The sequence below is a fragment of the Bufo bufo genome, chromosome 3 (assembly GCF_905171765.1).
Source record: "Bufo bufo chromosome 3, aBufBuf1.1, whole genome shotgun sequence".
Taxonomy (NCBI): Eukaryota; Metazoa; Chordata; class Amphibia; order Anura; family Bufonidae; genus Bufo; species Bufo bufo.
Genome location: NC_053391.1, coordinates 556,165,730 through 556,237,818, shown reverse-complemented (window position 1 = coordinate 556,237,818; position 72,089 = coordinate 556,165,730). Strand labels below are relative to the sequence as shown.

General features: G+C 46.4%; 1 protein-coding gene across 2 annotated transcripts; it reads right to left on the bottom strand.

Annotated features, from left to right (window-relative positions):
* Positions 1-37,368: 37,368 nt before the first annotated feature.
* TEX49 (testis expressed 49) lies at positions 37,369-66,740 on the bottom strand. Of its 2 annotated transcripts, XM_040425504.1 has the most exons (4): positions 66,627-66,740; positions 62,206-62,304; positions 51,134-51,278; positions 37,369-38,279 (listed from the first exon to the last, which is right to left on the bottom strand). In XM_040425504.1, exons 1-4 carry the CDS (start codon positions 66,703-66,705, stop codon positions 38,231-38,233), a joined length of 372 nt encoding a protein of 123 aa, XP_040281438.1. In that variant the 5' UTR covers positions 66,706-66,740; the 3' UTR covers positions 37,369-38,230. The 2 variants fall into 2 exon arrangements, with proteins under 2 accessions (XP_040281438.1, XP_040281439.1); XM_040425505.1 differs by lacking the exon at positions 62,206-62,304 and having other exon boundaries at positions 66,627-66,705.
* Between the last annotated feature and the right edge of the window lie 5,349 nt (positions 66,741-72,089).

The window sequence follows — 72,089 nt, the reverse complement described above, 5'->3', positions numbered from 1 at the left end:
AGGTTATTACGGGCAAGGAGGGATGTTCTAGGGGAACACAGGGAATAGAAGAGGGGGGTACTTAGGGCTGGAGAAGGTAAGGGTAACCAAAGGGATAAGGGGTGTTTCCAGGGGGGGGGGGGTATGTGGTAAGGGTTAACAGGATTGTGTGGAGGGAAATAGGGGGTAGCAGGGGAGTATATAGATATCCCAAGAACAGGGGGGATATATATATTTAGGGTAGCAGGGGGGGAATATGTATACTTATAGCAGGGGAGTATATATATATATAACAGGGGAGTATATCTGGATAACAGGGGAGTATATATCGTTGGTGGTATAGGGTAGGGTTAAATACAGGGAATATAGCCGGGGATCGTTGGTGGTATAGGGTAGGGTTGTGGATACTTAGCGGTATAATGCTCGTTGTCCAGGGGGGCTCGTTTGTCCAGGGATGATCCTCTTCGGCTGGGGCTCCGTACAGAAGTGCCTCAGCGTAGCGCCGCCTGACTATTTAAGTTTGGCGGCGCTCGCTCCCGAGGCAGCACGTCCGGACGTGCACGTGCGCGCCGCCGGCCAGAACACGTGGGCCGGCGCGGTGATATGACGTCACCGCGCCGGCCCGCGCATCCCGGAGCGCGCTTCCAGGCGGAGGGTTCCTTTGATCCTCCGCCTGTAGCGCATCTGCATACCATGCGGTGCAATAATTATCGCGCCGGAGGTGTGCAGATAACAGAGGGAGGGACGTTTGTTCCTCTCTCTGTTATGTTAACTATCCCCAACGGTTGGGGATAGTTAAATACCAAAAGGCATCGGATCTCTATTGATCCCATGCCTTTTGAGGTCACCAGAGGCTGGACATAATTGTCCAGCCATCTGGAGACCTTCTCATCCCCTGCAGGGATGCATGAGGGGGGGGGGCAGCACGTCTGGTTCCTATACTATATGTGTATGGATGCTTGGGGCACATCCATACACATATATATACATATATACAGTTATATTATAAGTATATGCACAATCATGGATGTTTGGGGCACATCCACAAATATGCATACACCCACACGTGACAATAAGCCCATCCATACATATATATATATATATATATATATATACATAGAGATGTATGCCTGTCAAGGAGGCCTACATACATTTCCATGTATATCCCCTGGTCCCACCTGGACGGGCCCACAGTCAAGGGCCAATATACATGTATATATGTCAGGGCATATATACATATATATTTAAATATAACACTTCCTTCAACAATCCCCCTGTTGTCGGGAATACGACAATAAACATTTTGGGGGAAGGGTTGGGAGGTATTTACCCCCTCTCAATCGCACTCTAGGTGACAATTCAGGAAGGACTGAAGTAGTATGACCCTTAGGTACCTAGACATCACCTGTCATGACTAACATCTCCGACCTGCCCTTCACCAACGCCTCCGTCCACCGAATACACCGTCTTTTCCTTGGATAACTTCCTCGGCATCTTACATTATGTTCCTCAGGTGTCAGCCACTCCCTATGTAGTCTATTTCTGACTCCGGAATGGCTTCACCCTTGCCGTCTCTCTCTTGGCCAGTGTTGTTCTTCTGGCGTCCGTTACCCCCAATGTTAGTGCCGGTAATTCATGTAGCACCTCCTTATGGGGTATGGACGGCCGTACCTTTTAACACCAGTATGATTTTCATCTTAATTGAAGACTGAGTTGTTAGAGAGGTTCTCCCATGGACAGATACATAGGTTTTTACAAGGCAGGTCAGATTTTCTGGGGGGGGGGAGGTGATGTCATAGTACTTAAATTCTACCTGCGGGAAAGAACCCCGCACTACCATCATTCAATCCAACCCCTACAAAAAGTCACCATTGTCGATATTGAAGCGGCAAATACTTTAGTAGATGAGGGGCCTGACCCTAGGGAATCTACTCTACCCCACTCACACGAACATGTCATATCCCTCCCAATACAGCCCAATTCAATTCAGTGAGTACCCATAGAGACTCATGCCTTGGCCTACTCTCTATACCTCCCAAGACACTGGTAGTTAACAGACCTTTGTGTCCTTGGGGAAACGACTATAGGATGCAAGTGTGCGTCCAGCCATATTGTAGTATGGCTGTCGCACATCTACACCTAGAGTGTCCATGGGTACATGAGGACACATATATACAAATAATCAATGTAAATCTATACACAATATGATGAGGTCACAGGGTGGCCTATGATTATACCCCTATCCTTCTTACGAAAATCTACTACAATACGTGATATACATGTACATAATGCTATGAGGTCACAGGATGGCTTTGGATGTTCACCCTGAACCCTCATAGGAAAAACCTACTACAACACAATATTTATATACACCCACCCCCACACACAATACTATGAGGTCACAGGATGGCTTTTGGATTTTTCATCCCGACCCTCATAGGAAACAGTATGTCCATGCGATCTCTGGCTCCAGGACTTTGTTGGAGCTAAGTCCTGAGCCTCCTACGATTAACTTCGTGAAGTTCTGTCTGGTTCTGGTTTAGTTGGTCCGCAAGTCTCTTGACCCTCCTGTAGATTAGACACAGTCCCGTGTACATGATGATTACCAGAACCAGAAGAACTATCACCGGATGAATCAATAGGTTGAAGAAGGATGTTGCCTTTGGACTGTAGCCGAACAGACTTTCCCACCAGGAGATCTTGGAGTCTTTGTCCAACGCAGTTGTGATTGCCGTTATTTTATTCTTGTCGTGCATCAGTTGGATGGTGGCCTGTTTCTCTGTTTCTCGAAGATTCTTAATTATTTCGTCTTCTTGGCTGAAGTCTAGCAGGAGATGTTTGAGTTCTATCCCAAAGCCAAGAGGGATCTTCTGGAGTCTCACGGGTACGTCAGGGCGGATGTCGAGTCTCTTCTCCGGGGTGATTGGTGTCCTTCCTTGTAACTCTGCGACATCTAAACCTAGGACGGGACTAAGGGTGCAATACGCTCCAGGGAGGAGCTCTCCTCTCTCAGTGCAGTTAGTTCCATAGATTGTATAAGACATGTTTTGCCTTTGGTACCAGCACCAATACCCCTGTCCCAAGTATTTAAGGGAGGAGGGTATTGGGCTGGCCTTCATCTCACAGGACCCCTCGGTGCTCCAACATTGGTGTCTTAACACCCGATCCTGACTACCTTGACAGAGGATAGCATCCTCTTTCTTCCAACATCCCTCTGTGTCTAACAGATAAGGATGGCCTCTTTCATAGGTTAGAACGCCCGGGGGGAGCTGTGGATGAAGCACCGTCTGGTTATTTATGACAATCCCTAAGTTAATTGCACTGTAACCCTGTCTAAGATGGCCAGATACAGGAGCCAATGATGAAGCAGTGCAAGTGAGATTCCTACAGCCGTGCCACTGGACTACCCACCAGTTGGTGTGATTGGCTGCAAAAGGAGATATAAGAGGACTTACCCGTTGGCGGAGGTTAAATGGGAAGTGGCCGCCGTACAATGATGATACAATATGTTTAAGGTTGCCTGAGAGTTCACTCTGGACCTGCGTACACGCCAGAGCGAGCTGAGCTCTATCCTGTTCTTCCAAGAGACCCACAACTAACCTTCTAAACTTCTCTCGTAAAGCAGAAGATAGGGAGGTAGTGGCATCTATGTGCGAATGCTGCAAACCCTCTAAGACGTGGTTTACATCAAGCTGGGTCTCGAATCCTTCTCCGGCGTGTCGCGCAACATCCCCAAGTTTACCTCTCAGGACTTCCATATCCATAGTGTTCAGGGCGCCCACTCCCAATGCACCTCCGCCTAGTCCCATGGCTATCAGATCTCTTCTTCCCCGGTGATTTCTATGTATGAGATCGTCTTTTCTTACCTCTTGCCCTGCCTCTATCCAACCTCTTATCATGTCAATTTGGTTCCTCACAAACTCCCCACATCTGTGATCCCACTGGTCGACTCGGAAGTCATCTACAGAAATTCTCCAAGTAAATAGGACGAATTTTGTCCCCGTGATGATCTTCCATGGGGAGGACAGTTGAGGAGCTATAGGATCTGCCAATTGATGGATAGGGGCGTTGCAAGAGTCTAAATGCATTTTTACAGGTTGTAGACCTGTCGCTTCATAGGGGATCCTTACCACCGTTACACAAACTTGCCCTCTACCTCTGAACGGATACCATTGGTCATTTTCTCCAACCTGTAGCACTAGTTTTCCTACGGGTTTGGATTTAGACAGATAGGCCCATTGTGTAAATGTCCAGCACCCTTCATCTACTGCCTCGCAAAAAGGCCATCTAAACGAACCATCTATATTGATGTCAAAGTTAATATCCCTGCCACTGGGGTCTTTCCAATCGGAAGACACATACCTACCCCGGTATTCCTCATTCATAGGGGTACCGTCCATCCATACATCCACTGTAGGGGTATCCACCCCATTGCACACTAAATCCCAACTCCAGGGATTAGTGTCCAAGGTTACCATCTGGGTATCTTGTTCCCAGTGGGCATAGGTGACGAAATAATATCCAGTCACCTCCTGAACACAATTGTCTCTCATGATGGTGATCATAAAGGACCGTATGGATGGAGATCCCTTTAACTGAGCATACCTGGGATCCTTGGCATCTGTCCGTACTTTTAAAACGGTGGCTCGGTAAAAGCCTTCCAGTTTTACCGGACCACTCTGGTCATTCCATAAGGCCTGGCCAGAGTTACTGCAGTTTAACTTTAGCATCACTATACTGGTTCGTATGTAATCTGTGGACACATGTCCTTGAACATAACTGGATTCCCTAGTGATAATCATCTGGGAATCTCTTAACATACAATAAGCTTTTAGGGTGCCCTTTACCGGAATGGGTCTGTCAAAATATGTCCTTACCCTCAGCCCATCTTGGCTATCCCTCCTTATGAAGGTAGCTTTAAGGATATACCAGCCACTATACTCTGCACCCGTGACATCCTCGGGACTCAGAACCCCCTCCTTGGTACACAACACTGTGGTAGTGTTGGCTTCCACTTGTTTGTAAGGATGTAAGTGAGGGTCCTTAGACACCCATCTTAAGGATCTCATAGGAGTAGGGTCAGAGTCCTGAAAATGTCTGAATTCTTTGAGGCAGAGTGCATGTAAATCATGTTGTATGGCAGACACATTCTCCACAGGGGTATAATGTTGAATTACACCTTGGGCAAAACTCTCCCTCTGGAAACCATACAGATACCACTGTCCTGGTGTAAATGAAAAGTTCTCGTATGGTGTCAGGATTTTGCCCTCCAAACATTCCACCATTAAAAGGCTGGGTTTATTCATAGATATGTCAGCCATATCTATATTAACTCCCAGGCCCTCCCCCAAAGAGGTTGAACCTGCCATCATCATGCTTACCACCAGTACCACAAGTTCGGGATATGCCATGTTCAGAGGATTTCTATATCTTTTCAGGCTAGTCGTAACCTTGGTGAGTCTCCCTCCCGTGATCTGTTAATTCAATGTGAATGTAATTAGCTTCATGGATCCACCTTCGACCCCACCAAAACACCCCCCCCTCCCCCCGGTCACCCAACTCTGTGAGGGTTCATGTTATTGAGTTGGGGAGGCTCGGGTGGCTTTGGCCTGGTCGATATGGATCCATAAAACTCCCTGTCGCCTACGTGACTTTTTCTTGGTCGTCATCGGCCTTTGCACCTTTAGCATGGTGTCACCCATTACTTCAAGGACCTGATAGGGTCCTTCCCAGTTTGCATCCCAGGGGCCGGCCCGACGGAAGATTTTCACCATCACTAGCTCTCCTACAGAGGGCATTGGCGTTTCCCCCTGTAGATACGGTCTGTGTAGCCGTATCGCTGCATGAGGCAATAACTCCTTCAGGTTTAGTTGTACCTGTTGGAGAAACAGGTCTCTGGCGATGGCGTTCTTCACTGGTTCTGACACTAGGGGTTCATTGGGTAGGCATAGGGGCATTTTGCGTCCGGTCATTAGTTCAAATGGGGTGATACCGGTACTAGTAGCCTCGGTAGCTCGGATTCCCATTAGCACGGCTGGCCGAGAGGTTACCCATGAGGAACCTTTCTCCAGTAGTGCTTTAGAAAGTCGTGTTTTTATGGTCCGGTTCATCCGCTCCACGATGCCCGCAGACTGAGGGTGGTAAGGCACGTGAAACCTTTGCTTTATATCTAAAAGACCACAAAGTGCTTTCATTACCTTACCCGTGAAATGGGTCCCTCTGTCCGACTCTATCAATCTGGGGATACCCCATCGTGACAGAACCTGTTCCCAGAGAACACGGGCAGTGGTTGTAGCCGAATCATTAACCGTGGGGATGGCTTCTACCCACTTAGAGAAGACATCCACTACCACCAGTGCGTAACGATAGTTACGACTTCCTGTTGGTAAAGGTCCTATAAAATCTATTTGTAGTGCGGACCATGGACCATCTGCAGGAGGAACTCGCTGCAACACCGGCTTCAGGGCTGACGCCCTTGGGTTAACCTGAGCACAAACCAGGCACTGTTGTGTTACTTCCTCTACTGTGTTGGACATTCCCGGCCAGTATAATTTGTCTCTCAGGACCCAGGTTTCCAAACAGTTGGTGGTTCAATCTGGTTAGCTCTGCTTGCAGATGCTGTGGAACCACGGGAAGAGGAAGTTGCTGTGTACCGGTATCGTAACACAGGATCCCCTGCTGTATTGACCAGGGATGCTGTGGAGATGTGAGGTGTGTCATTAGAAGAGGATCTTTTGCTTGTTCCTCCTCAAATGACACCGGGCCTTTACTCAGGTTGGTACGAACTGCAATCTGGTAGGCTGGTAACGGCTCAGTGTCTGTTTCCTGAAGGATCCCAGACACTGCCGCTAGTTTGGCCAATTCATCCGCCTTGTTGTTACCCAACGTCAAAGGCTCATCCCCTTTCTGATGCGCAGGGATTTTTATGATGGCTGCTTCCGCCGTGTGTGCCATGCCCCATTCCCAAAGTTCTTTCAGGACCGACAAATGAGCCAGAGGTTTGTTTTGGCTATCCACAAATCCTCGTCTTTTCCATGTGTCCAGGTGCAGGGTGAGAGAACGAACTACATATGAACTGTCGCTATATATAGTTCGTTTCCCTGGGGGTTGAAGAAGCAAGGCTTCCTTGACCGCCTCCAGTTCCGCCCGCTGTGCCGACATGTGACCTGGTAACTTGACCAGATTCTGGGTACCTGTGGTCTCATCCAGCACAGCAAAACCTGTGACATAGGTCCCATCCATGAAAAATCGAGAGCCATCCACAAAGATGACTCTGTCTTCTGGATGTTTATCGGTCCTGAAAATTTGTGGCGCGTTGATATGCGCTGGTTGGCCACAGTCATGTTCGGTGCCAGTTAGGTTCAATAACTGGGACAGAACATACTTGGCTTTGTGGTTCACCTGCAGACTCCGGCCACTGAGATCCATAATCCACCTCCCGAATCTCTGTTGGGAGACTCCAGGGAGTGTATCACGGAGCAAGAGGGCCAATGGAGAGTGTGGAGTCTGTAAAGTGAGGGGCCTGAAGCCTACAATATGCTCAGTGGTTTTGACGGCATAGTGTATGGCTGCCAGTTGTTTGGCACACTCATCGAACCCTCGTTCAACAGGCGAAAGTAACCTGGAGAAGTATCCCAGCGGTCTAGTGTCATACCCTATCTGCTGTAGGAGGACCGCTGAGATAGACTCCGTCCCTGCATGCGCCTGTATGGCTATTTCCCCTTCAGGATGGGGAGTGGCCAATACAGGGGCAGAGGAGAGGTCCCTTTTCAAAGTAGAAAAGGCCCCTTCCTGTGCATCAGACCAACCTTTGATTGAGGGGTCTTCTCCTCTGAGGAGTTCATAGAGGGGTTTTGCTTTGGCAGCAAAATCCTCTATGAACTCCCTCATAAAATTAGCAACTCCCAGGAATTTTCTCAAATCTTGTAGAGTGCCCGGTCTAGGTAACTTTACCATGGCTTCCACTCTGGCTGCCACGATTCCTTTGGCTCCAAAAGAAATTTGGACTCCAAGGAAAGTTACCTCTGTTCTGGCCAAATTTGCCTTGTGGGGACTCAGCTTGAGTCCTGACTTGGCCAGGAGTCCCAATAGTTCTTTTAACAGAACCAAGTGTTCTTCTATGGTTTCTGTGTGTAAGAGCAGGTCATCCACGTATTGCAGAAGGCATTCCGGCCGTGAGAATACACTCAGAACGGCCGCCAATGCCTGGTGGAAATACGTGGGACTACTGTGGAACCCCTGGGGGAGTACACCGAACATGTACTGTTTGTCCCCTACTGTAAAGGCAAATTTGTACCTACAGTTTTCAGTGAGTTCAATTGAGAAGAACCCATTGGCAACATCTATGGTTGAGAATATGCGACTTTTGCCGCTTATTCTGGCCATGATGTCAGGAGTCTGTGCCACCACTGGAGCGGACATTGGGGTGTATTTGTTGAGGACCCGGAGGTCTATGGTGAGCCTCCATGCATTGGTGTCCTTTTTCTTTACTGGCCAGAGGGCATTGTTGCATTTAGAATTGCCCTCTATGACCACCCCCCTAGTTTTTAATTCTTGGACGGTGTCCAAAATTGAATGGGTGGCTTCTGGCGGAAAGCGGTATTGGCGTTGAGGTGGAGGGTCGGGACCCTGTATGTCCACCTGAACACCAATCAGTCTGCCACAATCGTTTTTTCCCTGGGCCCACAGATCGGGGTACTCATACACAATAGCCTCAAGGTCTGGATTATGTGAGATCTCAGGCCATTTGTGTTCAAGTACTTCAGTAGAGTCATCTATTGTTGGCAATGGTGGTCCCAGAAACTGGCGTTGGATGACAAACACCTTGGATTGTCTGGGACCCTTCCATACAATACTATTTGCCAGATCTAAGATCCACCCATTTTGTGTCATTACGTCGGTTCCAATAATGTTGTCAGAACCGGGGTAATACCACATGGGGATCCTAAGGGTCGTGTGACTGGTAATCTGGACAATTACTTCTTCTATTCTGTGGGCCCTCACCCCCCCTTGTTGGTGATCAAATCCGATCACCACACACTGAGGGCTGTTGGGATGTAAATCATGTTTGACATTGGTAATGGAAATTTCCGCACCAGTGTCAAGCATGATTTCGGCGTCCTGATTTTTGATTTTGGCCTTTATGTGGGGTCTCCCTGAAGAATCCAGTATGATGGGACATACTGGCGCCAGATCTTTAGGGATCCCTGATCTTCAATCAATTTCTACCAGACTCCCAGTAGGTACCTGTGAGGTACATACTGCCACTTGTGGGTTCTTGCTATGAACCCTTCGTGTGGATTCCAGGGATTCCACACTCATTACCGAACGCGCTGGGTCATTCACAACAGCCACACGTTTTGGTGTCTGGACCTGTGAATGTCCCAGATATTCCCCCACTGGTTTGGCATAATTAGGTTTCATCTTGAAACCGTTATTATTGCCTGTTCTCTCAGGATTTGTCCGGTTGTTACGTGACCATTGTGGACAATTCCTCTTTATGTGCCCGTATTGTAAACATAGGAAGCATCGAATGCCTCCCATCCTTTCCAATGGCGGGGCTGTGGGGCGAATAGCCGAGTTCCCTTTTGTGTGCTGTACCCGTTCATCTTGAGATGTATCGTGTACAGGCGCACGCTCCGTCACTTTGACGGATTTCTTATTGAGCAGTGTATCCTGTCTGCACTGCTCAATAATCATAGCAGCATCCGTGAGGGATGGCTCCCTAGCTGCACTCAACCGGATTGCAGTGTCAAGGTATGGAAATTTTTCCACAAACATACGTATCATACCCTGTGGAATTCCAATACCGTGATCTTTCGTAACCCTTCTGTACATTGCTTCAAACCGACTACACATAGACAGAGGTTCGTCATGTATAGTGGGTTTGAACTTGGACAGGATATCCGGAGTGACGTCCCAATGGCCCGTTGCCAGTCTCATGAGTATGGAGAGACGTTCCTCCTTGTCATAAAACTGTCCATTCATGGGTTGCGTCCTCCCCGTTACCTCATACCTTTGGTTTAGGTGTGTAGGTAACCATAACTTGAATAACTCCATGCGATATTCGTGAGCCACTGAATACTTGTTACAGTGACCCTCGAAGATATCACATGAAGTAAACGGATCTACACTGGGATCGTATTTTGGGATCTCCTTGCAGATCCGTAACAGGAAGTTTATCCTTTCCATACTGGAATGGTTAGGATAAAAATCTTCCTGTCTTTCCGGACGCGTTGGCGGATTGGAAGTGGTAAATGGCCAACCACTTTCCTCTCTCCAATCGTTGCCCTGTTCCTGGGATCGGTTGCTACTATTCTCCCTGGGTGTGTGGGTGAATTGTAGCGTCCGTTCCACCTGTCCCCTAGTGTCTACTGTATCGGATGTTTGATCCGTGGAAGATCTTGGCGCTGTCGCCGCTATCTCCCCCTGTGCTGTTTCCGAAACACAAACCTGTTTCGTGGGCACCATACTGTTAGCACCAGGCCGTGACAGATTCGAGATGACCTGCTGCAAATCCGCAATGGTTTGCGTTTTTGCAGCCAGGTCCTCTCGAAGTTGAACAATCATGTTATCCATAGATACCGTATTGTTCCTGAACTGGTTTATCTCAGTGTACAGTCTGAGCAGTTCCTTATCCATGTCTGTGGCGAAACCGACCTCGCCACTGGGTTTTGGAGAGGACTGGCTGCTGGCTTTTTGCCCCAGGATTATGGGCCATATACTAACTTTTAAACCCCTGAACCGATTCAAGTGAATTTTGGATAGGTTTGTCCCCACGTTATACTGTTTGAATTAATGTAAGTTATATGTATGGCCAATGTAAACTCACAAAGTTGTAACAATCTATAATAATTGTAACTTGTCAGCTTGGGAGGAAAATGCTGGGTGTGTTTCTATTGTGCCATTGTCCCATTGTGTGTTTAAATGGTGATGTCTGTCCTGTTGTATCTACATGTGTATTGGCGATCTCCCTTTGTTCTGAGAGATAATTGGATTGCTCCTCAGGTTGTCTCCAGACAGAGGGGAGGAGACCATGATGCATTGTGGGGATATGTTGTCCTATGTCCCAGTCTTCATTCTGGTCCTCTGGGGGCGTGAACGATTGGTTGCTGTAGTTGCATTGTATGTGTTGTTAATTACTGATTGGTTGTATTTCAAACCCCTGTGGGCAGTACTATGTTTTGGTTTGTGAATAAAAGAGGCTGTACGTGAAGTACAGTCAGTTCCTGTTTCACCTTCAACATAGAGCCTCGTCTCATGTGTGTGGGGATTGCTATACGTGTATACTCCCCTGGCTATAACTACTAGCTCTTTTAAGGGCTGTTCCTGATCTCTGGTTTTAGGAGAGGTCCACCCACTGGAGCCTGGAGCCTTGTCGTAGGTCCAGGGTGGGTAGGAGACGGTGAGACCTCAACCAAGCTTCGGCAGTTCGTGGGGTCTGCAGTGCGTACGGTGTCAAGTGGAGTGCTTGGAGTCCTCGGAAAGCACTAGGAGCATTCATTCAACGGAGGTACCCGGTCGGGGTACCAGGTGATCCGTTACATTGGTGGCAAGCAGTGGGATGGCGTCCTAGTGTGAGGAGAAGCAGCTCGGAGACACCGTTCGTGGATTTACTAAATTGAGGGTAACGCTAGTATCCGTACAGCGCCCCTGGCTACAGCAGGATGGAATCGGCTAGTCTTCAAACAGCGTTCCACTACGAGGATGAGGATGACCCGGACTGGAGGGATGCAGTCCGGAAAGGCGTCTGGTATGATGCCCTGGAAAATGCCCAGCGGCGGCGGGGCGAGTGTCTCCCCAGTGAGGAACAGCAGTTGCGGATGCGAGTGGCCCTGCGAATGCCCCTTCTGGGAGAGAAGCCCCTGAATGAGTGGGTGACAGAACTGGAGAGCCTGGTATGGAAGGAGCTTTGGCTAGATGACGCCTACCAGGCACTCTGGTGGTATGTGATTCGGCACTCCCCCTGGATGGCTGAGCACGACAGACCCGAGGGTGAGAATTCTGATGGCCCTGGCCTGTTGTTTGAGGCCTTCGCAGAACCGGAGTTCGGAGATGCTGGAGCGTCCCGGTTCTGGGATATCTATGACTACAGGGAGGCTATGCATGATTGGGCTACAGCGAGAGAGGTGAGACAAGACCTGGCATCTCTAGTGACAAAGGAGTGGGAGCTGGAGCAGGACTACCAATACTTCTTCAGCTCAATTCGGTCCCAATATACACTGCCAGAGAGCTGGGTGGCAGTCCCAGACCTACAACCCTACAGCTGGGAAGACCCGACTGAAGTATCCCCTGCTTCAGTACCAGCTACAGAGGTAGAAGTCCTCATAAACTGGTCCTGTGAGGAACCACAACAGGCAGGGGGAGACGGGACCGAGGTCTCTCCACCGGGATGCTGGGCAGCTGGCCCAGACCCTCAACAGCAGCCGGAGTTGCCAGGTGTGGACGCAGGTGGTCCTTACTCGCAAATGTTGAGGGACCTCACAGACTGGTCCTGGGAGGACCCACAGATGGCAGGTGGAGATGGGACCGAGGTCTCTCTACCAGTCCTACAGAGATGCTGGACGGTCGGTCCAGATCTCCAGCCATCTCCGCAGGGATACCAGGAGGAGGAGGGGGACAGCACCCCTAACTCCGATGGTGCAGATGGGACCGCGGTCTCTGCACCAGGCCTACCGGGATGCTGGACGGCCGGTTCAGATCCCCCACCAACCCTGCAGGAATGCCAGGAGGAGGAGGTAAGCGATTCCTCCTCTCCACAGCCGATCTGCAACAAGGTCCTGGGGATAGGATTCCCTGACCACATCCCAGCGGAAGAGCTGGCATCTGGGCAGAGCGCAGTCAGCCTCTGCCCTCCCCTATCCTCTTCTCCAGAGGCTGACTTTCCACAGGCTACCCCAGTGGAAGCGCTGGCATCTGGGCAGAGCACAGTCGGCCTCTGCCCTCCCCTATCCTCTTCTCCAGAGCCGGACTTCCCACAGGCTACCCCAGCGGAAGCGCTGGCATCTGGGCAGAGCGCAGTCGGCCTCTGCCCTCCCCTATCCTCTTCTCCAGAGCCGGACTTCCCACAGGCTACCCCAGCGGAAGAGCTGGCATCTGGGCAGAGCGCAGTCGGCCTCTGCCCACCAAGTACCTACAGTTCCAAGCTGGAGAACCACAAGGAAGCGAGGAGTAGCAGATGCCCACTCAACAGCTGGGGACATACAGAACAGAGCCAGGCCCCAAGATTCAACAGGTCCAGTATTGGGTTGTGGTTGGACTGCCAGACTAACTCAGGTACTGACCGTGAGGTCAGGTATCTGGTTAGTCTTCCCTGGGAGGGGGAGATGTGTGGCGAAACCGACCTCGCCACTGGGTTTTGGAGAGGACTGGCTGCTGGCTTTTTGCCCCAGGATTATGGGCCATATACTAACTTTTAAACCCCTGAACCGATTCAAGTGAATTTTGGATAGGTTTGTCCCCACGTTATACTGTTTGAATTAATGTAAGTTATATGTATGGCCAATGTAAACTCACAAAGTTGTAACAATCTATAATAATTGTAACTTGTCAGCTTGGGAGGAAAATGCTGGGTGTGTTTCTATTGTGCCATTGTCCCATTGTGTGTTTAAATGGTGATGTCTGTCCTGTTGTATCTACATGTGTATTGGCGATCTCCCTTTGTTCTGAGAGATAATTGGATTGCTCCTCAGGTTGTCTCCAGACAGAGGAGAGGAGACCATGATGCATTGTGGGGATATGTTGTCCTATGTCCCAGTCTTCATTCTGGTCCTCTGGGGGCGTGAACGATTGGTTGCTGTAGTTGCATTGTATGTGTTGTTAATTACTGATTGGTTGTATTTCAAACCCCTGTGGGCAGTACTATGTTTTGGTTTGTGAATAAAAGAGGCTGTACGTGAAGTACAGTCAGTTCCTGTTTCACCTTCAACATAGAGCCTCGTCTCATGTGTGTGGGGATTGCTATACGTGTATACTCCCCTGGCTATAACTACTAGCTCTTTTAAGGGCTGTTCCTGATCTCTGGTTTTAGGAGAGGTCCACCCACTGGAGCCTGGAGCCTTGTCGTAGGTCCAGGGTGGGTAGGAGACGGTGAGACCTCAACCAAGCTTCGGCAGTTCGTGGGGTCTGCAGTGCGTACGGTGTCAAGTGGAGTGCTTGGAGTCCTCGGAAAGCACTAGGAGCATTCATTCAACGGAGGTACCCGGTCGGGGTACCAGGTGATCCGTTACAATGTCAGAGTAGAAACTCTCCTTGTCCGAGAGTCTAGACTCTAACACGCAAATTTCCCTGCCCCTCTCGACCGTACACTGGGATTTCTCTTGTAGTTGTGTTTGTAATGTGTGTAACTGTTTAATGTTCTCAACACAACAATTGCAGTGGAAGTTTGCAGTGTTGGAAACTTCCTCTGCCTTTGCCGTGCTGTTAAGTGTTTCCAGATGTTCCGGCTTCCAAATGATATCCTCAAAGGTGTGAACCAATTTGGCTAACATTTGGAGCCGTTTTTTGGTTTTTTTAAACATGCTGCGATTAATGCAGAGTTTGTCATGAGCGTATGCCTGGTCCAATAAAGTGGACCATAGCAGCTCAGTGGATTTGTAGGTGGTGGGAATGATGGGGTTGTATGTGCTATGTTTGCTGAGGTGTTGCAGTGTGGCGAAGTTCATACTTACTTTTTGACGAGAGGCCATCTTCATTGGTGTCGTTTGTTGTGCTGTGTTGCTGCGTGGAGGAGGTCCTTCAATATTCGGAACGCCTTCTCCCGACCAGCCAGACGACTTATGTTCGACTTCAATGACGACGGTTCTCTCTTCAGTGGTGTAGGTGATGACTTCTCTCCAGTGGGCGTGTAAGGGAATCAGAAAATATTAATACAGAAAAATCTGAAAAGATTTTAGATTCTCTGCTGTAGAGATTGCTCTGTGTCTGGTTCTGATTGAACAAACCGCTTTACCTATACGAACTATCAGGCAATGGACGCTCAGAATCCACTGACCGCGTCCCTCCCGCCTGACTAGTTCACAGCGTAAGCGATTCTTTTCGCCAAAACCAAACACAGAAAACAAATTCTTAGCAGTGGGCCTGGCTCGCCAATGTTACAGGGGCTATTAGCTATTGCTATTTATGTAAATTTCAATAGTTAATATTCATAAATAGGCGTGAGTCGTCTTATGATAGCTCCGCCTATTTATGCCTTACTTAACAACAAATCGCTACTGATTGCCCTACGCTACTCACTAAACTAGCTGCATGCGCCTTACTAACTCGCTACCAAGTACACGCTACACAAAGGGTATAAATAACACCGTATTTATTAATTCTTACGGAACATAACACATGTAATACACAGATAATACAGTACAACAATACACTATAACTATTGCTGAGGCAACTTACATATATATATGGAATATAAAGATTTGTAACTATATATTTCTATATCAAGGGTATAGACTTATATAGTTACAGCGGCCCACAGCAATATGAATACACACACTATTACAACACACTAATACGGTTCTGACTACACTAACGCAGCCCCAAGTCCTCCCCAATATCTAACTACAATTGCACTAATACACATACATACACTTTACCAGCAACCCACCCAATCCTGACAATATACTATCCCTACGGGGAATGACCAGAGGTTATTACGGGCAAGGAGGGATGTTCTAGGGGAACACAGGGAATAGAAGAGGGGGGTACTTAGGGCTGGAGAAGGTAAGGGTAACCAAAGGGATAAGGGGTGTTTCCAGGGGGGGGGGGGGGGTATGTGGTAAGGGTTAACAGGATTGTGTGGAGGGAAATAGGGGGTAGCAGGGGAGTATATAGATATCCCAAGAACAGGGGGGATATATATATTTAGGGTAGCAGGGGGGGAATATGTATACTTATAGCAGGGGAGTATATATATATATAACAGGGGAGTATATCTGGATAACAGGGGAGTATATATCGTTGGTGGTATAGGGTAGGGTTAAATACAGGGAATATAGCCGGGGATCGTTGGTGGTATAGGGTAGGGTTGTGGATACTTAGCGGTATAATCCTCGTTGTCCAGGGGGGCTCGTTTGTCCAGGGATGATCCTCTTCGGCTGGGGCTCCGTACAGAAGTGCCTCAGCGTAGCGCCGCCTGACTATTTAAGTTTGGCGGCGCTCGCTCCCGAGGCAGCACGTCCGGACGTGCACGTGCGCGCCGCCGGCCAGAACACGTGGGCCGGCGCGGTGATATGACGTCACCGCGCCGGCCCGCGCATCCCGGAGCGCGCTTCCAGGCGGAGGGTTCCTTCGATAATTATCGCGCCGGAGGTGTGCAGATAACAGAGGGAGGGACGTTTGTTCCTCTCTCTGTTATGTTAACTATCCCCAACGGTTGGGGATAGTTAAATACCAAAAGGCATCGGATCTCTATTGATCCCATGCCTTTTGAGGTCACCAGAGGCTGGACATAATTGTCCAGCCATCTGGAGACCTTCTCATCCCCTGCAGGGATGCATGAGGGGGGGGGGGGGCAGCACGTCTGGTTCCTATACTATATGTGTATGGATGCTTGGGGCACATCCATACACATATATATACATATATACAGTTATATTATAAGTATATGCACAATCATGGATGTTTGGGGCACATCCACAAATATGCATACACCCACACGTGACAATAAGCCCATCCATATATATATATATATATATATATATATATATATATACATAGAGATGTATGCCTGTCAAGGAGGCCTACATACATTTCCATGTATATCCCCTGGTCCCACCTGGACGGGCCCACAGTCAAGGGCCAATATACATGTATATATGTCAGGGCATATATACATATATATTTAAATATAACACTTCCTTCAACAGAGAGGAATCTTGGGGAAATATACCTCCCTTCCACCACCAATCCTGCATTGGTGTCACTAACCCCCCCCCCCCCTCTCTGCTCAGGCAAGTGGGACTGAGCAACTGAAACCAACAGACAATGCACACGTGACAACGCATCTGCCTTTGCTTGCCACTTTCCTGACCTGTGCTCCACTGTAAAATTGTAAGCCTGCAGAGCCAGAAACCATCTTGTCACCATCTTGAAACTTCCAACCCAATAAGTAATATTTGAGTGATTCTAAAGCCCACTTGATGGCCAAACACTCCTTCTCTACAACTGTGTAGTTCTTTTCATGCTTATTTCGTTTCCGACTCAAGTAAAGTACGGGATGCTCCTCTCCATTAATATTCTGTGACAACACTGTCCCTATTTCCGAGTTAGAAGCATCTGTCTGTACCACAAATTATTTTTTAAAGTCAGGGGTTATCAATACTGGTTGGGAACAAAGAGCCTGTTTTAGAGTCTAAAAACGCCTCCTCTGCTTCATAGTTCCACTTTATCATCACTGACCCACTTCCCTTGGTGAGATCAGTTAATGGAACTGCTTTAGGTGCATAATTGGGTATGAACCGCCTATAATAGCCCGTAATCCCCAGGAATGCCTTCACTTGTTTCTTATTTACAGGCTGGGGCCAGTTCTGTATGGCTTCAATCTTGGCAATTTGGGGCTTGACTACACCTCTCCCAATAATGTAACCCAAGTACTTGGCTTCTTCTAGACCAGTGGTGGGCAACCTTTTTTGTCAACTGAGCCAAATATCGCCAAAACCACGATTGGAATTTCTTTCGAGAGCCACATTTTTAAAACCTAAAATATTGCATCAACAGTACCAGTGAGGACTATTAGGCTCATGCACACGACCGTGTGCCCGCAAAAAAGTAGCGCATGCTGAAGTGAATGGGTCCATGATGCGTGCTGCACACGGCCGTGTGCAGCCCGCATCAAGGACCCATTCACTTCAATGGGTCCAGGATCCGGGCGCATGCACTACTTTTTTGCGGTGCGGAGGCACAGCCAGAAGCACCACGGAAGCACACTGTAGCACTCATATCCCCGATCCTGGACCCATTGAAGTGAATGGGTCCATGATGCGGGCTGCACACGGCCGTGTGCAGCCTGCATCATGGACCCATTCACTTCTGTATGCGCTACTTTTTTGCGGTGCGGGCAGTCGGATGCGGATCGTGAACCCCGTTCAAGTGAATGGGTCCGCGATCCTCATGCAGCTGCCCCATGGTCTGTGTCCGTGCATTGCGGACCGCTATTTGCGGTCCGCAGCACAGGCACGGCGCCCTTACATTCGTGGGCATGAGCCCAGAGTGTGTTTTTGAATACTTTTATATGTACTTTCTTTTATTTGGATCTTCATTATTATTTCATTTTATCTTTATCATTTTTTACTTTTCTTAAACTTGTCTGCAAATGTGGATGTAATGTGGATGACGCACTTATGGGGGATGTAATGTGGATGACGCACTTATGGGGGATGTAATGTGGATGACGCACTTATGGGAGATGTAATGTGGATGACGCACTTATGGGAGATGTAATGTGGATGACGCACTTATGGGGGATATCTGTGGATGACGCACTTATGGGGGATATCTGTGGATGACGCACTTATGGGGGATATCTGTGGATGACGCACTTATGGGGGATATCTGTGGATGACGCACTTATGGGGGATATCTGTGGATGACGCACTTATGGGGGATATCTGTGGATGACACATATATAGCAAAAGATGCTATATATGTGTCATCCACAGATATCCCCCATAAGTGAGCCATCCACAGATATCCCCCATAAGTGCCTTCCAGTAAGTAATGTATTAGTGGGGGGAAGGAAGGGGGCAGGGACACTTGCGGCGGGGCCGGTGCAGTGCACACACCGGGGGCAGCTCCTACCTTTCTGCTGCAGGACATTTCGTTCCTCCTGAGCGACGGCCTCTTCACCACTCCACCCCTCCTCACAGTGGGCAGCCGAACTAGAGCCGCGCTGCCCGCCCTTCTGCTGCTGTGCGCAGCGTGACATCTCTCCCTCCGTCATGCGCCTCCTGCCCCGCCTGCCTGCTTCATTCATAAAGTGGAAGGAGCAGACAGACGGGGCAGGAGGCGCATGACGGACAATTTACAAGCAGCTTGAGCGGCGCGATATGGCTGCGTGGCTGCCCACCCGCCAGCCCGAACCAAAGAGCCGCAGTGAAGAATCAAAAGAGCCGCATGTGGCTCGCGAGCCGCGGCTTGCCGACCACTGTTCTAGACCAATGCTACATTTCTTAGGGTTCGCAGTCAACCCTGCTCTACTCAAATTATCAATCACTGCCTGTACTTTGAGTAGGTGTGTCTCCCAGTCCGCACTTTGTATCACTATGTCATCAAGATAAGCAGAAGTGTACTGTCTATGTGGCCTCAAAACTCTGTCCATTAGCAGTTGAAATGTTGCAGCAGCCCCATGTAGTCCAAAAAGAATAGTTACATATTGGAATAGGCTATCAGGTGTGGAAAATGCGGTCTTCTCTTTGGCAGTGTCCGTCAGGCATATTTTCCAATAACCCTTTGTCGGGTCTAAGGTCGTAATGTAACGGGCTGTACCAAGTCGGTCTATAAGTTCGTCCACTCATGGCATAGGGTATGCATCAAACTTAGACACAACATTCAACCTCCTAAAATTATTACAGAACCTTATAGTACCAACAGGCTTTGGAATTAACACAATAGGGGTTGACCATTCACTATGAGACACCTCAATTACTCCCAACTCCAGCATATCTTTCAATTCTTTTGAGACTGCCTCTCGTCTAGCCTCAGGAATCCTATAAGGTTTTACAAGTTTGGTATACTTTATAATTCACCTCACCTACTCTTTCAATAATTTCAAACGGACCTTGCCATTTAGCCAAGAATTTACTCTCCACTGTGGGGACGAGAACTAGTACTCTATCTCCTGGCGCAAATGTCCTGATCTTGGCTCCCCTATCATAACTCATTTTCTGTACTCCTTGAGCCCGTTCCATATGTTCCTTAACAATTGGCATGACTGCTAAAATCTTGTCCTGCATCTGTGACACATGCTCGATTACACTTTTGTACGGTGTGACCTGTCCTTCCCACGTTTCTTTAGCCACATCTAATAAACCACGTGGATGTCTACTGTATACAAGCTCAAAAGGTGAAAACCCTGTGGATGACTGCAGTACCTCCCTTATGGCAAACAGCAGATATGGGAGAAAAAAGTCCCAATTTTTGCCATCTTTATCTACCACCTTTTTCAGCATTTGTTTCAAAGTCTTAAACCTTCCAACCAATCCGTCAGTTTGGGGCTGATAGACTGATGTACGTAGTTTGGTAACTTTAAAAAGCCTGCAAAGTTCCTTCATGACATTAGACATAAAGGGCATCCCTTGGTCTGTGAGTATTTCTTTTGGAATGCCAACCTGACTAAACACATGGACCAGTTTATTTGCGATGGTCTTTGATGAGGTATTGCGCAAAGGTATGGCCTCGGGGTAATGTGTAGCATAATCCATTATGACCAAAATATGCTGGTGACCACAAGCTGACTATTAGGGGACCAACCAAATCCATCCCAATGGGCTCAAAGGGTATTTCAATAATCGGCAAGGGCACCAAAGTGCTGCGGAAATGGGGCATAGGGACACTGAGGGCAGGATTCGCAATATGCTTTAATGTCTCCATGCATTCCAGGCCAGAAAAATCTTTCCAAAATTCTTTCAGTAGTTTTCTGAATCCCTAAATGGCCATCCATAATTTGTCCATGTGCCAGATCCAGAACGGTTCTCCTGTAGGGCTTTGGAACCACTAACTCCTGTACCACCTCCTCTCCCTTCTTGTCTATCTGATACAACAATTCATTCTCTAGAGCCATGTAATGGAAAAGCCAGCCTAGAACCAGACTCCACAGGATTCCCATTTAGCACTTTTATATTCTCTCTGGCTCGCGTAAGGGTAAGGTACTTCATTTGCTCACTTTAAAAGTTGTCTCTCCTAACGTCTAGGTCAGGCATACCCTGAAGTGTTACCCCTTCAGTCTCAGTCTCTGATGCAGACTCATCTAGGTCTCCTGCGATAACAGAGAATGGAAAAGGGGTGGAGCTATCTGCCGATACCTCAACTACATCCCATAGTGGGGAATCCTCTAATGGTTCTGGGCCTATCTCAGATGCTGTCAATATCTACGGTGCACCTCTTTTTGTTTCCAACTTGGACTCCCATAATTTCCAAAAATGTGGAAAATATCTCCCAAGAATAACTTCATGCAGTAGTGCTGGGACTAATCCAACTTTATGAAGCACTGACCCATAGGGAGTTGTAATATAAGCAAGGTTTGTCTGGCAGGGGCATTGCTAGAGTCTCAAGCCCCAATGAATATGGCCCAGTTCTCTAAGTCGCCACCCTCCCCTCCCCCCACACACCGCATTTTGCTATACTTGCTATACAGCAGCACATACCGGTCACATCTAGAGCCTCCCAGGTGACGTCTCTTCCGATGTAGATCTTCTCTGTCATTATCTTATCCATTCGGTCCGGACAACTTCTCTTAGCCGCCTCGTCTCTGCAGAGTGTGACACACAGACATCTTAGCTTCCTTACTTTTCTATCATGATCCCCCAACCTGGCGCCCCCACAGTGTTATCTTGCTGCTCACTGTGCTCCCCAATACTCCCAAATACTATCCTGAAGAAATATGAGTGCCCCCCATAGTAATAGTGCTCCTCCAAGTCTCACCAATAGTAATTCCTTTCCAGAATGCACCCATTAGTAATACTGCCCCCTACAATGCTCCCAACAGTGATAATGCTCCCCAAGAGTACTCCTATTAGTACAAGAGCTCTCAAGTATTAATACTGCCCTCACAGAGCCCCCAGTAGAAATAAGCCCTCCTATTGTTCCCCAGTGGTAATAAAGCTCTCTACAGACCCCTCAGTAGTAATAAGGCCCCCATAGTGCTCTTAGTAAAAATAAGGAGGATCTATAAGCAGTGAAGTTTCTAGGTAAAATTTCTCTCAGGGCGAGTGTCAAAAAAACCCCCCCCCCCCCCCTCAAAACTGCTCGATGAAATAAGTGTCCCCCCATTGTAAAAAATGTGTAACCACATTGCACGCACTGTCCCACAGACTCAGGCTCTCACTCACAGCAGGCTTCTTTCTCAGCACAGCTCCGGGCGGTAACAGGCAGTGCGGGCGGCGGTGCTCACCTCACTCACTGTACGTCACGCGGCGCGTGACGTACAGCCGCCCGCAGAGCCTGCCTGTGGGGGGACATTATTTTTAATAAGGATCACTATGGACATTATTTAGAATGGAGGCTGCTGTGGGTGTCATTATAACTGTATAATGTCTGATAGGCCTAGTCCTGAGTTATATTACCAGCGGGGTAATATAACTAAGGGGTATCAGGGATGGGTACATTATTATACAGGGCATGGGCAGGGTAATATAACTCAGCTCAGGACTAGGCCTATCAGACATTATAGTTATAATGAGTAATGACACCCACAGCAGTGTCCATTCTAAATAATGTCCATAGTGATCCTTATGAAACTTAATGTCCCCCACAGTGACAGTGGCCCCCATTTTCATGTCTCCCACAGTGGCCCCGCCCCCAATTGTAATTAATGCCCCCCCCCCCCACAGACCATCACTCGCCTCACAGCAGGCTTCTTTTCAGCATCAGTACTGCTCAGCAGGGGCTCAGGGCGGGCGGTAACAGGCAGGCAGTGCGGCGCTCACTCACTCACTGTACGTCACGCGCCTGCGCCGCCTAGTGGGAGGAGCAGGCGCGTGACGTCAGTAAGTGCCGCCCGCACGTATTGGAGCTGAGTGACTGGACTCGGTAGTACGTACGGGCACTGTCTGAAGAGTGAGAGGACTCGGCACTCGGGCGCAGGTCGCAGGGCAGGCGAGATCTCAGAGGGAGGGAGCCAGGGCGCACGGCAGAGAAACGACAAGAGGGCGCCCCTGCCGGCGCTCCCCTTCTGACAGCGCCCCGGGCGGCCGCCCGGCCCGCCCACCCCTAGAAATGGCCCTGTCTATAAGTCCCTCCTATAGAGCGCCCAGTAGTAATAAGAACACCTATAATGTCCCCTGGATTTGCAGTACCTCCTGTAGTTATATTCCTTCCTCCACCATACAGTCCAATGTAAATAACATTGCACCATCTCTCCTGCTCTCTCCAAAATACAGTCCTATGTAAAGAACATCACTACCCTCCCTTCAGCCCCTCAACATACAGTCCCATGTAAATAACACTATTTCCCTCCCTCCGCCATAGAGTCCCATGTAAATAACATCACACCATCTCCACAGCCCCTTCCAATTTACAGTCCCATGTAAATAACATCCCTCTCTATCTACAGCCCCCTCCAAAATACAACCCCTATGTAAATAACATCACCTCCTCCCCAGCCAACTTCAACATACAGTCCCAAGTAAATAATATAACCCCCTCCCTAGCCGCCTCCAACATGCAATCCCATGTAAACATCACCTGCAGTAAGCCGGATTTGACTAATGCACACTGGCGCAATAATATGCACTGACTGGGTCAGGTGTAAATGATAGTTAAGAGTTTTGTTCGTGATGCCAATTGCAGCGTGCGCAGGGTACAGTCTCAGGGCCCTTTAAGGTGTTGCAACTCACGTACCAGGTGAGGAATGCCAGAGTGGGGGTAATGTCTCTGTGTAGTGTCAATGGTGTCTCCTAGCTTGGTACGGCTGGACTCCTGGATCCTGGCTCACTTGCAATAAATTGAGTGTTGCTAGTAGGAGTAATTGAGGGTTTTTAGGTAGCAGTAAATGAGATCCAGACTTGTAATATAATTTAACTTGTCTTTACTGGATGGCAGCATTAATCCACATGAGATACAGCATTAGTCTTGTAGGTCCCAGCAGGTAGTTGGCAATGTATGGCAGGGATCAATATCTCTTCTGCATCTATACTATGTGCCTGGAGAATATGGCAGGAATCTGTCTTCTGCACTGTCTATCCTCTGCTGTGTATGGGACTGACTAGCTGAGGAGGAGTTTGGCTTCTCCTAGTCTCTGGATAGTTACTCACAGTTCTGCTCACAGGGAATGGTTCATCCTGGAGGTCTGGAGGTGCTGCTTGCTTGTCAACAGTTGAGGCTGAAAGGCTCAGACTGTGAAGGGTGATCTTTGGCCTCAGCCGAGGCACGATCCTGGGTTGGGATCCCTAGTACTGGGAGCTCCTACCAGCACAGCCCTCCCCTAGCAGGGGTAGCTGGCACACTAACTGAACTTCCTTTCCTCCCCATGAGACAGGACATGGGCCAGCCCACTTCTGCTCATAGAGGGGGGCTAAACTGGAATGTACTATTCCAGTCTAGATATGCTAAACTGAACTAAATCCCTTCTAAACACATTGCTCCCACCTGTTGGTGTACCTGAAAATTACAGCAAATACATTTAACAAGGGTTTATAATGCACATTTGTGAGGATGTGATGTTAAATTACACAAGATGACAATGCAGATACACTTAACAGGATGTAGCGGGGAGAAAGAGTTTAGTAACATAACTCTGGGATGTTACACCCCCCCTCAACATTCAGTCCCATATAAATAACATCATTCCCCCCCACCAGCCACCTTCAACATACAGTCCCATGTATATAACATCGCCTCTTCAACATTCAGTCCCATGTAAATAACGTCACTCTCTCCCACAGCCCCCCATCAACATACAGTCCCATGTAAATAACGTCACTCCCACAGCCCCCATCAACATACAGTCCCATGTAAATAACGTCACTCCCTCCCCCAGCCCCCTCCGTCATACAGTCCCATGTAAAAAACATCCCTCCCTCCCACAGCCACCATCACCATACAGTCCCATGTAAATAACATCCCACCCTCCCCCAGCCCCTCATACAGTCCTATGTAAATAACATGACCCCCCCCCAGCCACCTCCAACACACAGTCCCATGTAAATAACATCCCTCCCTTCAGCGCTAACATACAGTCCCAGTTAAATAACCACAATTCCCAGCATTGCTCTGCCTCTCCCTTCACTAACCTTTCTTCCTGTAGCAGACATTACCATGGCTTCTTCCCCCAAGACTTCTCCTCTTTACTGGTGATATCATGGCAGGTCCTTCTCAACTACTGCCTGTTTTACTGGTCACATGACCTGTGATGTCACCACAGGTCCTTCAGCTCTTCTACTGCATTAGATTCAATTGTATTGCCGTCCTGAGGACGGCAATACAGTTGTATCTAGCTGGCAGGCAGGACATTCGGGGCCTGGGACAAAACATCAGGGGCCCAGGCCCCGAATGTTTTGACCTAGCAACTCCCCTGTTGTCTGGTATTCACATGTGTTCCCATGCACACAAGTCCCAGTGAACGTGTCTGATTGACTGTCAGGGGGACCCATAAGGCCTGCTTTCACCATAGTTACTACACTCCCTGAGTCTAGCAGCGCAGTCACACTTTGATCATTCACTTTCAATTCACCCAAATGTTTTTCCGCGCTGTCTGAACCTGCAGCAGTACACACCACTTGTGCATACATAGACATGCATTTTTTCATAAAGGCAACATCACATTGCATAGGTTCAGTAGTCATAGGACAGTTCAATGCAATGTATCCCAACTTATTACACCGAAAACATCTTATGGGCCCTTTGTTTAGTCCAAAATTATACACCTTGGGCTTTCCTGAGTCCACAGTCTCATTATCTTCTTCACTTAAAGTCTTCACATTTCTCCCAGCTCCCTTAAACCCCGGAACAGTCTTACCAGGAACTCTTGGAATCCGTGGGGTTGAGGGCTGAGTGTTATTTAGAAGATCCTCAGCCGCAGAGTATCGTTCCACCAGGTCAACCAGCTGGTCTTCTGTCTTGGGGTCCCCATGGCTCACCCACTTCCTTAGGGCTGGGGGTAGCGATCTCTGAAACTTGTCGAGGACCACCCGCTGCACCATGTCAGGTGCTGATAACATCTCTGGTTGTAGCCATTTCCTGGTCAAATGGATGAGATCGAACATCTGCGAACGTGGTGGTTTATCCGTTTTATATGTCCACTGATGTACTCTCTGTGCTCTGACTGCTAGGGTAAAACCTAGCCAAACCAGGATCTCTGACTTAAGTTTATCAAAGTCCTGGGCAGGCTCAGGTTCCAGGTCAAAATAAGCCTTTTGTGCTTCACCTGCAAGAAACGGGGCGAGCAGTCCTGCCCACCGTGCCTTTGGCCATGCTTCCCGCACTGCAGTCCTCTCAAATGTAGCCAGGTAAGCTTCCACATCATTCTCTGCTGTCATCTTTTGCAAAAAATGACCCACATGGATAGTTGTCTGTTCTTTTCCTGGCTGTATCACTGGAAGACTTGCCACATGCTGCACCACTTCCTGCAGGACTTGGTGGTTTTTATTTGTGGCCTCTATCAGGGTGGTTAGCTGTGCAGACAGTAAGCGGTTTGCTTCTTGCTGGGGTGCATTTGTGCGCTGTTGTTCTCTGGTTGCCTCCTGATGGGCTGCTGCAGACTGTATCAGGGCCTTTACCACATCATCCATTTTCAGACTTTTAACGTGTTGCCCGCATCCTCCACCACTTGTGAGGTGTTATGCTCGGGATCGCCTTTGCTGGGGTCAAAGGACACTTGTCTGTTCCATCCAATTCAAATCAAACACCGGGGTATAAATTTTAAGCTGACTTGTAGCCAGGTTTAATAATAAGGTTACAGATAAAAATAATCACTTAGAAGCCACAGTCACTGTTGAACACAGCATCTAAGACTACTTTCACACTAGCGGCATGGACCTCCGGCAGGCGGTTCCGTTAGGTGAACAGCCTGTCGGATCCGTCCTGCTGCTAGTGAACGTGTGCCCCCGGACTGCCGCTCCGTCCCCATTGACTATAATGGGGGCGGAGTTCCGGCGGAGGCACAGCAGCCTCTTGCCGTGCCTCCGCCCTGCCCCCATTTTAGTCAGTGGGGACGGAGCGGCAGTCCGGGGCCACACGTTCACTAGCGGCAGGACGGATCCGACAGGCTGTTCACCCGACGGAACAGCCTGCCGGAGGTCCGTGCCGCTAGTGTGAAAGTAGCCTAAGGGGTTAAGCAGTCTCCATTAGACCTAGCTCTGATGTTAGTCATTGCAGCAGGTGACTGGCTGTATATTACAGCTTGCTCCTGCTGTAGATGGCACGGGTTCACCTACTGGGCCCGTGCTATGCCAGAGCTGCAGATGGACATCTGTAAATGTTAAGTACTTTCCCACTTCACTAAAACTGTACAGTGCAGAGTGGAAAGAGGTTTTGATATAAAAATGGTGGCACAGAAAAGGAATAGCGTAATATAAAATAAGTGGTACTTGCCCACAGAAACACCTGCTGCTCAGGCACTGTGGTTCCAGTCCTCGCCGTCGGTCTTTGTTTACAGGGCTGCAGTGATGATGTCAAGTCAACAACACACGACCTCTGCCATCACTCTCTTCAACAGGGTACCTTTGAGATCAGCGATCAGATTCAGAATTCACATGTTGTCGACATGAAGTCACTGCTACAGGATCGCCCCCCTCCCTGCCCCCCAAAGTCATCCTCTTTAACATTTTTTTGTTTTGTTTTTTTATGTTTACTATTATTTTACCCCTTTGCAGTGGTTGAACTGGAAATATATATTTCTATGTAACCTCCTTTAATATAACTATCTGCCCTAGGGGAATATGTGTTCATCGCGAAAGAATTATTATTATTCACACAAAAATGCACTGGAAAAATCCCTGAAAGATTTTGGATGTAACATAAACATAAAAGTAATGTGCCGTTACTCCACATGTAACAGAAAGGAAACCCTAAAAGACAACAGCAGAGTTGTATTTCTCAACACATATGTCAGAAGATCTCCAATTACAGGGATCCTTTATAGACCCAGCCTATTATTACAGTGTCCAGAGCGGAGGAGCTGCCATTACTCAACATCGGTCTGGTCAACAACAGTCACCTTCTTATGATAGGAGCAATTTGCATGTTGATAGCAGGAAATGTACACCATTGTACGGGACATGTAGACACATAGCCCTGTACAATTAGAGCTAACAGTAAAAAAAATGTCACCAAAAAAAGTTTAAAAAAATCAAGTTTTAAATGTCTTAAAACCAGATGGCGACACATATCCTTTTTTCTAATTTCTTTTAATTTTTTGATAGATTTTTTTTTATTTTATGAACATGATTATGGTGGTGGCCATCTTGCCTGAGCTGTTGTTAACTGCATTTAGAGATAAGCTTTACAGCAGCCACCATGAGTCATGGACACAAAAGAGACTTAATTAACTTCTATGGGAGAGTTTTCTAGGCATGCTCTGTGCAGAGGGCAGAGGGGAGTAGATAAGCTGTGCTATCACCTATTGAGAGTGATAGATTCTGTTATCTATATATAAGTGATATCTGTCATTGCAATCCTGCCTGTAATGATAAACAGATAACTGCAGTAAAGTGATCTGTACAGACCAAGACCTGTTATTAGGCTTAGTGGCCAGTGCAAAAACTGCAGGATTTTATGGTTTGTTGTTTATTTTTTATATATTTAGTTACATGGAAAAAAACATCACCAAAAATTCTTTAAAAATATGTTTACCATAAATGATTATTTAAAAAACAGGTCATTTTCTGATGACACATTCCCTTTAAGACTGTGGTACATAGATGTAAAGGCCCCTTTCACACGGGCGTTGCGGGAAAATGTGCGGGTGCGTTGCGGGAACACCCGCGATTTTTCCGCGCGAGTGCAAAACATTGTAATGCGTTTTGCACGCGCGTGAGAAAAATCGCGCATGTTTGGTACCCAAACCCGAACTTCTTCACAGAAGTTCGGGCTTGGGATCAATATTCTGTAGATTGTATTATTTTCCCTTATAACATGGTTATAAGGGAAAATAATAGCATTCTGAATACAGAATGCAAAGTAAAATAGCGCTGGAGGGGTTAAAAAAAAAATAAAAAAATGTTTAACTCACCTTAGTCCACTTGATAGCGCAGCCGGCATCTGCTTCTGTATTCTTTCTTTAGGACCTGGGTAAAGGACCTTTGATGACGTCACTCCGGTCATCACATGGTACGTCACATGATCTTTTACCATGGTGAATCACCATGGTAAAAGATCATGTGACGTACCATGTGATGACCGGAGTAACGTCATCAAAGGTCCTGTAACTGTATTTAATGCTCACCATAGGTCCTTCAACAAAGGAGACACAAGGAGATGCCGGCTACGCGAGCAAGTGGATTAAGGTGAGTTAAATTATTATTATTTTTTTTTAACCCCTCCAGCGCTATTGTACTATGCATTCTGTATTCAGAATGCTATTATTTTCCCTTATAACCATGTTATAAGGGAAAATAATAATGATCGGGTCCCCATCCCGATCGTCTCCTAGCAACCGTGCGTGAAAATCGCACCGCATCCGTACTTGATTGCGGATGCTTGCGATTTTCACGCAACCCCATTCACTTCTATGGGGCCTGCGTTGCGTGAAAAACACAGAATATAGAGCATGCTGCGATTTTCACGCAACGCACAAGTGATGCGTGAAAATCACCGCTCATGTGAACAGCCCCATAGAAATGAATGGGTCCGGATTCAGTGTGGGTGCAATGCGTTCACCTCCCGCATCGCATCCGCGCGGAATACTCGCTCGTGTGAAAAGGGCCGAAATAGTGGAAATTTCAGTTTTTATGTGTGGTCCACAAGGTGGTTTTGCATAGTAAATTATTTGAATATGTTCCAGATTTTTCAATTTAAGGCTACTTTCAGACTAGCGTTCAGAGAGGATCCGTCTGGTGTCTGCACAGACGGATCCTCTCCTATAATGTAGACGTTTGGATCCGTTCAGAACGGATCCGTCTGCATTATAGTTTAGAATTTTTTTTATCCGTTTGAAAATTGAGCCATATGGTGTCATCTTCAAACTGATCCGTCCCCATTGACTTACATTGTAAGTCTGGACGGATCCGTTTGCCTCCGCACGGCCAGGCGGACACCCGAACGCTGCAAGCAGCGTTCGGGTGTCCGCTTGCTGAGCGGAGGCTGAACGCTGCCAGACTGATGCATTCTGAGCGGATCCGCATCCACTCAGAATGCATTGGGGCAGTACGGATGCGTTCGGGGCCGCTTGTGAGACCCTTCAAACGGAACTCACAAGCGGAGCCCCGAACGCTAGTGTGAAAGTAGCCTTACTATATTAAAGGGGTTGTGCGGTGGCTTAACATTCATGACCTATCCCAAGGATAGGTCATCAATATGTCGTCCGGGGTCCCGGCACCTGCACCGATCTGCTCATTCCATTCACTTGAATTGGAGGAACAGTTGTAATTACACTGTTCCACCTCTACAAAAGAGACAATGTGCAGGTAATTTTAAAAAGGAAGCACAAGCACTGCCACCACTTCAAACAGCTGATTGGTGGGGGTGCGGGAGTTGGACCTCCGCCGATCTGATATTTATGACCTATCCTGAAGATCAATCAGTACTAAACCACTGCATAACTCCTTTAAAAACCAAAGTTTTAAACGGGATTATCCAGATTAGGAAAAGAAAAAAAAATGTCCGCAGTATTCTTGCCCATGGGTTGTTTTTTCTACTTTAATAGCGCCACCTGCTGTTTGCTCTTTTTGTAATTTCTCTGTCCTGCTCACTGAGATTGACAGGACACCCGCCCCTGAGCTGCCATCTTAAAATAAATCTAGCAGAGCAATAGAAGCAATGGATAGGAAGATCTCTGGACCCATGTGAGGTACAAGGCTGGTTCTAGCTTTGTTAGAAAGATATTGCCATGTACTATACGATATAGGATTTTCAATTTTTACATTAATCATGGGAAGGCCCATTTAAGAGTGGTGTCATAGTTCACCTTATCCAACAGGCTGCCATGTCACATGTAGATACATAGCAGTCTGCCATAGTCTTCTTTTGACTCTATTAGCCAAAGGGTACAATATTATTCTACAGTGGACCTGTCCTCATACTATGCTGCTTTTTTCCAGAATTAAATATATTTTGAGTAAAACATGGAATGGGGGGGGGGGCGTGGCCAACTGCCGGCATGAGAGCACGCGTTTGAGAGCAGCTCCGACAACCCTGAGTAATCCTACCTCATCCTGACAAACTGTCCACCACAGACACCGACTGGAAGGTGTGCAGACGCAAGAGAAGACCCCGCACACCGACGATGGGGCCCAGTAAAGCTCAGAATGCAGCGGAGAGGCTGAAGGAGTTTGCCAGATCTGAGGCCCAGCATGGCGCCGCGTCTGCCTCACCGTCACGCGCTGCGGTCACAAGAGGTCAGTCTGCTCAACAGGCGGAGGCGGACGAGCCAACTGAACCGGAGTTCACCCTAAAGGCAGCTTGTGACCAGCTGCTATTGGCGATCTCCTCGTGCCAGTCCTCGCTGACCGGAAAGCTGGAGGAGGTAAGAGTGGACGTCAGTTTACTCCGCCATGATATGCAGCAGCTGCGTGACCGGGTTAAATCCACAGAGGACCGCGTCTCAGCCTTAGAAGATCAGACAAGACCAATGGAGGGGAGAGTACAAGATCTGGAGAGGGCAATGGGTCAATGGCAGCAGAAATGCGATGACCTAGAGAATAGGTCGCGCCGTAATAATGTAAGAATTCTAGGCCTACCTGAGAGGACGGAGGGAAGGGATCCTGCAGCGTTCCTGGAGATTTGGTTCAAGGAGCAGTTTCCTGGAGCGCCTTTCACATCAGCATATGCAGTTGAGAGGGCCCACCGTGTTCCTGCTAGATCACCTCCTCCGGGTGCACCACCGAGGCCTCTCCTGGCTCGTCTCCTGAATTGGAGAGATCGAGATCTTCTTCTCAGTCAGGCCAGACAAAAGCAAGACATCAGGCATGACAATGTCAGGATCTCTCTTTTCCCGGACTTTTCGGCGGACCTTCAGAAGAGAAGGGCTACGTTTGTGGCGGTGAAGCGCCGTTTAAGGGAACTAAACCTGCAATATTCTATGGCATACCCTGCCCGCCTTAGAGTGATTGACGGTGAAAAGACCATCTTCTTCAGTGACCCCAAAGAGGCGGAGGATTGGGCCTCGAGAATGGCGGCTCGTCCGCCACGGCGATGAGCGGGTTCCTAGAGACACTGCAAGTATCATATGATCCCCCTTTGTGAGAGGAGCGATAATAGAGCTTAATGTCGTTTTTTGCAAATATTGCTGCTTACATGCTATGTCATACAGTCCATGGAGTTCTGGACAGTCATTGTTAACTCCTCTCCTGGAGTGGAGCTTCAGATCCTAAAGAAGGAACACTGTGTCACTGAGCATGGCTCCTTTAGGCCAAAGGTGGCAGTTTACATGAGTATATGGCAATGAGGGTTGGAGCGGCACCTGTGTGGTAATACCAACCTTTTACACCATGCAGGTCCCCGAGTTTAGGATCAGTACGTTCTCTGGTCCTGTACCTGATAACCTCAGGTCTTTCAAGATGTTGTTATATGTTATTTTAGTTCATGTATATGCACACTCGTATCAAGCATGGCCTAATGTCTACTATCTTCCTGTAGTAGGATTGATGTTTTGTTTTAAGCAGATGCAATTTATTTTGAGGAATGGAGTGATTAGGGGTTAGATGGCCTGGATATTGATCTCACGCCCTTATGGCCTCCTTGAGACTCATGTCCTGGAATGTCAGGGGATTGGGTGATCCAAAGAAGCGGATAGCTGTGGCCTCCCAGATACGCTCATTCAATCCCCACATTCTAGGCCTCCAGGAGACCCATCTCACCCCGGAAACGGGACATAGGCTTAAAAAACCTTGGGTTCAGCATCTATTTAACGCCTATGGTAATTCGCACTCTAGGGGAGTGGCGCTCTTGCTTCACAGAAGCTTGAGATGCGAGATCCATCATTCAATGATTGATCCAGCAGGGCAATACATTTTCTTATATGCACATGTTGAATGTATCCCTTATGTGATAGTAAACCTGTATAACTCACCCCCTGCCTCTGTTTCCCTACTACAGTCAGTTGTGGGTTTTGTAACTCACTATCCCAATGCCCGTTTACTGTGTATGGGGGACTTCAATCAGGTCATGAGTGAGAACATGGATAGATTTAGAAGTAGGAGTGATAATACATGGATGGGGAGTGATGACACGCCCTTGACTAGGATTTCACAGGAGATGGGGTGGATAGATATGTGGAGGGCCAGGAACCCGAATACCAGAGAATACTCCTGTTTTAGACCCTCCCGGGGAGCCCTCTCTAGAATCGATTACTTGCTTGGTAATCCCGCAGCTTATACTGATTTGGTGAGCATTCGCCACGGACCGCAGGGCCCCTCTGATCATGCACCGGTCCTCGCCGTGCTGGGATCCCCTGATTCCTCTGGATTAGGTAGTAAGATGCGCATCCATCCGTTCTGGCTCACTTTATTTGGTTTGACGGACAGGGTTCCAGATCAGTTGGGGGTCTTCTTTGAGGCACAGGACGTTTCCACCGACTCCCTATTACTTTGGGAGACCCTGAAGGCGTACCTTAGAGGCTGCCTTAAGTCTTCCTTTTCTTATGTTAAGAGGGATGCGCAGCGTAAAGAGGAAGAATTGCTCGCCAGCTGCAAAGAGGCAGAGAGAAGTTTCGTTGAATCCCCTACGGAAGAACATAGGGGGGCGTGGCTGACCAGTGGCAGACTATACGCAATGCACCTGGAAGAAAAGAGTAAAAGGAAACTCTTTTTTCTCAAACAGCAGGCGTTCGAGATGGGCAATCAAGCCGGGAAATTGCTGGCCCATATAGCCCGTGCGAACACTATGGCTCCACCGTTACTCCGCCTTAGGGAGGCCGATGGTCGCATAGTCGAGACGGCTAGGGACTTATTAAGTTGTATGCATTCCTTTTATGCGGATCTATACAAGTCAGCGGTAAATTACACTGTGCAGGATTTAGAGGCGTATCTCAATGAGATCACCTACCCCCAACTTAGTGACCTGGATAAGGGTATTATGGAGGAGGACATCACCTTGGAGGAAGTAGAGAGGGCCATCACGGATCTCCCCGCTGGGAAAGCCCCGGGTCCTGATGGCATCCCGGTGGAAGTGTATGCAAAGTATAGGGAGGTACTGGCGCCACAACTCGTAAAGCTGTATGGGGCGGTGCACTCCGGCGGCTCATTGCCAGTTTCTATGTATGACGCCTCTATAGTTTTGATACTGAAGCCTGGCAAGGACCCGCTGGACTGTGGATCTTACCGTCCAATTTCATTGCTGAACTTGGATTATAAAATCTTGACTAGAATATTAGCCAATAGGCTTAATAAGGCGATAACCACAGTGATCCACCCTGATCAATCAGGATTTATGCCGGGTAGATCCACCTCGGATAATATTAGGAGAACTCAGGTGATCGCGCAAATAGGTTCGGCGGGGAAAGAAAGGTGGGCCCTAGCCTCTTTAGACACGGCCAAAGCTTTTGATTCCCTGGAATGGCCCTTCCTGATAGCTGTGCTGAGAAGCTTTGGTTTTGGTCCCAAGTTCGTTAAATGGATTAACATACTTTATAATAACCCAGCTGCTCGTATTCAGCTTAATGGCTCCTACTCCGAGGAGATCTCCTTGCACAGAGGCACCAGGCAGGGTTGCCCGCTTTCACCCCTATTGTTTGCAATTGCGATAGAACACCTGGCAATTAGAATCAGGCAGGACCCAGTGTATGCGGGAATTTCAATGGGCTGTAGGGAGGAGAGAATCGGCTTGTATGCGGATGACCTGATACTTTTTATGTCTGGTCCGGAGGTGTCCCTGCCAAGGGCGATTGAAGTAGTAGCCTTGTTTGGGCGTTATTCTGGCCTACACATAAATTGGGGTAAATCCGCCATCATGCCTTTGTGGGATCATGACTGGGGGACTTACCATCATAATCTGCCAGTAGTGGATAGATTCAAATATCTTGGGGTGATGATCACTAGGGCTTCTCAGCTTGCCTACGACCTGAATGTTGAGCCTCTGGAAGCTCTTTTTAAAGATAAAATGAAAACATGGGAGGCTCTCCCTTTGTCTGTTATGGGCAGACTGAATCTAGTGAAAATGGTTCTGTTACCTAAAGGATTATATGTATTGTCTCATGCATGCACACCGATCCCTCGGAGCTTCTTTAAACGCATACACTCCTTGGTCACTGCTTTTGTATGGGGAAAAGCTAGAAGAAAGCTCTCGCTCCAGGTCCTCCAGAGATCGAAGCTGCAAGGCGGTGCGGCCCTGCCTGATTTTTTCCTCTATTTCATTGCTAGTCAGCTGAGATTCCTGAGGAGCTGGGTAACCGAGACCTCAAGACCTAATTCAGAATACTATCTGCATGAATATCTGCAGGTTTCGACTTTGTGGCCGGTGTTAGAAGGAATGGGACGTTTACAGAAAGCTACCCTTCCGTTGCATAAACTAGCCCATCAGATATGGCAGGCTTCCAAGCTGAATGCTTATAAAGACTTACCTTGCAATATTCCTATATGGGATAACTGCATGTTTCCACACCTGTTGAGGTTAGAGGGTGCAGGGGAGTGGAGGAGAAATGGGATCCAAACACTGGGGGACTTATACGAGGATAGCAAGCTTTTAGATTTCGCGCAAATCCAGGATAGGTTTCAAGTGCCAAGTACCCTATCTTTTAGGTATCTTCAGCTTCGACATGCCCTTCAAACTCAATTCAGAGACAGCGGTAGAAGCATATCCAAATACCCCACCATCGGTATACTCAGATCTCAGGGACCTAGAGGGATAGTATCGGCCCTTTATACCCACCTGCTGGACCGCCGAATGCTGATGTCCCCGCTGGCCGTAGAGGACAAATGGAAAGGGTTCATACCCTCTTTGTCTGAGGAAGAGTGGGAGGAGGCTCTACTGGCACCAACTAGAGTGTCCCCTTCCATTAATAACAGGATGACGCAGATCTTAATTTTGCATTATAGCTATTTAACCCCCACTAGGCTTCATAAGATGGGCAGGATGGATAATACCAGATGTCATAGGTGCGGGGTGGAGGGTGCAGACTTCTGGCACCTGATGTGGGACTGCTCATACATCCGGCAGTTTTGGGTATCTGTACTGGAGATCCTTAGAGCCCTGGTGCCTTCACCATTACAACTGTGTCCCAAAATGTGTATATTGGGTGTAGTTAATGAGGAATCTTGGACACACTATCATAAAATCTTCCTTGAAAGAACATTGTTTATGGCTAGAAAAGCAATCGCCATGTGCTGGATGGGGGACAATCTACCTTCCAGGGGTCTATGGCTGTCTCTAGTAAATGCTACGGTATCAATGGAAAACATAGTATATAAGCATAGGGGATGCCCGCAAAAGTTTGATAGGGTGTGGGGAGCCTGGTGCGATTCCTCACTTACTACGTACGAAGGGAGTCGGCATCAGGAGGCTGATGGTACTGGATAGTCCTTCTGTGAGCATGTATGAAAGCTTGTGAGCCTGGATGATTGGCCTCCTGAGGCAAGTGGTTCTAACCTATTTCTATTATGCATCCACATGTTTATGTCCCCTGACCGCTGCTGAACATGTTATCATTGACATTGACATTCTGATATCCACAGCTGTTTAAAACTGTATGTAAGATTCTTCATACGCTGCTTCTGCTTTTATGTATGGCCCCTATGAGGGTCACGGTAATTTTTTTTTCTTGTATATGTGCCATGCTTGTAAACTTTTAACATGCAATAAAACGAGTTTAAAAAAAAAAAAACATGGAATGGGACCTAGCTATTCTACCCATAAGTGTTGGATCATCTTCACTATAGAATATGGTCTTCACCTTTAAAGATATATGTGCCCAAAAAAATAGACCACTTTTCAAAACTCTAAAAAAGGGCGTAACTACGAGAAGTTGTAAAATGTGCACAATGTGGGCCGTTTTGTGTCTAATTTTACAGCACTATTGATGAATCTCCCACGTGCTATACATAAATGATTTCAGAGCATAGTGCGGCTGCTTGAAATCACTGCATGGTTAGGCCTCATACACACGGCCGTTAGTGTTTTGCAGTCCGTAAATCAGAGTTTTTTTTAAAACTCCGCAAAACTGACAATAATAGGACATGCTCCGATTTTGTGGGACGAGATAAACGGTTGAGCATCCATTTTGCAAAAAACGCGGGTTGGATGCAGACTGAAACTACGGCCGTGTGCATGAGGCCTTACGGTGAAGGGTTGCCAAAAAACATAAATGTAAAAATATGTGCAAGTCTGATGTAAAAGACAAGCGCCGTGTCTTCTCAGGGGAACAGCTATTATACTGCACCCCATTCCTCATACCTCTGATGATATGTTAAAGCCCGGTGTGAGATAACAAGTGAACACGTGTGTTTGCACATAACAAATATCTGAACCCGCGGGAGGATTAACCTACTCTTGAAATCCATTCAATGGCTGATAATAATAGTCATCATTATGATATACTCAGTATGCTGCTACAATAAAAGAATAATTAGGACGACTGACAACTTGTTAGTACAAGTTACTTTATTACTTTCTGCTGAATGACAAGAATGCCTGATAACGGCTTTGTGAATAATAGATTTAAAGGGACACTTCCATATATTTATACTTCCATCATTTTGAACTTCAGTGGGACGAGCGCAGCATTAACTGGCTCCATCCAGTGCACATTAGCTGGAGCTGTGTAGTTCTGGCACAGGAGCTACCGCGGGACAGCTGATCTGCAGAGGTGCAGGGTGTCAGTCCCCCACTGCGCTAATATTGGTGACCTATTCTATGGATCGGCCATCAGTATAAAATTCTTGGAGAACCGCTTTATAGTAGTTGTCTGGCCTTGGAGTCAACAACCCTTGTCCACACCTCCCAAACTTAAAAATAACTAGCTCACCTCTCCGCGGTAACATTGTAACATAGTATATAAGGCCGAAAAAAAGACATTTGTCCATCCAGTTTGGCAGTCTTGATGCTGTTCCGTTCCTGGTCCCCGCAGACCTCAGGGGTCATAGAGGCTCGAACAGTACATCACCACTGTGACCACTGGGGCCTGTGATTGGCCACAGCGGTCACGGGACCAAACCGCTTCCTGTTATTCCAGGGAACGGAGCAGCGAGGTGACCACAGGTTAGTTGTTTTTTTTTTATGTTCGGGAAGGAGCCCAGGGGTTGTAAGCGCCAAGGCCAGATAAGTCACAGAGTGAATATGACAAGTATACGGGAAAAAAAATACATACTTTCCATTGATTCAAGAGATAATCACTATACATTAAACACTAAGCATTGGCCAAAAAGTAAAATCTATTTAGATCAGATGGCACTCTAGGGATATCTTGGAAAAAGTATTGGGTGCTATGGCCAGCCATACATCAAGGGGGTGTTCAGAACAAGCGGAATTCTTTATTAGTTACTGCCATTTGATCCACAAACCTGGAAAAAGATAAAACGAGATGAGTACAACACACGATAAACAGTTTAAATCTGTGCTCTTTAAAGAACTATTCAAGTAAGCCACAGGAAGTTACACTGATTACTAATGATAATGACATGTATTTAAAAAAATCTGGTTATAATTAAAAGTCTTTGCTTATGTTGCAACTCATGAGTAAAAGAGCAGACACATTTTTCCACTCCTGGACAACCCCTTTAGGTAGGTCGGGTGGGGGGGGGGGGGGGGGCGGCAAAGTGAAGGAACTCACAAAGCAGAACCACTATTAAAACTATGGGGGATCCTAGGGATGAACAACACTGAAAGCCCAATGATCTGTTAGATCGCAAAGATCAAGTTTAAAGCTTAACCTTTATTTAGAAATATACAAAAGCAAAAAAGCGCAAAAGTGTCAGAAAATAAGGAAAAAGAAAAGATTAAAACTATCAGCTGACCCGTATGTGTATCCTGATCCTAAACTAATAATCGCACATGGTTATCAGATTGTCGGCGGATCAAGCATTGACAGAGATAGATAGGTGATGATAACAATGGAGGAAAGTGATTACCCACTTGTGGTTAGCTATGAAAGCAGTCGCTGTTGAAATCAACGGTAAACTACAAGCAAATAACTGCAGCCGCAGACTGTCACATCACTTATTATTTTAGCTATAGATATGCTGGCTTTCCCTGCCTTCTAATTTTGACCCTACGTCAGTAGCGGTCAGAATAGCCCTGTTCTGCCTCTCTATCAACTCTAAGGGCTCTTTCACACGATCGGATGCTGTGCGTGGAATCCGCTGCATGAAAGAGAGCAAAGCCCCGTACCGGACAGCAGAGACACGGAGCAGTACATGATTGATAACGCTCTTTGCCTCTCTGAGATAAAGTTGTCACCGTGACTTTGTGGTAAAAAGATCACAGAGAGGCAAAGAGCGTTATCAATCACGTTACTGCTCCGTGTCTCTGCTGTCCAGAGCGCGGCTTGGCTCTCCTTCACGCAGCGGATTACCCGCACGGCATCCGCTAGTGTGAAAGAGCTCTAATACAGCTCCATAAATCCCATGCCCGTCGCCTCTAGTAACTATAATACTGGGTATTAATGGTCATCTAAGTCTAAAACATGAACTCGTACACCCATCCCGACATGTTGCACCGCAGAGTGAGGCTTCGTCAGGGGATGATGGGTTAGATGGTTAAATCACAAAGCACATTTATATCAGTGGATTCAATATTCTGTTAGACCTAGTGTTTTTGGACCTCTAAAAAAATCATTGACAGCTGGGAAACTTTACAGAAAAAGTTTTGGAAAGCCCCCACCCCCATTCCAGCACAGAAGCTCCTGGACCTGAAGAGATGACATTCCATCTGTGGTCACTGCAGAGACTCAGAGGTCACATGCCATTCAGACACATATCTGCTATAGTGGTCACATGATCATGGACAGGACGTCATCATTTTTGGTCTGCCAGGGATCCGAAGCAGTGTTGATGGGAGCCTCAGTGCTGGAATAGAGATGTTTTCAAAAGATTTTTTTTTTTTCATTTTTTTTTTTTTATATTTCCTGGCTGTCAATCATTTTTTGAGGTTGAAAAACACCTTTAATACAATGCGTTTTACAGAGTATTTCCCCTTTATAGGGTTTTACCCACAAATGACACTTATGACCTATCACGAGAAGCAAGAGAATGAGCAGGTGTGCACCCGTTATCACTGCTCTATTGACTTCTGTGGGACTGTGGAATACAGTGGCCTTTGCTATTTCTGGCAGTCCTATAGAATTTAATGGACCAGTGGTCTCACATACACACTACCGCTCCATTCTCATAGGGGACCCTATCAGAATGCAGTAGGTCCCAGCAGTCAGACCCCTAGTAATCAGAAAGTTATCCTCTCACACACATGAGCTGTGAATTGGGAGAGGGAAGAAAGAAGCTGCCAGACATCTCTGGCAGATGGCTTATCTCTGCGAGAACAAAAGAACTGGGCATGCTGAAATCCAACATGCCAAACTTTTTTCTCCCCAAAATCTGCCGACAGGAGGCATCATCAGGGGGTCTGGCTGGCATACACACCTGTCACTAACCTTTCACACAACTTTGCATAAATCAATAGTACAACCAACCATAAGAAACTTTGTAATATATCTTAGCAGACAGAGAGGTCTAGTTTTACTGTTATTACCCCCTTCACCTGGCTTGCTAAATGCTTTTCTCTTTGAAAATTCTCTTGAGGCCAAGCACAGGAGTGAGACGCGCAAAGTCAGTCAGCAGTCTGTGTCCAAGCCAAGGTGGGGGAAGAGGAGTGAGAGACCCTAATGGCCCAGGTGTCAGAAATAAAGGTTATACTGTCTATGTCTTCTGCGCCCCTGGCCCTCCCTGCAAGTTGCACTGCACATGGTGATGGCACTTGATAAACTATAATGTCTCCCTGTTGCCCCCATACAGGAGCAACAAGAAGACATTACTGTATGGGGGCCACAAGACATTGTTGCCCCATACAGTATAATGTCACCTTGTGGCCCCCTTACAGTATAGTTCCTAAGTCCAGACAGTATAATGTCTCCTGGTGGCCCCATGCAGTATAGTGACTCTTGTAGCCCACTGCTGAGCTGCCAGCCCATATAGTATATAATATCTCCTTGTGCCCCGCTGCCTGCCCATACAGTATATAATGTCTCCTTGTGGCTCCTATACAGTATAATATCTCCTTGTAGCCCCCATACAGTATAACATCTCCTTGTGGCTGCCCCTTACAGTATAACATCTCCTTGTGGCTGCCCCAGTGCCCCATACAGTATAATGTCTCCTTGTGGCTGCCCCATACAGTATAATGTCTCCTTGTGGCTGCCCCATACAGTATAACATCTCCTTGTGGCTGCCCCATACAGTATAACATCTCCTTGTGGCTGCCTCATACAGTATAACATCTCCTTGTGGCTGCCTAATACAGTATAACATCTCCTTGTGGCTGCCTCATACAGTATAACATCTCCTTGTGGCTGCCCCATACAGTATAACATCTCCTTGTGGCTGCCCCATACAGTATAACGTCTCCTTGTGGCTGCCCCCTACAGTATAAAATCTCCTTGTGGCTGCCCCCTACAGTATAACATCTCCTTGTGGCTGCCCCATACAGTATAACATCTCCTTGAGGCTGCCCCATACAGTATAACATCTCCTTGAGGCTGCCCCATACAGTATAACATCTCCTTGTGGCTGCCCCATACATTATAACATCTCCTTGCGGCTGCCCTAGTGCAGCATACAGTATAATGTCTCCTTGTGGATGCCCCAGTGCCCCATACAGTATAAGGTCTCCTTGTGGCTGCCCCCATACAGTATAACGTCTCCTTGTGGCTGCCCCATACAGTATAATGTCTCCTTGTGGCTGCCCCCATACAGTATAATGTCTCCTTGTGGCTGCCCCCATACAGTATAATGTCTCCTTGAGGCTGCCCCCATACAGTATAATGTCTCCTTGAGGCTGCCCCATACAGTATAACATCTCCTTGAGGCTGCCCCATACAGTAGAACGTCTCCTTGTGGCTGCCCCATACAGTATAACATCTCCTTGTGGCGGCCCCATACAGTATAACGTCTCCTTGTGGCTGCCCCATACAGTATAACATCTCCTTGTGGCGGCCCCATACAGTATAACGTCTCCTTGTGGCTGCCCCATACAGTATAACGTCTCCTTGTGGCTGCCCCATACAGTATAACGTCTCTTTGTGGCTGCCCCATACAGTATAACGTCTCCTTGTGGCTGCCCCATACAGTATAACGTCTCCTTGTGGCTGCCCCATACAGTATAACGTCTCCTTGTGGCTGCCCCATACAGTATAACATCTCCTTGTGGCGGCCCCATACAGTATAACGTCTCCTTGTGGCTGCCCCATACAGTATAACATCTCCTTGTGGCGGCCCCATACAGTATAACGTCTCCTTGTGACTGCCCCATACAGTATAACATCTCCTTGTGGCGGCCCCATACAGTATAACGTCTCCTTGTGGCTGCCCCATACAGTATAACATCTCCTTGTGGCGGCCCCATACAGTATAACGTCTCCTTGTGGCGGCCCCCATACAGTATAACGTCTCTTTGTGGCTGCCCCCATACAGTATAACGTCTGCTTGTGGCTGCCCCAGTGCCCCATACAGTATAATGTCTCCTTGTGGCTGCCCCATACAGTATAACGTCTCCTGGTGGCTGCCCCATACAGTATAACGTCTCCTTGTGGCTGCCCCCATACAGTATAACGTCTCCTTGTGGCTGCCCCATACAGTATAACGTCTCCTTGTGGCGGCCCCATACAGTATAACGTCTCCTTGTGGCTGCCCCATACAGTATAACATCTCCTTGTGGCGGCCCCATACAGTATAACGTCTCCTTGTGGCGGCCCCCATACAGTATAACGTCTCTTTGTGGCTGCCCCCATACAGTATAATGTCTGCTTGTGGCTGCCCCAGTGCCCCATACAGTATAATGTCTCCTTGTGGCTGCCCCATACAGTATAACGTCTCCTGGTGGCTGCCCCATACAGTATAACGTCTCCTTGTGGCTGCCCCATACAGTATAATGTCTCCTTGTGGCTGCCCCATACAGTATAACGTCTCCTTGTGGCTGCCCCATACAGTATAACGTCTCCTTGTGGCTGCCCCATACAGTATAACGTCTCCTTGTGGCTGCCCCATACAGTATAACGTCTCCTTGTGGCTGCCCCATACAGTATAACGTCTCCTTGTGGCTGCCCCATACAGTATAACGTCTCCTTGTGGCTGCCCCATACAGTATAACGTCTCCTTGTGGCTGCCCCATACAGTATAACGTCTCCTTGTGGCTGCCCCATACAGTATAACATCTCCTTGTGGCGGCCCCATACAGTATAACGTCTCCTTGTGGCTGCCCCATACAGTATAACGTCTCCTTGTGGCTGCCCCTATACAGTATAACGTCTCCTTGTGGCTGCCACCATACAGTATAACGTCTCCTTGTGGCTGCCCCCATACAGTATAACGTCTCCTTGTGGCTGCCCCAGTGCCCCATACAGTATAATGTCTCCTTGTGGCTGCCCCATACAGTATAACGTCTCCTTGTGGCTGCCCCATACAGTATAACGTCTCCTTGTGGCTGCCCCATACAGTATAACGTCTCCTTGTGGCTGCCCTATACAGTATAACGTCTCCTTGTGGCTTCCCCATACAGTATAACATCTCCTTGTGGCTGCCCCATACAGTATAACGTCTCCTTGTGGCCCCCATACAGTATAACATCTCCTTGGGGCTGCCCCATACAGTATAACATCTCCTTGCGGCTGCCCCATACAGTATAACATCTCCTTGCGGCTGCCCTAGTGCCGCTTACAGTATAATGTCTCCTTGTGGATGCCCCAGTGCCCCATACAGTATAACATCTCCTTGGGGCTGCCCCATACAGTATAACATCTCCTTGCGGCTGCCCCATACAGTATAACATCTCCTTGCGGCTGCCCTAGTGCCGCATACAGTATAATGTCTCCTTGTGGATGCCCTAGTGCCGCATACAGTATAATGTCTCCTTGTGGATGCCCCAGTGCCCCATACAGTATAACATCTCCTTGTGGCTGCCCCCATACAGTATAACGTCTCCTTGTGGCTGCTCCATACAGTATAACGTCATCTTGTGGCTGCCCCCATACAGTATAACGTCTCCTTGTGGCTGCCCCCATACAGTATAACGTCTCCTTGTGGCTGCCCCCGTTCAGTAGAACGTCTCCTAGTGGCTGCCCCCATACAGTATAACATCTCCTTGTGGCTGCCCCCATACAGTATAACATCTCCTTGTGGCTGCCCCCATACAGTATAATGTATCCTTGTAGCTGCCCCCATACAGTATAACGTCTCCTTGTGGCTGCCCCCATACAGTATAACATCTCCTTGTGGCTGCCCCATACAGTATAACATCTCCTTGTGGCCCCCATACAGTATAACATCTCCTTGTAGCTGCCCCCATACAGTATAACATCTCCTTGTGGCTGCCCCCATACAGTATAACATCTCCTTGTGGCTGCCCCCATACAGTATAATGTATCCTTGTAGCTGCCCCCATACAGTATAACGTTTCCTTGTGGCCCCAAGTTTTTGTTTTTTTTCTAAATGGGTAGTTATTGCAATATATATATCGTTATCACGATAAATTTTTTAATATCGTTATCATGGGAATATTTTTGATATCGCCCAACCCTACTCTGAACTTCTATTATATTCATTGGAGCCAAGGTTCATTGGCAGAGACCATTGCATTTGAATAATATTCACCGGGCCTCACACACGGCATTCACCCACAGAGTTGTTCTATAATTCATGAATATAGTTCACAAGGAATTAATTATTTAGAGTTCCGGGCGTCAGATCAGTGGCAAAGCTGGAACAGAGTGGACGGCCGTTAATGAATACATATTCAGCAAGGGCGTAGGCAGGCAATATTAACCAGTGCACTGCCTGTATGAGCGTGGCATACTGCATTGAAGATGCTTATTAGAGACAGGGCATGGCAAATCGACTGTAACAAAGGCAACTTGCACACATACATGGAATATGTGGGATTTTACATCTATTTCATGGATATTGTGGAGCTACATGCTAATTTACCCCAGCTCCACCCTTTCAGATTGGTAGACCTAAAGCCTGTATTAGACAGGCAGATCAGCAAGTGGTTATCCGACCCCTGAAAAGCCCCCCATATGCCCAGGCCCCTCAATGTACTTACCTGGCTCCCCAGCACCTGCATCTCTCCTGCTCCGCGCATGGCCACCGCTGATGCATCTCCCTCTCACATGGATGAAAACATCCGGCGTCAGGAGGGGGGTGGGCAGCCAATTTCAGGGGTCGATAACCACTTTAAAAATCACAATTGCCCGATGAACGAGCGTTTTCAAACGCTCGTTAGCGATTATCGGCCAAAATGTTTGCCAATGTAATGCAGCCTTCAAGCTACTGGGATTACATTAGTGACACTAGATTGTACAGAGTGGGTATCTGCAGGCAGTATGTTCTAGAGCAGGAGTACACAGATTGATATTGTCAAGCTTCCTCATTGCCATCATGCCTGGCCCTGAAATCCTGAGCCTTGGCTTCCAACCTCAGCGCAAGAGTAGTACTATCCAATGAGGTTGGGACAGAGTGATATACTGTGGATGTGCTGAGGTTAGAAGCAATGGCACTAGAGTTCAGGGCCAGCTACAGTGACGAAGAGGATGCCTGGCCCTGTCAATCAAGAAACAGTAGGAGGTGCTTGAAGGTAAAGGCAGTGGAGCTATGGTGCACTGAGTGGATAGGACCCGCCCATGGTGCACTGAATACCTAATCACTGGTGAATTTCCCCAGACTGCAGGACAGTGTCGTGCCTAGGGGAGGGCAGGGGGGGGGGGGCGTCCGCCCCGGGTGACGGCTCTCAGGGGGGTGCCAGAAGCAATGAGTGCTTCCATCAATACAGATTGAAGCGCTTATTGCTGGAGAGCTGACGCCCACATACTGCGGCGGGGCACGGGAGCGCATAGTTCCCTGCCCCGCCGCCGATTACCACCATAGGCTTCAGGCCTAGTAGGCCTGAGGCCTATGCAGTAGTGAAATACCAGCGCGCGCGTGATGACGTCATAGCGCGCACCTGTACCGGGACGCAGCAGCAGTTTTTTTTTTATGTGCCAACTTCGGGGACATGGGGGGGGGGGGGGGGGGGGGTAACGGGACACAGGAGGACATGTGGGGGAAAAATATCATGGTGGGATACTGTGTGGGGGCAAATTATTATGGGAGGGATTACTGTGTGGGGGCAAATTATTATGGGAGGGATTACTATGTGGGGGCAAATTATTATGGGAGGGATTACTATGTGGGGGTAAATTATCATGGGAGGGATTACTATGTGGGGGCAAATTATCATGGGAGGGATTACTATGTGGGGGTAAATTATTATGGCAGGGATTACTATGTGGGGGTAAATTATTATGGCAGGGATTACTATGTGGGGGTAAATTATTATGGGAGGGATTACTATGTGGGGGCAAATTATTATGGGAGGGATTACTATGTGGGGGCAAATTATTATGGGGATTACTATGTGGGGGCAAATTATTATGGGAGGGATTACTATGTGGGGGTAAATTATTAAGGGAGGGATTACTATGTGGGGGTAAATTATTATGGCAGGGATTACTATGTGGGGGTAAATTATTATGGGAGGGATTACTATGTGGGGGCAAATTATTATGGGAGGGATTACTATGTGGGGGCAAATTATTATGGGGGATTACTATGTGGGGGTAAATTATTATGGCAGGGATTACTATGTGGGGGTAAATTATTATGGCAGGGATTACTATGTGGGGGTAAATTATTATGGCAGGGATTACTATGTGGAGGCAAATTATTATGGGAGGGATTACTATGTGGGGGCAAATTATTATGGGAGGGATTACTATGTGGGGGCAAATTATTATGGTGGGATTACTATGTGGGGGGCAAATTACTATATGGGGCAATGTGGGGGAAATTACTGTGGGGGGAAACTACTGTGTGGGGGAAATTACTGTGGGGGAAACTACTGTGTGGGGGCAACTATTGTGTGGGGGGAAGTGGGGAGTAACTACTGTGTGTGGGAAACTACTGTGTGGGGGCAATGTAGGGGAAACTACTGTGTGGGGGAAACTACTGTGTGGGGGCAGTGTGGGGGAAATTACTGTGTGGGCGCAGTGTGGGGGAAATTACTATGGGGTGATTACTATGGAGGGTAGTATGGGGGAAATTACTATATGGGGCAGCGTGGGGGGCCTTGCTATTGGGGAGGCACTGTAGGGGCAATTCTATTATTTCTGGGGACACTATACAGGGATTATTACCTGGAGCACAATATAGGGTGTTATTATTACTGGGGGCACGCTAGGGGACATTATAACTGCTGTAGAAGCTATAGAGACATTTGGGGTCATTTATCAAACTGGTGTAAAGTAGAACTGGCGTAGTTGCCCAAAGCAGGGGACACCAGGATGGAGAGGTTGATGGAAAAACTGAGAAATCTAACGTGTCTGTGTTACAAACTCTGTAGAGACGAGATGCGGCTGAAAGAATTTGTCATGGCGGTCTAACGGAGGAGAAGAGGAAAGAGAAGGTCTACATGACAGGAGATGTCCCTGGATGTAAGAGGTATGTGGTCAAGTATTGGGGGGAAGATTGGTGCCAGAGAAAGAACCCATACCCTAGGCACACCACTGCTGCAGGATCACTTTTGGCAGCAAAACAGCACAGACACCCCTATGACGCACCGTGGTTAGTTTAATAGTGATTTTGCAGCTCACTTTACCGATATGTGTGTACCAATTATGCCACCGGAAAGTGATGTACCAAATCCATGGCCACGTGTTAACAATAAGGGCTCATGCACATGGCCGTAGCTGTTTTTGCGGCCCGCAAAATGTCGATCCGCAAAACGTCGATACCAGCCGTGTGCATTTCACATTTTATGGAACTTCCTGCCATCTATAGAACTGTCCTATCCTTGTAAAGGGGACAAGTATAGGACATGTTCTATATTTTTGTGGGTGCAGTACAACAGACTTACGGATGCGGACAGCACATCGTGTGCTGTCCACATCTTTTGCAGCCCCATTGGAGTGAATGGGTCTCCATCCGACCCGCAAAAAATGTGGAACGGATACGGAAAATAACACGGTCGTGTGCATGAGCCCTAAGACAGTGGATAATTGGCTTTCTTGTGGTCTCATGTCCAGATGGACCTGTGCAATTACCAATTGATCCCACTGGTAATGCTCATATTATACACTATGGGGAGATTTATCTTCCACATATGCCAGAAAACTAGTGTAAAAAACATCACAAAACCCATGTTTCTACGCCGCCCTCAACACATTATGAAAAAGGGGAGTAGCATGGGTGGGATAATCACTCATGGCAGATCTATCATCATTTACACCAGCTTTCTTGTAGATTTCAGTCATCATTTATATGTAGATTTTATCATAGGTGCACGGACTACGGGAAGATGCACTTAACGGATACTTAAACCTAGAAAGTGTGATTGTGCAGCAGCGCTTCTCAGAGCGCTCTACACTGTTGGATTTCTTTGGCTCTATTCAGCATGCGGAGTACAGAACCACATAAAGTATATGGGATCCGTACTCTGCAGGCTCGAAACACCGACCATAGCTGATGAAAGCTGACAGTGCAGTGCGTTCCGAGAAGCGCTGCTGCCCGATTGTGCTTTCTCCCAAAGGTTTTGGTACCCTTTCATTTATAAAGAAGTTTGCACCTTATCATATGCACCAGTGTACAACCAACAACAAAAATCTCCCCCATGGACTTTGCGGTCATGTAACTGCTTAGACCAAATATTCAAGAAAGCTTTTAAAATTTTCTATAATATTCTGGCCCCAAAAAACAGTAAAAAAATTTTTATATTGACTAGAAAACTCGAATCTGAATTTAAAAAGCAGAGATTTACACCTGATGCAAACTGAACATGGACGCAGGTCCAGTGCCAGAGCCTAGTCTTATAGAAATGGCTGAAAACAATCCACTGGTGGCCACATCTAAGAGCATGTAAGACAGTCCTTCTTATGTATCCTGCCTAAAGCTGAAAGGGAGCTAGACTTTGGCAATCTAGAAAACTGGAAGTGGAATGCAACAGAATCTATAAAGTCCAAAACCTGAAAAGGTTCAGAAACACATTGAGCCACCTTATTTGGTGGAACTATTAGTCTGTCCCTAATAGAAAGCGGGGACTGTCTAATAATGGGGAAGTATGGGTGTGAAAATTCTCCATATTATCCAAGGACCAGACTCCTGGTTGGTTTAATAATGGTATCTTAAAGAGAAGTCCTACAGGATGCTAAGGCACTGACACAGAGACCTCAAGAACTTAGGGGGTCATTTATTAAGACTGGCGTTTTAGACGCTGGTCTTAATAACCCTTATAGCTGACTGTGGAGCCGTCTAAGTTATGAAGAGGCACAGGCCTCTCCAGAACTTCGGCGTATCTTGCGCCAGTCTAAATGTAAGACAGCTTCCTTGCTGTCTTACACTTAGACCATTTTCTAGGCCTAAAACAAGCGTAGAAAATGACGAATGAGCCTGTCCCCTTCCCCACCACGACCACCTTTTTAGACCTGGGGTGAGCAAGAAATAGTTGCAGATTGTGGCACAATTAGCCGAATTTCTAGTAATTGACCCCCTTAGTGATAAACCAGATAACACGATCAGAAACTATATGTGGTAGAGCATTGATGAGTAAAGAAAATCTTTGCTAGCTAAGGGCATAATGCCCTCTCATGTGTTGAAGGCCATTTTTCATTAAGTTGCCACCTTAATCCTGGTCAGACTGTAAGCGTTCTGGAGGTCCAATTTGGAGAATACAGGCATACAACAGAGATGATAAAAATATGTGAAATCCACAGCAGTGGGTTGTGTTCTAAGATTATCTAATCCAGGCATGGCCAACCTGTGGCTCTCCAGCTGTTGTTAAACTACAACTCCCACCATGCCCTGCTGTAGGCTGATAGCTGTAGACTGTCCAGGCATGATGGGAGTTGTAGTTTTGCAACAGCTGGAGAGCCTCAGGTTTACCATCCCTGATCTAATCGATCTGCTCTTCTTCTAACATTCATCTGCACATTTGGCAGCAATGTAATTGGAGAGGGATCCACGGCCTGAGTTTGCTCTTATCACACCTGGTTGTGAACCCTCTGTGCCACAGGTTGTGCTGGCTATACTGGGCATGGAGTCTAGGAAATCCCTGGCTTAAAGTAACATTAAAATAGTCGTTGTGATCAGCAAAGTAGAGGATACGATGTATTATGCGATACTTAGTCAAGTGCAGAAACTCCGTTATTGAAACCAGAGAGTAGGTCATGTACCAGAGGACTCAGCACAAAATGGGCAGAAGCATAAAGGGAAACCAATGACCTAAGGCTGGGGCTTCACGGTGACATGAAGATCACATATCCGCACAATTGTCAATGGGGTCATGATGCCACATGCTCCAACTGGGAGTCGCCGAAGAAAAGAATCCAACACTGCTGTATTTCTGTTCACAGGCTGCAAGCCACATATGACTTTGCCATCGTAGACCACAACACAATTTGCATGTTACAAGCGCCTTTTCTGTGACTTGGCTGTGTTTTTTTTTAGAGCCAAATCACAGCTCTAAAATAGTTGTGCGACAGCAAGATGCAGACAAGTCGTACAAATGTATTTGGTCGCTGTTGCGTAGCATCAGCCTTAGGCCCAAATAAGTGCAGAAGCCTTTGTAAAGCAGTGCAGGGTTGTCTTTATGTTTTATGTATTTGTATTTATGAGTGGGCTTTTTATGTGGCTGAAGTCTATGTCCTCGCTATATGTATTTTACCAAAAACAAGAAAAAAATAAATCTCTAAAAATCTGTTTTTTGGAGAAAAATAAAGCTGTGTAAAGCAGTCATACATGCCCAGGTGTGTGTGTGCCTACCATCTGACCAGCCTGAATGTGATGTGTGACCCTTTCATGAAGTCAGAGCTGCATTTCAAGCTCCACGACATGTCAGGTCGTCCACCACTGAGTAAATAAAGTTCAGGGAATGAATGCCTCAGCAGAACAGTGTTAAGTCGCTGCTCCATTCCAGTTGATTTGAGAAAGATACTTGGAAGATAAGACGACTGACATCACTGGGTGGCACCTGTTATGACAGACAACATTGGCACTGGAACAGATGATTGACAACTTGCCCTACCCACCATGGGTGACATTTCCGATCAGAGATCTTTCACACATATAAGGACTATTTATTTTCTTTTTTCTCTATCTTTATGACAGGACAAACCGTGACTTACCTTGTCATAGGACTGTTGATCATGGGGTATTGGGTGCTCTGTATCCAAGGATAAACATTTTCAGGTTTTTCCTTGGGGTCTTGCGGCAGCCACCAGCCATACTGTTGAGTGGCGGTCAGTGGCATTCTCTGAGTTTGTTTGGGGGCTGAAACATAAAATTTTATTTTCTTATAATACAGTAACACTCTAATTACAAGAGTAGTGACACAAACTAACTAGGATGTGAGCTGAAGACACAATCTGTCCTTACAAAGATACAGACACCTGTGCAAGACAAAAGTGTCTACATCAGTGGTCCCCAACCTTTCTTACCTTGAGAGCCACATTCAGTGCTGAGAGATGGTCGCGAGCCTGGACGTGATAGATTGTAGAAGCCATATAACCAATAGGAAACGGTCCCAAATAATAATGGAGTCCAGTGAGAGACTTGGCGCTGCATATTTTCTGCTAGTCTTTCAAAATCTGGATTATAGTTAGTGACAGCCATATGCATGCAGTCACCCAGGGAATCTGTAAAGTGGGTTCTGTATTAGGCTACTTTCACACTCGCGTTCTGTGCGGATGCGTCATGGATGGATCCATTCGGATAATACAACCTTCCGCATCCGTTCAGGACGGATCCGTTTGTATTATCTGTAACATAGCCAAGATGTATCCGTCTTGAACACCATTGAAAGTCAATGGAGGACGGATCCGTTTTCTATTGTGCCAGATTGTGTCAGTGAAAACGGATCCGTCCCCATTGACTTACATTGTGTGCCAGGACGGATCAGCTTGGCTCAGTTTCATCAGACGGGCATCAAAACGCTGCAAACAGTGTTTTGGTGTCCGTCTCCAAAGCGGAATGGTGACTGAACGGAGGCAAACTGATGCATTCTGAGCGGATCCTTTTCCATTCAGAATGCATTAGAATGCAAACTGATCCGTTTTGGACCGCTTGTGAGAGCCCTGTACAGATCTTACAAACGGAAACCCAAAACGCGAGTGTAAAAGTAGACTAACTTCAATATTTTGATGGCTGAAAATCCAGATTGCCTTGTAGTGCCCCCAGCAGTGATAGTACCCCCTATAGTCATCCCAGTGGTTATAATGAAAACTCTAGTACCACTAGTAGATACACTGCCCCATATAGTGCCACTAATAGATATAATACCCCTCTAGTACCACTAGTAGATATAATGCCCCTTATAGTGCCACTAATAGATATAATGCCCCCTCTAGTACCAGCAGTAGATATAATGCCTGCTGTAGTACCACTAGTAGATACAATGCCCCCTCTAGTGCCACCAGTAGATATAATACCTGCTCTAGTATCATCACCAGTAGATATACTGCCCCCTATAGTGCCACTAGTAGTCATAATGCCCCCTCTAGTACCACCAGTAGATATATTGCCCCCTATAGTGCCACTAGTAGTTATAATGCCCCCTCTAGTACCACCAGTAGATATAATGCCCCCTATTGTTCTCCCAGTAAGTACAATACCCCCAGTAGTTATAATGCCCCTTTTAGTACCACCAGTAGATATAATGCCCCCTATTGTTCTCCCAGTAAGTACAATACCCCCAGTAGTTATAATGCCCCTTTTAGTACCACCAGTAGATATAATGGCACCTATAGTGCCCCTAGTAGTTATAATGATCCCTATTGTTCTCCCACTAAGTACAATACCCTCAGTAGTTATAATGCCCCCTCCACTGAACATGTCAAATAGCAGAAAACTTTAGTGTTGAAATGACTGATAGATTTGCACTATAGTCCACTGACCATGTTAAGCTGTCACCAGTATAGCTGGGAGAAGCTGACAGGAGCTCAAGCGCCTATGTACACTAAGGCTGGGTTCAGACCTGAGCGTCTTTGATATGCGCGTTTAACGCGCGTTTTTGACGCGCGTTTTTTGCAATAGTAAACGCGCGTTTTTTGCAATAGTAAACGCGCGTTTGACGCGCGTTTGTGTGATTGACTGCAATGTCCTATGGCCACAAACGCGCGTCAAAACGCCCCAAAGAAGCTCAAGTACTTGTTTGAGCGTAGGGCGTTTTACAGCGCGTTTTTCAGCGCTGTAAAACGCTCAAGTGAGAACCAGGGCCATAGGGAAGCATTGGTTTTCATGTGTTGAGCGTTTTACAGCGCGTTTGAACGCGCTGTAAAACGCTCAAGTGTGAACCCAGCCTCAGGCTACATTCACACGACATGACGGCCGTCACACAGCCGTTTTCCGAGCCATTGGGGCCTATTGGCCTATTCACTTGACAATTTTCTTAATAGCCTGTGAAAAATGGCAACATGTCAAAAATTACAACATGTCCAATTTTGGCCATTTTCACAAATCGATGGCCCCCATATGATTGAAGGGGGACATTTTTAATGGCCATGTTTTAAAAAGCATCCATTAGAAAAACAGCCTTTAAAAATAGTTGTATGAATGTAGCCTTTAACAGACTTGATCTAATAAAATCAATATATAGGGGTCTTTTTAGAATGGAATTTAACAATAACTATAAAGTCCACCCACCCTCTGCACAAGTGACACAAGGCAGTGTAGACTGACTGCACTACATATAGACAGGCAGCATACAAGACCTCAACCAGCCTATGTTCTTAAAAAAAACCTGGGTAGATTATTTAGCAAACTATCCGGTTAATTATTACAGACGCATCGGGCGGCTGAGATGACTTCTAGGTACAGAGGCAGGCCAGACAGTGTCCTCCATGACTTGTTTTCCCGAAGTCGCTGCAGGGACCCCATAATCTTGAGCGTCCGGCTGATGCCTCCCACTATGTCAGCAGTTAGTATTTGCATGTACAGTGGGATGCGAAAGTTTGGGCAACCTTGTTAATCGTCATGATTTTCCTGTATAAATCGTTGGTTGTTACGATAAAAAATGTCAGTTAGGGTCCATTCACACGTCCGTTTTTTCTTTCCTGATCTGTTCCGTTTTATGCGGAACAGATCTGGACCAGTTCTGTACCCATGCATTTTCAATGGGTCCTGGAAAAAAAATCGGACAGCACAATGTGTGCTGTCCGTTTCCGTTGTTCCGTTCCGCATGTCCGAAAAAATATAAAACTTGTCCTATTCTTTTCCGCAAAAATCGGATCCTGGTTCAATACAAAGTCAATGGATCCGCAAAAAACGGAAGACATTCGTATGTTATCCGTTTTATGCGGATTCCGTTCCTGGAAATTTAATTTTTATTTTATAAACTTTTATTCACTTTTTTTTTTCAATTTTTTTTCAAAGAAATCCAAACAACTTTATTTGCTTATTGAAATTTATACATACTACAAAGAAAAAAAATTTGGGGAATTGAGTCAGCACAACCTGTATATAGCTGCAGACCACTATGGCGAAATACATATACAAACGGAGAATACAAATGTGATCGCACTCTATATCCAGCATTCTGCCCTGCCTCCATGCTGGATGAGGCATTGGTGTACATTTTGGCCAAAGCGTAATAAGCCACTCACCACGTCAAGGTTGCCTCCATTTGAGTGGTCCCTAACGCTAGTTCCCACCTGTTCATGGGCCATGACAGCCACACAAAATCCAGGGAATGCAGGTCAGCGTGCACGCCAAGCACACTCTGCTTTTAACCCCGTCCCGTGCCGTGCCATTACAGCTTTCATCGGATCCAGGGATGCAAGTACCAACATGCACGCTGAGCCCACCATATACTTCTCCTGGAGCCAAATGACCACTGGTAGGTTCTATATAAGCTGACTCAGTTTTATACTGACTTTAAAACCAGCCTCCAGGACAGATTGACTGGTCAGGTGTGCATGACTCAAAGGAGATCACCACGCCTCCAATACATACTACAAAGAAAAAAATTTTGGGGAATTGAGTCAGCACAACCTGTATATAGGTGCAGACCACTATGGCGAAATACATATACAAACGGAGAATACAAATGTGATCGCACTCTATATCCAGCATTCTGCCCTGCATTAAAAGCAGAGTGTGCTTGGCGTGCACGCTGACCTGCATTCCCTGGATTTTGTGTGGCTGTCATGGCCCATGAACAGGTGGGAACTAGCGTTAGGGACCACTCAAATGGAGGCAACCTTGACGTGGTGAGTGGCTTATTACGCTTTGGCCAAAATGTACACCAATGTCTCACCCATCATGGAGGCAGGGCAGAATGCTGGATATAGAGTGCGATCACATTTGTATTCTCCGTTTGTATATGTATTTCGCCATAGTGGTCTGCACCTATATACAGGTTGTGCTGACCCAAATCCCCAAATTTTTTCTTTGTAGTATGTATTGGAGGCATGGCGATCTCCTTGGAGTCATTGCACACCTGACCAGTCAATCTGTCCTGGAGGCTGGTTTTAAAGTCAGTATAAAACTGAGTCTGCATATATAGAACCTACCAGTGGTCATTTGGCTCCAGGAGAGGTATATGGTGGGCTCAGCGTGCATGTTGGTACTTGCATCCCTGGATCCAATGAAAGCTGTAATGGCACGAGATGGGGTTAAAAGCAGAGTGTGCTTGGCGTGCACGCTGACCTGCATTCCCTGGATTTTGTGTGGCTGTCATGGCCCATGAACAGGTGGGAACTAGCGTTAGGGACCACTCAAATGGAGGCAACCTTGACGTGGTGAGTGGCTTATTACGCTTTGGCCAAAATGTACACCAATGTCTCATCCAGCATGGAGGCAGGGCAGAGTGCTGGTTGCAGAGTGCTATCACATTTGTATTCTCCATTTGAAATTTATACATGTTTCCGTTTTTTGCGGATCCGCAAAAAACGGATGACATACGGAAACATTTTCAGGAACAACGGATCTGCAAAAAACGGACCAAAAATCGGGATATAGAAAAATACTGACGTGTGAATGTAGCCTTAAATATATCATATAGGAGACACACAGTGATATTTGAGAAGTGAAATGAAGTTTATTAGATTTACAGAAAGTATGCTATAATTGTTTAAACAAAATTAGGCAGGTGCATAAATTTGGGCACTGTTGTCATTTTATTGATTCCAAAACCTTTAGAACTAATTATTGGAACTCAAATTGGCTTGGTAAGCTCAGTGACCCCTGACCTACATACACAGGTGAATCTAATTATGAGAAAGAGTATTTAAGGGGGTCAATTGTAAGTTTCCCTCCTCTTTTAATTTTCTCTGAAGAGTAGCAACATGGGGGTCTCAAAACAACTCTCAAATGACCTGAAGACAAAGATTGTTCACCATCATGGTTTAGGGGAAGGATACAGAAAGCCGTCTCAGAGATTTCAGCTGTCTGTTTCCACAGTTAGGAACATATTGAGGAAATGGAAGACCACAGGCTCAGTTCAAGTTAAGGCTCGAAGTGGCAGACCAAGAAAAATCTCGGATAGACCGAAGCGACGAATGGTAAGAACAGTCAGAGTCAACCCACAGACCAGCACCAAAGACCTACAACATCATCTTGCTGCAGATGGAGTCACTGTGCATCGTTCAACCATTCGGCGCACTTTACACAAGGAGATGCTGTATGCGAGAGTGATGCAGAGGAAGCCTTTTCTCCGCCCACAGCACAAAAAGTGCCGCTTGAGGTGAGCTAAAGCACATTTGGACAAGCCAGCTTCATTTTGGAATAAGGTGCTGTGGACTGATGAAACTAAAATTGAGTTATTTGGCCATAACAAGGGGCGTTATGCATGGAGGAAAAAGAACACAGCATTCCAAGAAAAACACCTGCTACCTACAGTAAAATATGGTGGTGGTTCCATCATGCTGTGGGGCTGTGTGGCCAGTGCAGGGACTGGGAATCTTGTCAAAGTTGAGGGACACATGGATTCCACTCAGTATCAGCAGATTCTGGAGACCAATGTCCAGGAATCAGTGACAAAGCTGAAGCTGCGCCGGGGCTGGATCTTTCAACAAGACAACGACCCTAAACACTGCTCAAAATCCACTAAGGCATTTATGCAGTGGAACAAGTACAACGTTCTGGAATGGCCATCTCAGTCCTCAGACCTGAATATAATTGAAAATCTGTGGTGTGACTTAAAGAGAGCTGTCCATGCTCGGAAGCCATCAAACCTGAATGAACTAAAGATGTTATGTAAAGAGGAATGGTCCAAGATACCTACAACCAGAATCCAGACTCTCATTGGAACCTACAGGAAGCATTTAGAGGCTGTAATTTCTGCAAAAGGAGGATCTACTAAATATTGATTTCTTTTCTTTTTTGTGGTGCCAAAATTTATGCACCTGCCTAATTTTGTTTAAACAATTATAGCACACTTTCTGTAAATCCAATAAACTTAATTTCACTTCTCAGATATCACTGTGTGTGTCTCCTATATGATATATTTAACTGACATTTTTTATCGTAACAACCAACGATTTACACGGGAAAACCATGACGATTAACAAGGTTGCCCAAACTTTCGCATCCCACTGTAGCTGTACACTAGGCCCCAAGAATGATTTTTTTCTGGTGGCCCTGGGCTCCCCAGATTGTATTCCCAATCACAATAATGCGTTCTGCACAAAACGCAGTCACTGACTCGTTCCCTTCCCGCTCTGATCTTAAGTTCACTGTAGAAAAGTAGCTTCTCCCTAACCTCACTGAATGCAGGCTGCATACACCTTCTTTTGGGTAATGGGTATGACAGCCTTAATATTAATCTATAAAACAGTTTTAACAAGTGTCCTTTGGTCAATGATGCAGAAAAATGTGACAGTCACAATGGCACCTGCGGCAGCAGAAACTGTCTATTTACACTGGCACTAGTTAAAATGTAATATGCCCAGGGTGCATGCTTTAAAGGGGTTGTCCACTTTTGTTATATTGATGACCTGTCCTTAGAATAAGATATCAATATCAGATCGGCGGGGGTCCGACTGCCGGCACTTCCGCCGATCATCTGTTTGAAGAGCGCTGTGTTCTCTGTTTACCTGCTACCTGTCGACATTGCAGTGGTGAGCAGGTGTAATTACAACTCCGCCATGCCATTCACTTCAATGAGATGACTGCATCCTATTCAATTGGGACAGAGAAGCTGTAAAATTACACCTGATCGCCGCTGCAATGTCGATGGGTAGCAGGTAAACAGAGAAGAGAACAGCACTCATACGAGCACTGCATTCAGCTGATCAGTGGGGGTGCCGGTGGTTGGGCCCCCCGCAGATCTGATATTGATGACCTATCCTGTGGATAGATCATCAATATAACAAAGGCAGACCTCCCCATTAAGGGTCTTTCAGTCTGTAGATATTGAAGACCTAGCCTCAGGATAGGTCATCAATATCAGAATGGTGGGGCACCCCCACTGATCAGCTGTTCTAAGCAGCCTCCGGCGTCGGGAACAAAACAGTGGATGGAGCTGGAAGCTGAAGGCTCTGTCCACTGTGTAGTAGGTGTGCGGGTGTACTGCAGCTCAGCCGCCATTCACTTCAGTTAACGTATCCCCACTGATCCTCATCCAAAGCTAGGTCACTAATATATCTACAGGCTGGAAAATCCCTTTCATGCACATTAACGTATTTCTTTTTCCATGTCTGTTCCATTTTTTTGCGTCCCGTATGAGGAACCATTGACTTCAATGGGTCCGCCAAAAAAAACTGAAATTACTCAGTGTGCATTCCGTTTCTCTATGTCCGCATGGCTGTTCCGCAAAAAAGATAGAGCATGTCTTATTCTTGTCCATTTTGCGGACACAGATAGGCATTGTTGCAATGGATCCACAATACGGATGTCACACGGACGTCATCCATATTTTTGGCGGACTGCAAAATACATACGCTCGTGTGCATGAGCCCTAGTAGGGAGTTGGGAAGATAACTCTATTAGGGCAACGACTTAAAGAAGTTTTACCATTGTTCAATATTGATGACCTCTATTCAGAACAGAAGAAAAAAAGGACCGGCACTCGCTGTTAGTATATAATCTTGTTGTGATTTATTGTCACATTCCAGTGACGCGTTTCGGCATACAATCTGCCTTTATCAAACAGTTTGATAAAGGCAGATTGTATGCCGAAACGCGTCACTGGAACGTGACAATAAATCACAACAAGATTATATACTAACAGCGAGTGCCGGTGTTCTATAAAAAAAAAATTCACTACCCTGTAACGCTGCTGAGGCTCCCGGCGCATGCGCAGTGTCGGCCGGTGTTCTGCTGAGAAGTACGGCGCAAGTGCATTGCTTCTCTACAACTCTGCTATGAAATGTCCCTACCCCGGCACACCTCTTTCCAAAGCTGGTAACCTCATATCCAGTGCAACCAGAAGTGACGAGGGTAAGGAAATTTTATGTGTAGGGAAATTTTATAGAACACCGGTCCTTTTTTCCTTTTATCTACATGGGACACCTTCCCTGGGACACACGCACTGCCACTCTATTTTCCACAGAGCCGATCGATATATTGCATACACTCTACTCAGGACAGGTCATCAATATCTAAACATCAGCTGTATGAAGAGGCCCATGCATTATACACTCACCTAAAGAATTATTAGGAACACCATACTAATACGGTGTTGGACCCCCTTTTGCCTTCAGAACTGCCTTAATTCTACGTGGCATTGATTCAACAAGGTGCTGATAGCATTCTTTAGAAATGTTGGCCCATATTGACAGGATAGCATCTTGCAGTTGATGGAGATTTGAGGGATTCACATCCAGGGCACGAAGCTCCTGTTCCACCACATCCCAAAGATGCTCTATTGGGTTGAGATCTGGTGAATGTGGGGGCCATTTTAGTACAGTGAGCTCATTGTCATGTTCAAGAAACCAATTTGAAATGATTCGAGCTTTGTGACATGGTGCATTATCCTGCTGGAAGTAGCCATCAGAGGATGGATACATGTTCTCATTCTGTTTACACCAAATTCGGACTCTACCATTTGAATGTCTCAACAGAAATCGAGACTCAGACCAGGCAACATTTTTCCTGTCTTCAACAGTCCAATTTTGGTGAGCTCGTGCAAATTGTAGCCTCTTTTTCCTATTTGTAGTGGAGATGAGTGGTACCCGGTGGGGTCTTCTGCGGTTCTAGCCCATCCGCCTCAAGGTTGTGCGTGTTGTGGCTTCACAAATGCTTTGCTGCATACCTCGGTTGTAACGAGTGGTTATTTCAGTCAACGTTGCTCTTCTATCAGCTTGAATCAGTCGGCCCATTCTCCTCTGACCTCTAGCATCCACAAGGCATTTTTGCCCACAGGACTGCCGCATACTGGATGTTTTTCCCTTTTCACACCATTCTTTGTAAACCCTAGAAATGGTTGTGCGTGAAAATCCCAGTAACTGAGCAGGTTGTGAAATACTCAGACCGGCCCGTCTGGCACCAACAACCATGCCACGCTCAAAATTGCTTAAATCACCTTTCTTTCCCATTCTGACATTCAGTTTGGAGTTCAGGAGATTGTCTTGACCAGGACCTCCCCCCTAAATGCATTGAAGTAACTGCCATGTGATTGGTTGACTAGATAATTGCATTAATGAGAAATAGAACAGGTGTTCCTAATAATTCTTTAGGTGAGTGTATAACAGCTGTGCTTGGTATTGCAGCCAAAGCCCATTCACCAATGACCAGTGAACATGATCGGAGTGGCGCAGCTTCTTCAGATAGCTTATGGGGGGGTCAGAAAACAAACAGATCTTGAGGCTAGGTCATCAATATTGTACACCCAGAAAACCCCTTTGACCTCTTAGTGACCACCCATACGTGTTTTTATGGCGGTCACTAAGGGGCCTTAGACTGGGCCGCCGCTTTTTTACGGCGGCCCAGTCTAAGCGGCTCTCACATGAGAGCCGTGGCCCTGCTCTAACAGCCCGGACTGGCAGTAGTGCCGATCTGGGCTGTTTAACACTTTACATGCCGCGGACTATGGCGCCCGCCGCATACAAAGTGTTGACAGAGGGAGCGGACTCCCTCTGTCTCCCATCGCACCCCGCAAATGTGATTGCGGAGTGCCGATGCGTGTGAAGGCTACCTGGGGTCTGATGTAGGCCCCAGACCAGCCTTCAGTAATTTCCAGCAGGCTGCGCCTCTCTGGCGCAGCCTGCTGGTCAATGTTAGAATAGCATTGCCATTAAAATGCAATGCACTATAGGAATAGTTATACGCTTTTTTTTCCATTGAAAATACGCTTTTCAATGAAAAAAATTGCAAAAACAAATAATCTTCCCCATATATTTGGTATTGCCGCGTCCATAACGACCTGGACTACATAAATATAATGTAAATTATCCCATACAGTGAACGCCGTAAAAAAAAAAAAAAAAAGACAGAATTGCTAATTTATTCTTAGTTGCCATGAAAAAACGTAATAACAAGCGATCAAAATGCGCCATTTACTCCAAAATGAAACCAATTAAAAATATAAGTCGTCCTGCAAAAATCAAGCCCTCATACAACTCCATAGAAATGAAAATAAAAAAGTTATGGGTCTTGGGAAGCAGCAATGCAAAAACATTTTTTCTTTAAAATTTTATTGCAAAAAAGTAGTAAAATGTAAAAAAAAACTATATGTATTTGGTATCACTGTAATTGTACTGACCCAGAGAAGATATTAGGTTATTTATACCGAAAAATGGACGCCGTGAAATTTATAACGTAAAAACGCAGTGGCAGTATTGCTGTTTTTCCCATCTCTCTCCCAGAAAGAGTTAATAAAAGTTAATCAGAAAGTTATGTTTACCCCAAAATGGCGCCATTAAAAACTACAACTTGTCCCGCAAAAAACAAGCCCTAGTAAAGCTACATAGACGGAAAAATAAAAAAAGTTATAGCTCTTGGAACGCGACGATGAAAAAAGGAAGAAAAACGCTTGGTCAGTAAGGCCCAAAACAGGCTGATCACTAAGGGGTTAATATTAGCCTCCCATTGGTTTTAAAGGAAATCTGTGCCGTAGATCATAGAATGAACATGTCCATTGTTGGCACGGAAACCATGACACCATGAGGTCACACCCGGATTAGCCCCATTGAATGGTGACCCGCAGCAGAGATCGGAGGGTCCGCCTTGGATTCACCTTTTCCCAGTGTGCCCTTGTGGACAGCCACCTCTAGGTGACATCCTCCCCAGCCACCTGCCGCACCTCTCATTAAATACTTACTTCTTAGGCGTTGGTGACGTCTTACTATATCTTGATACTTCCCATAACTGATATACGGAGAAGCGGGAACAAGAGGAGGAAGTCTGGATCCATTTTCTCCTACAAAATCAATGGTAAGCTATCAATATAAACGGTAGAACCACAGGTTACATTTACAGAACGGAGCCCGTTATCAGGGCACAGAATTCACATGCGCAGGTATTTTTGATAACCCTATCCTCTATGAATCCAGAGGGCGTTCTTCACATAAGGCAGTTTTGGGTTAAAAAAAGACATGTAAAGGTACATCCACACAGGGCGGTAATAATGCAGACAACCACATATAAGGCAAATTTCGCATATGCGATTTCCTTTCCAGTTTTGAGATCCGCCAGAGGATACGCGTCAGTTTGATTTAATAGAACCGGCTGCATCCGTTCCGTTTGTGAACAGTGAACAAACCAGATCCGGCACTAACACTATCGTAAGTCAATGGGCGCTGGATCTGTTTTTTTCCTGTCCGAAAAAATTGGATCCGGCACCATTGACTTATATTGTTTCTAGTACCGGATCCGGCCTATTTAGTTTCGCGAGCCGGACACAAAACCGCAGTTTGCCGCAGTTTTGTGTCCAGTCACAGACTGCAACAAACCGGAACGGAATGCATTCTGGTGCGCTGCGCTCCGGTCTGTTCCGTTTTGTCCCCATTGACAGTGAATGGAGACAAAACTGAAGCTTTTTCCTCCGGTTTTGAGACCCTCTGTCAGATCTCAGTGGCGGAAAGGAAAAAGTGCAGGTGTGAAAGTAGCCTTATATGCACTGTGGATTCATTTTTTCCACCCAAAGTCCAAAGATGCACTTACAAACAACTCATGTGAATGTATCCTAAGTCTATCCATAAGGCCTCATGCACACGGCCATTGTGCGGCCGTTCCGTGCATTGGGGACCGCAATTGCGGACCCCAATGCACGGGCAACATCCGTGGTCTGTCCGCACCGCAAAAAAATATGACATGTCATATTTATTTGCAGTGCGGAACAACGGAAAGAAACACCACGGAAGCACTACGTAGTGCTTCCGGTGTTCCATTCCGTGACTCCTTTCCACATCTCCAGAATTGCGGACCCATTTTAAGTGAATGGGTCCGCATCCGTGATGCACACGGCCAGTGGCCGTGGATTGCCGACCCGCCGTTTGCGGGCCACCCAACGGCCGTGTGCATGAGGCCTTAGAATGTATTCACAAGCTGCATATCAGGACATTCACTGATGAACGAGGTAACCTTGTAGGGTTAACTCAGCTGAATGTAATGATACCTTGCACTTAGTGATCTATTGCTTCATTATGGAGAAAATGTACATTTAAGGCTACATGCACATGACCGTATTGTGTTTTGCGGACCGCAAATTGCGAATCCGCAAAAAAAAACGGATGACATCTGTATTTCCCGGATCCATTGTAACAATGCCTAAAACGGACAAGAATAGGACATGTTCTATTTTGTTTTGCGGGGCTACGGAACGGACATACTGATGTGGATAGCACACGGTGTGCTGTCCGCATTTTTTGCGGACCCATTCAAATGAATGGGTCTGCATTCTATCCGCAAAAAAAACTGAACGGACACGGAAACAAAATACGTTTGTGTGCATGTAGCCTAACCCTTGGGATTACGGAGGTTTTTTCATTTTTCTTCCTTATCTTCCTTGAGACATAACTTTTTCATTTTTCCGTTCACAAAGCCGTATGAGGGCTTATTTTTGGGGGATAAGTTGTACTTTCTAATGCCACCATTTACTATGACATAAAAATACAATGTAGTGGGAAGCGGTAAAAAAAATTCCAAAGGGGATGGAATTGAAAAAAAAAACAATTCCTCCACCATTTTAAGGGTTTTGTTCCCATGGCGTTGCGTTTGCGGCAAAACTGACCCATGCCCTTCATTCTCTGGGTCAATACGATTACAAAGATACTCCATATGTATAGTTTTTTTTATGTCTAAATAGTAAAACTAAATGTAAACTTGAAAAAAAAACATGTTTTCACCATATTCTGACCCCCGATAACTTTTTTATAGTTATATCTACTGAGTTGTGTGGGGGCACATTTTTTGCGGGACAATATGTGGTTTTTAGTGATACCATTCTGGAGTGTGTGTGACTTTTTGATCACATTTTATGAAATTTTTTGGGGTAAGAGAAGCAATGTTATTTATGTATTTATTTTTTTATTATATGGAAAGGCGGGTGATTTAAAATCTATATATATATATTTTTTTATATAAGTTTTTATTTTACTTTTTTGTAATGATTTTGAAGCTCATATTTGAGCCTACAAAATCCCCAAAATGTTTTTATTTTGAACAATCATGGATTTTTAAAATCCAGTTATTGCTCAGGATTGCTCATTTCTTATGTTGGCCTGCCACCTAATGGCCAAAATAAGAATTGCAGCATGAATGCCCTCAGTCTCTTCAGCTAGGCTGAGGCTTCAGAGGATGCAGGTAAGAAGCCTGGAAGCGTGAGCTTCAGGGTTTTCACCCTTAGGCCCCATTCACACGTCCGTAATTTAGTTCCGCAAATTGCGGACCCATTCATTTCTATGGGGCCGCACGATGTGCGGCACGGCTCCGGAAATGTGGACCCGCACTTCCGGGTCTGCATTTCTGTTTCCGAAAAAAATTGCAATTGCATACAAGAATAGGCATATTCTATTAGTGCCGGCGATGTGTGGTCCACAAAATGCGGAAAGCACATTGCCGGTGTCCGTGTTTTGCGGATCCGTAAAACACAGTACGGACGTGTGAATGGAGCCTTAAATGCTGTGATCTCAATTGATCACGGCATCTAAAGGTTTTAAAGCGAACCTGTCACCATGATTTTGCGCACAGAGCTGGGGACATTGGCTGCTAGATGGCCACTAGCACATCTGCAGTACCCAGGTCCCATAGCTCTCTGCGCTTTTATTGTGTTTAAAAAACGTTTTGAGTGATATGCAAATTAGCTGATATGAGTCCTGTATCCGGAGATGAGTCAAGCGTCAAGGAGCCCAGCACCGCCCCGCGTCCTCCAAATCTCCTCCTTGCCGGCTGACGTCACAGAGCTGGAGCGCCGAAATCTCGCGATGCGCGAGCTAGCGCATGCGTAGTTCGTTCCCTGTGCTGATGCCAGCACAGGGAATGAACATGATGCCGACACTGCGCATGCGCTAGCTCGCGCATCGCGAGATTTCGGCGCTCCAGCTCTGTGACGTCAGCCGGCAAGGAGGAGATTCGGAGGACGCGGGGCGGTGCTGGGCTCCTTGACGCTGGACTCATCTCCGGACACAGGACACATATCAGCTAATTTGCATATTGATCAAAACGTTTTTTAAACACGATAAAAGCGCAGAGAGCTGTGGGACCTGGGTACTGCAGATGTTCTAGTGGCCATCTAGCAGCCCATGTCCCCAGCTCTGTGCGCAAAATCATGGTGACAGGTTCGCTTTAATTACCACAATTGGCATTACTGTAATTAGCTGCGGGTCTCTGCTGTTTGAAACATGCCATGTTTGCCTATCTCTCCAGCGATTAATCCATATGCAAATGAGCAGTTAAGTGCACTGACATTCTATACACCCATTGGTCCTCTGCTGGCCCCTCCCTCTCCTTCTTGATTGACAGGGCAAGGTTCCCTAAGACTCCATTCACACGTCCGCAACGTTTTTTGCGGATCCGCAAAACACGGACACCGGCAATGTGCGTTCCGCATTTTGCGGACCGCACATTGCCGGCACTATAGAATATGCCTATTCTTGTGCGGACAAGAATAGGACATGTTCTATTTTTTTCGGGAACGGAATTGCGGACCTGGAAGTGCGGGTCCGCAATTCTGTGTCCGGGCAGCACATTGTGCTGCCCCATAGGAATGAATGGGTCTGCAATTCCGTTCCGCAAAATGCGGAACGAAATTGCGGACGTGTGAATGAACCCTTACAGTCATCTCTCCTGGTCCTGTGAATCAAAAAAGAGAGGTAAGGTCTGGAAGAGGAATCTGGAGGAGCAAGGATGCACAGAGTGGCTTGGCCCCGCCCTCAGTGCACTTAACTGCTCATTTTTATAAAGATAAAAAATTACTTTTTCTCCAAAATGAAGCAAAGGAAAGGTATCATTACATACAGCTGAGCCAGCCCTACAAAGCATTGAGCCTGGTTTATCAGTGAATTTCCTATTGACTGGCTCCCTTTAAATCCACTGGTTTCTTTAGAAGCCTTTCCTGCTGCAGTGTGAACAAGGCCTGAAGGGTTAATAGTGATCAGATTAATACCCAGCAGGTGTGATAATGATCAGCTATGATCTGATCTCACATTGGACGCCAGCACAACAGGTGACAAAACAGCACTGACATGCAGATGGATCCGCACAAGTTATGAGTTACTACTATGAGGACCGTGTGCCTCTCACCTGCGATCTCATCTCTGGGGATCTGGGCGGCCCGCAGAGGAGCCTGATAACCGAGGCCCGTGATTCCGAAGAACGCCATGCCGAGAGCAACAAGGACGCGTCGCCGGTTGCCATGGTGAGCACGGGAGGCGCGCAGACGCGGGAAAGAGCCGTAACCATGGAGACCGAGGAGCAGTCCATAGGATGTGGCGCCTGCTCATGGCTGTAGCTAGAAGTATAGTCTGGCATCAGGCCGAGCGGAGCTCCCTCGGCAAATTGTCCTCCTCACAGTGTGTGCTTTATCAATGCCATCATGGTAAAACAAAAAACGCAACCACATAAGGGAAAAATCACACAAGATGGAAATGCTGTGCTTTTTTTTTTCCCAGCAGATTTTGCAAAATCCTGAGAAAATGCCACAGTGGGAAATCCGCATTAAAATCCCCAGGATATGTTCACACCACAAAAATCGGCCAGGTAAAAAAAAACTGGTAGATCAGCAGTCTGGTCTGCCGGGCGAGCAGCAGAAACACTGCCAAAAACATGCACAAAAACTCCATCGTTAGCCGCTCCCTATTGACGTCAATGATGATGAAGTACAATGGACGGCAAATCCGTGGCGGATAAAAACACCGCCATCGCCGTGTGCACATGGTAGTCGATCGGAAGCGGTTGGCATTTTGATCGGGGATTACACTGTCAAAAAGTCAGTTTTCTGCGGTGGATTTCTGCCGTGTGACCATACCCTCAAGATTTAATGGGGGGATGCGGACTTACTAACTTTGGACAAATCTGCCCTTCCCTTTAGAAAGCCCCAAACCATTTGGGCAGTGGCAGCCCAAATTTGCAGGGACTGTTGGCAACGTACGGGCAGGACAGTGGATTTTATATACAGTTAGGATCACATTTCAGTCACACACATTTCGACTCTCAGAAGGTCCGGGAAAAATGGGAGACCCCTTGGCAGGGGTGGACTGGGAACTTATAGTGGCCCTGGAGAAAAAAACCTTAACACAGCACATAATACCGCCCCAGCAGAACCAAACACCACAGTGCAGTACAAAATACTGCCGCCCTTGCCTCAGTATTCAACTATATCACTGTCCTGGGGATGGCGATGCAGTTGAGTTTGGGAGGAAACCTGCGGCTGCTGTATCTGATGCTCCTAGCATTACTTAAAGCTGAGAGCATCAGATCATTATGTTCCTGGCCGGCAGCCACGGGGAGGGCTCGGGCAGCCCCCTGGACATTTTCCCTGTAGGGTCTATGGCCAGTCCTTCTGGAAGAGCGGCCATAACTCCCAGGCTTCCCATGGAGCGCTTCTTTCTCCAGGAAATGGCATGTGATGCCAGGGTGCCAAGTAATTAGACGTACATTGAGGGGCATGCTTCCACAATAATGGGAGTCTGCGGCAGTGATAAGGAAGCGTGGCTTAAAGGGATTATACAATTTCTCAAAATCCCCCCAACATGTGCCGGGCCCCTCACCGGTAATATACTTACCCCGCTCCCGGCGCCGCTCCTGGTCCTGGCACCACCGCTGCTGCTTCTCCCTGCACACGGATAAAAACATCCGGTGTCGGGGGTGGGGAGCAGCCAATAGCAGACGGGGACGAGCTTCCCTAGTGTCACCCGCGATGCTAGGGAGGCCCGTCCCCGCCTGCCATTGGTGCTTACATGGTGTTTCTGTCTGTGCATCCGCATCGCAAAAAAATAGAACATGTTCTATTTTTTTGCGGTGCGGATAGATCACGGACCAATTCAAGTTGAATAGGTCTCGATCCGTCCCGGCCGCCGCACAGACGTTGCCCGTGCATTGGGGACTGCAAATTGCGGTCCCCAATGCACAGAACGGCCGTGTGCATGAGGCCTCAGTGTAATTGTAGCACTGACTATACAGTGCAATGCAATAGATGACTATTGCAATGCACTGTATAGCCATCAGGCCCACTGGATCTTCAAGATCCAGATGGGTCTTAATAAAAAAAAGTGTAAAAAAAAACTAAAAATTATAATAAAAATAAAATAAAAATTGTTTTTTCTCATATCCGTTTATTTCAGTCACATAAACAAAACTACACATAATTGGTATCCGTAATGACCTGATCTTTAAAAATATCATGTTACTAATCCCGCGCAGTTAACGCCATAACAAAATAATGTAAAAAACAATGACAGAATTTCTGTTTTTGTGTCGGTGGGTCAGTGGCTGCACCAATTTGTGAAACTATGGTTCGGTGCTCTCCCCGCGATTTACCCCAATGTCGCAAAACAGAATTGGCAATAATTGATAATGATGTGGGGGGCACTCTGATATCCCTGGCTGTATGTGATGATAACGGTGTATATACCGTAGTACAAACTAGAATTGTATATGACAATAGAGATATGTCTTAATACAATATAAATAAATTTTTCAAGCTGCTAAAAAAGGTGCCATGCGCATATCATCAAAAGGTACAATTATAATTGGTATGAAAAAATTTGAAGACCTATTTCCTTAATAGTAAAATGAAAAAAAAAGTAAAAAGATAAAAAAAAAATATTAAAAAATAGATGAATTATTGATTTGTAGAAAAAGTCATTTCATAAAGAATCCACTTCATGGGAATTTCCCTTCCGCTGATACTATGGGATAATGGTCTTTTTACTTATGTTCAGTAGATGGCGCTGTAGCTCTCAAATCGAAGGGTGTGAAATGGTCGGAATAACATGACATCTGATTGTAGGTATTAATTCATATTGATCCTTAATTGACTAGTGTTGAATAGTAAAGTCCTCCTATATTGGTATAATTAATAATCCTATTATAAGATTCAGGTGAGGTTTCAGCCGATCGCTGCTTGAGTAATAGGAAGGTGCTTTGGTTTAGTAGGATTGGATGTATAAATAATATGTTGGTTTGTATCCCAAATTTTTGTATCTACCAATAAATGCACCGATAAATTTTATATTAACTGGTGTGAATGTGATAAATGTAATAATTGAATACTACAGGTTTTTATAATAGTGTTGTATTTTATATTGTGCTGTGGGTTTCTTGGTGCGGTTTTACTTTTGCAGTGTTTGTTGTAGTAGAATCAAAAATAATATGGTGCAGAAATATTTTATATTTACTGGTGTGAATGTGATAATTGAATACTACAGGGTCTTGTAGTAGTGATGTGTGTTATACTGTGTTGTGCGGTTTATTTTTAGTGAAATCTAAGTTAATCAAATGTAATATTGAGAAATGGTTAGATGCACCATTTTCTCCCCATTGTCATGTGATATATAGTATGTATTTCATTAAATGTGTGTTGATCCATATTTTCTTTCTGATTGATGTTTTGCGTGTATATTAATGCTTTCTTCCTAGTGTATAACTGGAAGGGGATGTGAAGATAGTGGAGTGTAGTATTCAATTATCACATTTATCACATTCACACCAGTTAGGCCTCATATGCACACGACCGTTGTATGTTTTGCGGTCCGCAAACTGCGGATCCGCAAAACACGGATGGCGTCCGTGTGCGTTCTGCAATTTGCAGAACGGCACGGACAGCCTTTAATATAACTGCCTATTCTTGTCCGCAAGACCATGGAACAGAGCAGCGGATGCGGACAGCACACGGAGTGCTGTCCGCATCTTTTGCAGCCCCATTGAAGTGAATGGGTTCGCATCCGAGCCGCCAAAACTGCGGCTCGGATGCGGACCAAAAAATAAATAAAAATGCGGCCGTGTCCATGAGGCCTTAATATAACATTTTTCTGCACCACATACCACATCAAAACTGCACTCAAAACGCACTTTACTACACTGGCTATAATATTAATATAAAGATCTTTTTACATACATTAATATGAATTCTGGACATCCATATACAGTTACAGAATAAAAATAGCCAGTATAACCATCACAAAAAAGAAATCATATTAGACATTACAAATATATAACTTGTCCATATACGTTCTACAACCTTTAAGCAATCTAATACCTGCATCTATATGCATATATGTTGACAATGTTTTTATTATCACTCCAGATTTTTGGGAATGCCTCCCCTAAAGTGATGCAATTTCCCTATAAAAGCTATACCACATCCTTATACTGCAGGCCACTGAGGAAGAAGCATTGCGCTTCGAAACGCGTTTGGTATTCCCTGTAGTAATATATATATTTTCTATTTTTAAGCAATCCTAACAATCCTACAAAGGACTGGACATTCGATCCGATATAACTGAGCGCATCAAAAAAGCGCACAGCCCGGCACCCCCGCATCCATTCAGAGGACAAGATACCGCCGATGCTCCCGCTCACGTGGGACGCCACGTCAAGAGCTGGTGAGCATAGCGGAGAATACCAGCACACATCTCTGCTGACAACTCCCGATCCATCCAGCATCTACAGGACGGGTAATGTAACGATACACAGATCGAAAGAGCCAGGATCACATACAAAGTATCTAAATCTTTCTTTTTTCTGGATACAAAATATTTACTGGCAGAAATACATTTATCGGTGCATTTATTGGTAGATACAAAAATTTGGGATACAAACCAACATATTATTTATACATCCAATCCTACTAAACCAAAGCACCTTCCTATTACTCAAGCAGCGATCGGCTGAAACCTCACATGAATCTTATAATAGGAACTGCTGTCTTTGTCACCTAACCTCCACAAAAAAAAAAAATAACAAGTGATCAAAAAGACTTATGTACCCCAAAATTATACCCAAAAAAATTGCAGCCCGTTCTGCAAAAAACAAGCCTCCACAAAGCTACATTGATGAAAAAATTAAAAAAAGTTATGGACTTTAGTATATGGCGATGCAAAATGTAATTTATTTTTAACACAAAAGTGACCATGCTGAAAAAGTTGTAAAATATAGAAATAACTAAATACATTTGGTATCGCCATAACCGTATCAACCCACAGAATAAAATTATCATATCAAATTTACCGCAAGAGGAACCCATAAAAAAATTAAAACTGACACAATTGCCATTTTTACCCAATTCACTTCCACAAAACATGTTACAAAAGGTGATCAAAAAGACTTACCGTATTTTTCGCCCTATAAGACACACCGGCCCATAAGACGCACCTAGGTTTTAGAGGAGGACAATAATAAAAAAATATTTTTCATTACACCTCAGGTCAGACCACCAATCAGACCCCCCAATGTTAATCAGACCTCAGCTGACAGCCCCAATCAGACCCCCAATGTTAATAAGACCTCAAATCAGACCCCAATGTAAATGACCCCCAATCAGATCTCTGATAAGAGCCCGATGCCTCTAATCAGCCCCCATATCAGCCATTATGCCTCTCAGCCCCCATTATGCCTCTCAGCCCCCATTATCAGCCATTATGCATCAGCCCCCATTACGCCTCTCAGCCCCCATTATCAGCCATTATGCCTCTCAGCCCCCATTATGCCCCCAGCAGCCTCATGTTTTATAAAATAAAAAACACTTACCTCTCCTGCTCCTGGACG

What these genes read in the sequence shown, in the direction of transcription:
- TEX49 (XM_040425504.1), bottom strand. Translation starts at nt 66,705, where the DNA reads ATGGCGTTCTTCGGAATCACGGGCCTCGGTTATCAGGCTCCTCTGCGG. An exon ending in ACGTCACCAACGCCTAAGAA is followed by an intron (nt 51,279 to 62,205) that starts GTAAGTATTTAA and finishes TTTATGTTTCAG; the next exon opens with CCCCCAAACAAACTCAGAGA. An exon ending in ATCAACAGTCCTATGACAAG is followed by an intron (nt 38,280 to 51,133) that starts GTAAGTCACGGT and finishes ATCTTTTTCCAG; the next exon opens with GTTTGTGGATCAAATGGCAG.